General features: G+C 42.0%; 1 protein-coding gene across 1 annotated transcript; it reads left to right on the forward strand.

The window, feature by feature from the left end:
• Window positions 1–5,274: 5,274 nt before the first annotated feature.
• Window positions 5,275–59,432, forward strand: LOC115082560 (dynein heavy chain 7, axonemal-like; the record flags this gene model as incomplete). Its single annotated transcript, XM_029586776.1, has 8 exons — window positions 5,275–5,432; window positions 7,359–7,557; window positions 24,235–24,375; window positions 35,593–35,805; window positions 44,802–44,911; window positions 54,748–54,916; window positions 59,114–59,216; window positions 59,305–59,432. Coding segments are annotated over exons 1-8 (1,221 nt in total), but the record flags the coding sequence as incomplete, so codon positions are not given.
• Window positions 59,433–69,731: the final 10,299 nt, after the last annotated feature.

Here is a 69,731-nt window from a genome sequence, read left to right on the forward strand (position 1 = left end):
CTTTTCAAACTTACCAGGAGTACCTGCTCCTCGGGGGCTCCGCTCTCTCTATTCTGATTTCAGATGGTTTTGGACGGATCCGGTACTCGCTCCTCGAGGGCCTATGTTCCCGAAGACTCAGAAGACTCCTACTGCCTGGAGGTGATCGCAGATGTGAACACAGTGAGTCCTATTACAGACAGGAATTGGTACTCGCTCCACAAGGGCCATTGTTCCTAATTGCTAAGGCTCCCTTCAGTCTAAGACGTTATCGCAGGTATGGAGATTGTGAGTTACCATTACAGATTGCGGATAGGAATCGGTACTCGCTCCACGAGGGCCTATGTTCCTAATTCCTTTCTCATACTCTCTTCTTCCTCAGACGATATCGCATACCTATATCTTATGGATTACTATTACAGATTAACAGATAGGAACCGGTACTCGCTCCACGAAGGTGTACGTTCCTAAATCTCCTAGCCTCTCTTCTATTCCAGAAGCCATCCCATACACAGTTATTGTGAGTTCTATTTCAGACTGCTTACAAGAACCAGTACTCGCCTGCGGCTCCTGCTCCTGAATACTGAGGACTCTCTGTTGCATATTGAAGACACTACAGAGATCTACTATTGTGAGTGTATCATCTATCATTGGTTATGCCCAGCATACCCTGTCTACTCACTACCTATAGTCTCTCCTTACAGCTCAACAACTCAGAGATCATGGTTCCAGTCTCAGAGGGACTTCAGGCCTGCCAGGCATATCAACTCACTACTGCCACCTCTGGTGGTTCTACTTCCAGTCTAATAAAGAACTATCTGTGTTTGTCTCAATACTCCAGCCTAGCCAGTGGTCCCTCTCAGGATCTCCACTTGAGGGCACTGTCAACTGCCATCGGCCCAGGGATTCACTATTTCTACTAAGTGTTATTCCTACACTAGTAAGAGCGGTATCATCATCTACCACTCTGTGGGAGCCAACCCACATCAGACCACCACTCCTCTCTCTGCGGAAGCTGATCCCTATCAAATAGCTATCTCCCCGTGGGAATCACTATCAGACAAAATTAAACTAACAACAGGTGTCCCACAGGGATCAGCCCTGTCGGCAACACTCTTCAACATTTACCTACTGCCAATCTGTCACTTTCTAGCAGGACTAGGAATCACACATTACTTATATGCAGACGATATTCAACTACTGCTACCCATAGTAAACTCCATCAAAGAAACAATGCAACTAGCCAATATGTACCTTGAAATAATCAAACAGCTCCTAAATCAGATGGAATTGGTAATAAACATTGACAAAACTGAATTCTTACACCTTGAATGGAAAAACATTCACCCAACACAAACTACAATCAAAATCAATAATAAGCAAGACATGGAACTAGCAATAAAAGTACGGAATCTAGGGGTTATAGTGGACCCTGAGTTAAGCATGAAACAGCACATCTCACAGAAAATAATAGAAGGATACGGTAAACTAATGACTCTTAGAAGACTGAAACCCCTGCTAACACTAAACAACTTTCGCACAATTCTCCAGGCACTGATATTCGCAAGCACAGACTATTGTAACTCACTATTACTAGGACTACCACAATCTACGCTAAGGCCGCTGCAAATACTACAAAACTCCACTGCGCGAATTTTGACTGGCAAAAAATGAAGGGATCACATAACAGGAACACTTGCCGAACTACATTGGCTCCCAATCGAACAAAGAATACAATACAAGGCTCTATGTATAATTCATAAGCTTATACATGAGGAAAAAGCCGACTGGCTTAACGCAGCATTGCGCGTACATGTCCCACACAGAAATCTAAGATCTGCGAATAAGGCTCTACTAACTGTTCCCTCTGTCAAATCAGCTCGCCTCACTCAAGTAAGGGAAAGAGCATTGTCACTGGCTGGCCCTGTATTATGGAACACCATGCCTCTCGAATTAAGGCTCCAGAGAAATTTGAAAATCTTTAAATCTAACCTGAAAACCTGGCTCTATAAACAAGCTTTCGATAAAGACAAAGAGAAGGAGAAAAACAATTGATTAACATGGACGCACCAAACAAACACATGTTAATGTTAATTTTGTACTGCTGATAAAATGTCATACCAAACTGATTAGCTTAACTTAAACAAATAGCTTATTGTACGTTACTGTTACCGTACTATGATGGTACATGATTAATTTGTAACCTATACCACTCATAATTTTTATCGTGCCTATATGTAAACCATTGTGATGGTTACCCAACTTAACGACGGTATAGAAGAGTTTTTTTAATAAATAAAAATAAATAAATAAATCATACAGTTTGCTGGTTCATCTTCTATAGGAACAAAGCATAACAGTTGCTACTCCTTCCCTCTGGAAGAGCAGAGCACTAACAGATTGCTACTTCCTTAGTAAGATCCGTACAGAGTGCTACTACGCCCCTTGGCGGGGTGATCGCTTATAGCTTGTTAACTCTTCCTTCTGTGGAAGTATCCAGCATCCAGATTCATAACAGATTACTAACTCCTCCCCTCTGGGGGAGCAGATCTATAACAGATTGCTAACTCCTCCCCTCTTGGGAGCTGGCCTCTAACAGATTGCTAACTCCTCCCCTCTGGGGAGCTGGTCTCTAACAGATTGCTAACTCCTCCCCTCTGGGGAGCTGGCCCCTAACAGACTGCTAACTCCTCCTCTCTGGGGAGCTGGTCTCTAACAGACTGGAGGGAGCTAACCATTGTGGTCCAAAGTATTTTTATTTATTTATTTATTTAGTCAGATGTATATACCAACATTCAAATTCATTTCACGTCGGTTAACAATGACAAAATTTAACGTAATAAAACAGAAATGCAAACAACCTAACAATACAGCAACATCAATATTATATTAAAACACAATTCTCTATCTTTAACCAGAAAACTCTGAAATAACATATATTAATCAGAGTATTAAAATTGTTACTTATTCATAGGACTAAACTTAAATAACTCCTAATAAATTACAGTAGCATAACATTTTTAATAAAACTAAACAACCTAAAATAGGATAAAATAACTAATATAACTTAACAATAAAATAGTGTTCATATACTAAAATTAGTAAATAAATGAATAGTCCAGGCAGGAAATCTGGAAGATATCAGTTAGCTTGATTGAACGCCTGTTCAAATAGCCAGGATTTTATCAGTTTCCTAAAACTATTAATATTTGCCTCTGTGCGGATATTGACAGGGAGTGAATTCCACATCATAGGCCCTGCCAGGGACAGCGATCTTTCCCTCACTGAACCAAGATGGGCTAATTTTGGAGATGGTATTGTCAGTAGGGCTTGCCCAAGTGATCTCAAGTTACGGGTTGGGACATGAATGTGAAGTGATGCATTCAACCATTCCGTATTATTACCATATACAGCTTTATGAATTAGAGTAAGACATTTATACTTAATTCGGAACTGTATTGGCAACCAGTGCAAATTCATTAAAACAGGAGAAACATGATCAAATTTCTTAGTATTGGATAGAAGCCGTGCTGCGGCATTTTGCAATAGCTGCAGAAGTCGAATGGTAGATATAGACACACCTAATAATAGGGCGTTACAATAATCTAGTTTCGGTAAAATCAAGGCCTGCAAAACAATCCAAAAATCGTTTGCATGTAAAAGCGGCTTCATTTTTTTTTAATTTGTAGTTTATAAAAGCCATCTCTCGTGATAGCTTTTATTGACGCTTTCATATTTAACTCTGTGTCAAGAACACAGCCCAAGTCTCTTGCTTCTCATCGAATGTTGTATGAAGAAGGAGTACAAGCTAAAATGTCTGACTCTATTTTTTCTGTAACTTTATTAGTGATAAGCACTATTTCAGTTTTAGTATTGTTGAGTGCTAATGACATATGTGTGAGAAGCTGTTAAATAGATTTGTGGTAAATGTCCCATAGTTTCAATGTAGACTGGAGAGAATCTTTAATAGGTAATAAAATTTGGACATCATCAGCGAATAAAAAATGTACTAGGCCAAGACCCACTAGGAACCTACAAAGAGGAGCCATAAAGATGTTAAACAGGGTTGGGGACAAGGAAGAGCCCTGAGGAACTCCTGTATTAAGGTCCACTCTATCGGATTCTTCTGTTCCCAATTTGACTGTAAATGATCTATTCGTAAGATAAGATCTAAACCAGGCCAAAGTTGTATCTGCAAGGCCAATTTCTTGGAGTCCTATGAGGAGAGCGTCATGATTAACAGTATCAAATGCCGCTGAGATATCTAAGAGAATTAAAAGATAAGATGTGTTCTGGTCAAAACCTCTTTGAATGATGTAGGATTGCTAAAGAGGAGCTGGCCACTGTGGATGGGAGTAGACCTGCGGGATAATTGCTGGTCACTGCAGGTCAAAGTGATTCCATAGAAGTAAGCAGATTGCTCTGAGCCAGAGCAAACCAATGGATGTGAGCTGTTCGCTATGGACTAGAGTGGGCCCATGGAAGGAAGCTGCCAATTGTAGGTAGGCGTGATCGATACTAAAGGGGGTGAAGGCAGTTTATTGTGATTCTGCAGCAAGGGGAAAAGTCTGCAGCAGCTGCTATAGCAACTGCCATAGGCACAGAATGGGGAAAAGTTCGTTCTGAATGGGGCCCATTATTTTCAAATGTCTGCAGCAGGTAACTGCAAAGTTCACAGGTACTTTTAGCTGTAGACTTTGTACCAGTTTTCAAAATGAAAATATGTGCAGACTTTCCTTTTGAGAATTGCCTAGGGAAAATGTATGCACCTGCCTTTTTGGCCAACATTTCTTCCCTACAAATCGATGTACGTTGTTGCATTCCCTGCCCTACCCGCACTCCCAGGTTTGCCTCTGCACCATTTGGGGAAAAGTATTTGCATTGTATAACAATGCATATACTTATACCTGGGGAGAGGATGGGCAATTCTCAAAAATCCTTTTTATATGGGTAAATAACCATGTATCCAAATAAATGACATTGGAAAATTGCTCTCCAAATGTTTGTTGCTGTGTTAATCCCAGGAAAGATAGGACACTTGGGATGTTGTGGTCTCTGTTATTGGATCAACCACAAAGAAATTCTTGTAATGAGGCAATGGAAAACTGCAATCCAACAAAACATTTATAAAACTGTGCTTTACATTTTTATGCATTTGAATACAGTTCTAGGCAAAGTGCACTGAAGGTGCCTTGATGATCACTTCCTTTTGAGGATGGCAAACAAGGCACACAATAACGATTTATTATTCTTTTTCAGGATAAGCATGTTCTGGCAGTGGTATCTATAGAAAAAATGTTGGAAAAACTGAAAAAGTCAAATGAACTCCTAGAACTAATTCTTAAGGGTCTTAATGACTACCTGGAAAAGAAACGTCTCTTCTTCCCCAGATTCTTCTTTTTGTCTAATGATGAGCTTCTTGAGATTCTTTCAGAGACAAAAGACCCTACAAGGTAATGCTTTTAAGAATCTTGAAAATTTTGAGATGAATTTTCAAAAGATGCAGAGGCAAAAAAATAACATATATGCGTGTAAAATAGCATAAACGTGAGAAATGGAATTTTAAAAACCGCAACATACATGCATATATCAGGCACCATCAGTAAACTTGTGCACGTAAAAAAGGGGTGGGCCAGGAGTGTTCTGAAGAAGGGGCCAACAGTTGCATGCATAAAGGTAGATTACACTGGGCAACAATGAAAGTGTTACTGACCTAAAAAGGTCCTACTCTGTAGTATCTTGATGTGCTGAACACAAATATGACCATGAAAAGTTTTTATTGGCTCTCGTTTTGAAGATATTTAATATAGTTCACTTTCTATGTTTAGTCATGTAAATTTATCCAGTAGGACTGTAAATAAGCCTAGAATGATGTAATATTGCATCATATTGCATAATACCATCATGCACACATCATCCAGAGTTTATTACATCATTTTCTGATGCAATGCAGTTCTACTGCCATGCTGCAGCTGAGTAAGCTGATGTCAGCAGTGTACTATATGAAGCCCAGTCAGAAAGGGTGAGCATTTGAAATATTCATGCTGGCTGACTACTGCTGGACACTCCGCAGAGATGCTCCCGAACAGGTGTACAAGAGACAAGCAAAGAAATCTAAGACGTAGTCTATGACTTCATTTTTCAAACGGTATTAACCGTAGGTCTCCTACTATTGGCATTAGGGATGTGAATCATTTTTTGACGATTTAAAATATCGTCCGATATATTTTAAATCGTCAAAAATCATTAGAGGTGATATACAATAGGAATTCCCCCGATTTATCGTCAAAAATCGTAAATCGGAGGAAGGGGGAGGGTGGGAAAACCGGCACACTAAAACAACCCTAAAACCTACCCCGACCCTTTAAAATAAATCCCCCACCCTCCCGAACCCCCCCCAAAATGTCTTAAATTACCTGAGGTCCAGTGGGGGGGTCCCGGTGTGATCTTCCACTCTCGGGCCACGGGTGCATTAATAGAAATGGTTCCTGTCCCCCAACGTCACGAGCGCAGGAGATCGCTCCGGGACCCCTGCTGGACCCCCAGGGACTTTTGGCCAGCTTGGGGGGGCCTCCTGACCCTCACAAGACTTGCCAAAAGTCCAGCGGGGGTCCGGAAGCGACCTCCTGCACTCGAATCGTATTTGCCGTATTGCAAAATGGCGCTGGCCGTTCCTTTTGGGTGCAACGAGGGTCCCGGAGCGAACGCGCGGGGAATCACGTGACGCCGCGTCACTCCGACGTGACGCCGACATCACGTGCTCCTCGCAAAGGAGTTCAGAAATGGCGTCCTGACTCCCCGCTGGACTACCAGGGAGTTTTGGTAAGTCTTGGGGGGGGGGGGATTAAGGAGGGTGAGGGGTTTAAATTTTTATTTAGGATCAACAATCGCGATTTCCAACGTATTCAACATAGCTATGTTGAATAAGTTGGAAATCCGATCGTTTTCGCCTCATCACTTTTTTAAGTTAAAAAACAAAAATAAGTTGCGTTTTACATTTAAGTTCAAAACGAATGCACACCCCTAGTAAATGATTGTAAACATCCAAAAGTTAAAAAGTGAAGGGGTGGGCTAAAGAGCTGGGGGGAGGGTCTTCATGATTTTGTGAAATTGAGAAATAAAAAACATTTTGTACTTTGACTGTGATGGTTTAAGAGACTCTCACACAATCTTAATATAGGCAACACAAAGGAAATTAGAAGTCAGTTTGTCCTCTCTGAATCCAAAATGTACATGTAAGTATCTAGAGTGCTATGGAAATGGTTACTTTTAAAGTGAGGTTTGAAAAGACTGGCTCAGAATGGAGCCATTGTTTTTAAACTTTTGCAATTGATAATGTAAATAATTTTTAATATACATTTCTATATTTTCTTCTGCAGGGTGCAGCCTCACTTGAAAAAGTGTTTTGAGGGAATTGCTCAAGTTGAATTCACAGATGTTTTAGATATTACTCATATGAAAAGTAGTGAGGGAGAAGTGGTGGAACTCACAGAAACAATCTCAACATCTAAAGCTAGAGGACAAGTGGAAAAGTGGTTGGTTGAATTGGAAAGAGCCATGTTAAATTCTGTTCACAAGGTAATTTATTTAGCAATTGTGCATTTATGTTTAAATTGGAAATAATCTGCAAAAACAACAGATTTCATGTTGCTAAATCAACTATAGAAAGGAAAACACTGAAACAATTTTTAAAAGTGAGCATGATTTGAGCAAACAAATTTTGTGCCTGTTCGGCACCTTCTTCTTTAGTCATAATAAGATAAGTTTAGATACTGAAAGGTCCATATTCAGAGGCATTTCGCTGAATAATGTACAAGTAATTAGGCTAAATGCCAACTTTTGAATATTTTGGATACCTATCTGGCTAAATTTTATTGAGAGTTTGATCAGTCCCTTGTAGGCCACTACCAGACATATAGTGAATTCACTAATACATTTAAAGGACGTTAATTAGACACATTCCTACTCCCATAGCAACCTAAAACTTAACTAGGAACTGAACAAAATTGAGATGAAGGCAGCAGCACAGCAGCAAGAGGGGGGCTTCCCAGTCTTTTGCATCGAGTGTCACATGTATGATTTTTTACCCGCCGGTGAGAAGTTGTACATGTGCATGCGATGCAAAGAGCTTCTGGCTCTCAGAGAATGAGTCCGATCTCTGGAGTCTAGAGTGGTAGACCTGGAGGAGCTGAGGCAGACAGAGAGGTATATAGATGAGACCTTTAGGGACATATTAGCCAAGAATTATAACTAACCTAAAATTATAACTATTGGCATAAAATTATAACTAACCTAAAATTCAGCTATCCCATATTATTTCTTACCTTCTCCAGGTTCGACCCCTCTCCATTTGTATTTTTCTTACTGCTAATCCATACCCCCACACTGTCATTCAATTTCTGATTTTTTGACTTTAATGTGACTTTGGTTTTGCCTTGGACAGTTAATTTACTCCTGCGTAATCCTTGAATATTAATATTTTATGGTTATTATAGTTAATGAAGTTGGCCTTTTTCCCTTGAAACCCAATGTTTCTGTAAAGCCTGTGGCTGTTAAATGTTTTAATGTTTAAACTGTTATATGTAAAACCTGTTGCTAATTTATTGTTTCACTGTAAACCGAGGTGATGTATATCTATACGTACCGCGGTATAAAAGAATCTATAAATAAATAAATAAATAAATAAGACCCAACTTCAGACTAGCAGCCCTGGTGCTTCCTTGGAGGAAAAAGGTCTCATGATTGGAGAGCATCAACCTGGTGCAGCAGGAAAGGATCCTGTAGCAAGGACCTGCTCTCCAGGTGATGCATTGTTCTTTCACACCGAGGATATCTCCCCAAGGCCTACTGCCCAGGAGGGAAGGGTTAGGTCGGCCATCATAGTTGGTGATTCGATTATTAGGAATGTAGATAGCTGGGTGGCTGGTGGGCGTCAGGATCGCCTGGTAACATGCCTAACTGGTGCGAAGGTGGCGGACCTCACACGTCACCTAGATAGGATTTTAGACAGTGCTGGGGAGGAGCCGGCTGTCGTGGTACATGTGGGCACCAACGACATAGGAAAATGTGGGAGGGAGGTTCTGGAAGCCAAATTTAGGCTCTTAGGTAGAAATCTTAAATCCAGAACCTCCAGGGGCAGAGTTAGAATCTATAATACATCATCCCGCCACGGGGAGGCTTTGGCAATCTGTAATAAGTCCGCCAGGGAGTTAGCAATGTGTTATGGATCACCCTGTCAAGGGGAAGAGCTAACAATTGTAATACTCCGTAGGCGGAGTTAGTGTTCTGTAGTGGGTTGGGTTCCCACAGAGTGGCAGTCGTATAATTCCGCTCTAGTAGTGTAACGGATGAACACTTGAGGTAAATTGGTGAATCCCTGGGCCGATGGCAGATGACAGCGCCCTCAAGAGGATATCCTGAGAGGAACCACTGGCTAGGCTGGAGTATGGAGACAAACACAGTTCTTTATTAGACAGGAAGTAGAACCACCAGAGGTGGCAGTAGTGAGCTGATGTGCCCGTCAGGGCTGAAGTCCCTCAGGTACTGGAACTGTGGTCTCTGGGTTGCTGAGCTGTAGAGAGAGACTATAGGTAGTGAGTAGACAGGGTATGCTGGATACATAACCAGTAGTAGATGATACACTCACAATTGTTGATATCTGTAATGGCTTCTATGCAACAGAGAGCCTTCAGTATATTCAGGAACAGGAGCCGTAGGCGAGGGCTGGTTCCTACATGCAGTCTGGAATGAGAACTCACAACATCTGTTTACAAGATGGCTTGTGGAATAGAAGAATGTCTTTGGAGGGTTTTAGGAACATAGGACCTCGTGGAGCGAGTACCGGTTCCTATCTGCAATCTATAATAGCAATGCACAAGATATAGGTATATGATAACTTCTGATAAAGAAGAGAGTTTGAAAAAGGATTTAGGAACATAAGCCCTCGTGGAGCAAGTACCGGTTCCTATATGCAATCTGTAATAATGACTCACGATCTCCGTACCTGCGATAATGTCTTAGATAGAAGAGAGTCTTTGGAGATTAGGAACATAGGCCCTCGTGGAGTGAGTACTGGTTCCTATCTGGAATAGAACTCACTGTGTTCACGTCTGCGATTGCTTCCAGGTAGTAAGGAGTCTTCTGAGCATTCAGGGACATAGGCCCTCGAGGAGCGAGTACTGGATCCCGTCTTAGTAATCTGAAATCAAGAAGAGAGAGCGGGGCCCCCGAGGAGTGGGTACCCCTAGGTAAGGTGGTGGAGGCAGAGCAGCGGAGGATGAAGCGGGTCGGAATGATCCCCACAATCAAACCCCTTGCTAACTCGATTCGTAGCTGCAAGCAAAGACCTTTTAAAGTGGAAGTGGATGATGTCACTACGGGGGGATGCTCCCAAGGTTCGCGCTCTTGCCGGTACAAACTCTGGAGTGCGCGCGCCCTTATGTCATCAGGAACATGGCGGATCCGCAGCATCAGGCCAGCCCGGGGATTCCAGGAAGTACGGCGAGGAGAAACCGCAACAGCATCTGTCCGTCAGACCCGAAGGGAATTGCCTCTAAGGTAGAGAGGGTGGAGCGAGGGCGAGAACAGCACGAACGCAACACCAAGAAAGAGATCTAGGCGTCATAGTGGAAAACACATTGAAATCGTCGGTTCAGTGTGCTGCGGCAGTCAAAAAAACAAACAGAATGTTGGGAATTATTAGAAAGGGAATGGTGAATAAAACAGAAAATGTCATACTGCCTCTGTATCGCTCCATGGTGAGAACGCACCTTGAATACTGTGTACAATTCTGGTTGCCGAATCTCAAAAAAGATATAATTGCGATGGAGAAGGTACAGAGAAGGGCTACCAAAATGATAAGGGGAATGGGACAGCTCCCCTATGAGGAAAGACTAAAGAGGTTAGGCCTTTTCAGCTTAGAGAAGAGATGGCTGAGGGGGGATATGATAGAGGTGTTTAAAATCATGAGAGGTCTAGAACGGGTAGATGTTAATCGGTTATTTACTCTTTCGGATAATAGAAAGACTAGGGGACACTCCATGAAGTTAGCGTGTGGCACATTTAAAAATCGGAGAAAGTTCTTTTTCACTTAGCGCACAATTAAACTCTGGAATTTGTTGCCAGAGGATGTGGTTAGTGCAGTTAGTATAGCTGTGTTTAAAAAAGGATTGGATAAGTTCTTGGAGGAGAAGTCTATTAATTGAGTTGACTTAGAAAATAGCCACTGCTATTACTAGCAACGGTAACATGGAATAGACTTAGTTTTTGGGTACTTGCCAGGTTCTTGTGGCCTGGATTGGCCACTGTTGGAAACAGGATTCTGGGCTTGATGGACCCTTGGTCTGACCCAGTATGGCATGTTCTTATGTTCTTAAATTTTAGCTGGACATCTAATTATCTGGCTTAAATTAAGCCAGATAATGTAGGGGCATTCTAGGCCTTAGTTTGGATTTCAGGTTCATTGATGGATATTGTGAAGGATCACGGGTTGAAGACACCCTCTGGCTTCCACTGACCCCTGGATCTACCTCCTGCGAGGTTGTTGCACCCTGCAGGACTTGGTACCCGAATGAAGTCCTCCGACCCTGACGTGGTCTCAAGGTGCTCCCACGCTTTAAGCCCAGGCTGTAACATCCATGCAGCAAGTCCAAGCAAACTCCCCGCAAAGTAAACACAAGCAAGTTTGTATCCGAAAGCAGCCTTTTATAGTTCCCAAATGCAAATTCACCCCCAACACTGTCCCAGTGCTCTCGGTTCCTCGGGGCAAGAACACAAATGCCTGGCTTCCTGCCAGCACAAAATCATCCCTGCTTGGGAGTAGCACAACTCGCCCCAACTCCCCTCAGATGTGCTGCAGGCCATGGTCCTCCCAGTCCTTAACTTAAAAGCACAACCTGACTCCAGGCTTAAACAGAACAGTCCCACACACTTCAGAGTAATCCTTCACTTACTCTGTTTCCATGTTGATGTCCTGAGCTTCCTCTGCAGAGACCTCCAACTCCATAGCCTCCTCCTCGTCTGAGGAGCTAAGCTTTTCTTCCAGCTCCCCCTCATCCGTAATCATTGGGACAGGTGTATGCCTTTCCCTGGTGCCCTGCTCAGCTGCATAATCAAGCCTCTCCTGTCCCCATTGGTTCAGCTGAGGCTCAAAGAACCTGGGACGTATAGTTTTTGTTTGGCTCGCAGGCAGCTTCGGCTGTCTGGCTCTACTCCAGGCCCTCCCAGAAGTGATCTGGACCGGGCTTTCTTCCCGTAAGACAGCCTGCAGTTCATCACAATATTTAATTCTAAATCTTCTTTCTTATGCGTACTCACCCGCGGCGTCGGGTGGGCCCGGAGGCTCCTGCAAGAGCAGGGAGCCTCCTCCAGCATTCTTCCTGCGGCCTTGGCCGCTGCCCAGGCCGGCCGCGGAGCCCAGCAGGGCTGAGCTGACTCCTCCCCCTTCCTGGCTGCCTTAGAGCCACGCGCGCGGCTGAAGACAAGATTTAAAGGGGCCACAACAGGAAATGGTCATGGCTCCCTTCTGAGACTCCTCCCTCTTGTTAGGTATTTAAGGCAAGGTCTGCTTCTCAGACCTTGCCTTGGTATTGGCTTCTGGTTCTGGATTCTACGCTGGTGTTCCTGGTCTCCGTTCCTGGTCTTCGTCCTGCTTCTGTTCTTCTTCCTTGTTGGATTGATTCTTGGCTTCTGACCCCTGGACCGGCTTTCGTTCTTCATTTGGCTTGACCTTGGACTGGCTGCGGACCCTTCTCCTGGCTTACTACTGGACTGGCTGCGGATCCTTCTCCTGGCTTGCTTCTGGACTGGCTGTGGATCCTTTTCCTGGCTTGCTTCTGGACTGGCTGCGGACCCTTCTCCTCGCTTCGACCCTCGGAACGGCTTTCGACTACTCTTCGGCTTCGACTCCTGTACTGACTCAACCTGCTGGAGGCGCCAGCTGTCTGGAATCTATGGCTTGCAGGAGGCACCTGCATCCAGACCAATCTTCAGTCCCGAGGGAGTCTCCTAAGTCCCAGCGGCCGGGTTCCTTCGGGCTCCTCCTGGGGGAACCGTGAACTTCCAGGGCGAAGTCTTGTACTCGACTGGCGAACCTTCAAGCCTTGCCCTCCGACGGTAGGGACCAGAGAGGGTTAACTCCCTCTTTGGCAGTGCTAACCTTACCTTGGAACAGGGGTCCACTTCCGGATTTGTAACAACTAGGGAGTTAACAGAAAGGAGTAAATTTACAATCTATTCTTCAGGCTAAATTTTCGTTCCTGTCAGTTGTCAAAGCTAAAAAGCACTGCTTTGATTGCCACTTACTCCTAAAGCTGTTTCTGCCAGCAGAAATCATTTACTTCCAGAAATTATTGGATGTGATGTTGTTCCAAGGTGACATTGCTCTTTTTCAAATCTGTGAGATCTTTCCATCTTGCCTCAAAACAGTTGGTTTGATGGAACTATGTGTGTATATCTATCTATCTATCTATCTATGGGCATGGTTTGAAACTATGATGGTAACTTTCAAATAGTTGCGCAGGCACAAATGCGCATGCATTTGTTGACCCGCGTGCACATACACGTCCATTTTTTTAACATTCATGTGTATATGCGTGATTATAAAATAGGCTGGATGTGCGTACATGTGCATGCAATTTTAAATGGACATGCGCATGTGCGTGCAAATGCCATGTCTACTGCATAAGTGGGGGAATTTTGCACTGGACGCACACTGACGCCATAGCTTCTTTTCCCAGTTCATTTCCAGTTTACCCTGTTAAGGGATAGGATTTCTAAATCCCCCTAGTTTAATAGCTTCCATTCCCCCTGTTAGCCCCCTTAAAACTCCACTGACTAGCATAGATTCTTTTGTTTCATACTTATACGCCATCCATAGCAGAAGTAAATTTACACCAGGGGACCCTGGAACATGCAAGAATGCATAAGTATTTACGTGCTGTGATGGTCACTATATATCCCAGGAGAGGTTGGGTGAGGAAACCAGTGGGGGAATTTGGGCAAGAAAGAAAACCTGGGTGTAACCTTCAAAATCAGAAAAGCCCCAGGTTAGGAGAAAATTTATTTCACTGAGAACTGGGGAAGGGGTAGGATTGGAGAACAAAGAGGGAGGGACTTCACAGCCTTCATCCTAGCAAGGGGAAGGGGACACCCAAGTGGATTGGGATGAGAAAGGGAAGTGGCCTGCAGAAGGGTCCAGCAGGAAAAGGAAGGAGGATTACTAGAGGCAGAGGGAGACATGGGGGAGATGGAGGTAGATGTGTTGGAGAATCCAGAGCCAGAGCTAGAGGCAGGACCGGAGCCAATGCCGATGGAGGTGGGAGATGAATGGTGGAAACCCCCTCTAGGAGACCTGATTGCTAATACCATACAGGTTAGAGTCCAGTAGAAGGAACTACTGTGGGTGTTAGTAGAGGCCGCCAATGAAGAGTAGGTGACTCGCCAGAATGATGGCTACTGCCTGGAGACAATACCCTTATTCAATAAACATACACATGGTTACTGTGACTCCAACATCACTCTAAGCTTCAACAGCAAGAGGAAATTTGGAAAAAAGGATTTGCACTCACAAAGACGGGAGTAGCTGGCTTGTTACGGCGGTTACTACCCCAAACCAAATATCCAAATTACTACCTCCACCTTCCTCTATTCCTGATGCCTTTCAACTAGCTTGATCACTCCATTCTTATACTTCACTTTCAATGCATATCCAGCATAGTTCTCTGCTTCAACAGCAGGGGAGAAGAAAAACTGTTACTTCACACATCCAGCAGAGCTCTCTGCTTAAACGGCAGGGGAGAAGAAAAACTGATTCTTCACGCATATCCAGCATAACTTCAACGGCAGGGGAGAAGAAAAAAGGATTCACACTCACAAAGCGGGGAGTAGCTGGCTTGTTACGGTGGTTACTACCCCAAACCAAATGTGCCTGATACTTCACTTTCGATGCATATCCAGCATAGCTCTCTGCTTCAACAGCAGGGGAAAAGAAAAACTGATACTTCACGCATATCCAGCATAACTTCAACGGCAGGGGAGAAGAAAAAAGGATTCACACTCACAAAGCGGGGAGTAGCTGGCTTGTTACGGCGGTTACTACCCCAAACCAAATGTGCCTGATACTTCACTTTCGATGCATATCCAGCATAGCTCTCTGCTTCAACGGCAGGGGAGAAGAAAAAACTGATACCTCACGCATATCCAGCATAGCTCCCTGCTTCAACGGCAGGGGAGAAGATAAACAACCAATAAGGGCTGTATAACATAATCTGGGTAAAAACAAATAAGCATGGGTGTAGCTTGCTTATTGCGGCGGTTACTACCCCTACTACCTCTAACTAATCAAGCTAGATATTTCACTTGGATGCAGCTCCATCACCGCTCTCTACATTAATGGCGGGGGTAGAAGGGAATTAGAACCAAGAGCTAAGAGAAACAGATAAGTATGAGAGAAAAAATGAGGGAAGCTTGCTGGGCAGACTGGATGGGCCATTTGGTCTTCTTCTGCCGTCATTTCTATGTTTCTATGTTTCTATATGTCTCCCTCTACAAGCTACGGTGGGTGGTAGCAGTAAGGGCTTGGTTTCCCTCAAACCAAGCGCACAAGCATCAGAAGCAGTGCTTGAAAAGACTCTTCTGGTCTTAGCCAGAGACTGTGCTTAAAACAGACAGGGTTAAACCCAGTGGCAGAAGCCAGAGACTGAGCTTAATACAGACAGGGTTAAGCCTGGTGGCAAAAGCAAGTTGATTCTCTACATGAACTGTGATTTTGACTTTTGAGAAGGCCAGACCTATTTTCAGAAGGCCTTCCATAAACTGGAATGTTATGGTAGATGTTATTGGAAGTATTTGATTCCCAGTCTTTAAGCTCCCTGAAGGATGAATGCATCTGCTCAAGCACGGGCTGTGTTTTGAGGGTTTTTTTTTTTTTTTTTTTATCTACTCGACATGCTTTCCAGCCTTAACATGAACCAAATTATAAACAACCCCACTCACAAAACAGGTAACATACTAGATCTAATTTTCACCAACCAATACATTTCTGATCCCATAACATCTATTAAACCTGTTCCTTGGTCTGATCACCACCTTATTAAATGCCATGCTCAAATCAACACCAACAAAATACCTGAATACAACACACCATTGTCCTTCAAATACAGACCCCCCTTCCAACTTAATTCACTCAAACAAGAACTAGGAAAACAATTTATTAATCTGGACTTATCAAATATTCATAATGCAACCCAGTCTTGGTTTCATCTTACAAAACAAACTAGAGATGTGAATCGTGTCCTCGATCGTCTTAACGATCGATTTCGGCTGGGAGGGGGAGGGAATCGTATCGTCGCCGTTTGGGTGTTTAGAGTATCGTTAAAATCGTTAAAATCGTGAACCGGCACACTAAACCCCCCTAAAACCCACCCCCGACCCTTTAAATTAAATCCCCCACCCTCCCCAAATGCCTTAAATTACCTGGGGGTCCAGCGGCACACTAAAACCCCCTAAAACCCACCCCCGGCACACAAAAATCCACCCCGACCCTTTAAATTAAATCCCCCACCCCAAATGCCTTAAATTACCTGGGGGTCCGTAGCGGCGGTCCGTAGCTTAAATTACACCCGGGTCCGTAGCTAAATCGGGGGAAGGGGAGAGCAGGAAATCCGGCACACTAAATCGTGGTGTCTTCAGCCGGCGCCATTTTGCAAAATGGCCGCCGCAAAATGGCAGCGGCCATAGACCAATACGATTCGACGCAGGAGGTTGTTCCGGACCCCCGCTGGACTTTTGGCAAGTCTTGTGGGGGTCAGGAGGCCCCCCCAAGCTGGCCAAAAGTTCCTGGGGGTCCAGCGGGGGCCCTGGAGCGATCTCCTGCCGCGAATCGTTTCCGTACGGAAAATGGCGCCGGCCATACGCGTATGGCCAGCACCATTTTCCGTACGGAAAATGGCGCCGGCAGGAGATCGACTGCAGGAGGTCGTTCAGGGGGGTTCCGGAACCCTCGCTGAAAGACCTCCTGCAGTCGATCTCCTGCCGGCGCCATTTTCCGTACGGAAACGATTCGCAGCAGGAGATCGCTCCCGGGCCCCCGCTGGACCCCCAGGAACTTTTGGCCAGCTTGGGGGGGCCTCCTGACCCCCACAAGACTTGCCAAAAGTCCAGCGGGGGTCCGGAACAACCTCCTGCGTCGAATCGTATTGGTCTATGGCCGCCGCCATTTTGCGGTGGCCATTTTGCAAAATGGCGCCGGCTGAAGACACCACGATTTAGTGTGCCGGATTTCCTGCTCTCCCCCTTCCCCCGATTTAGCTACGGACCCGGGGGTAATTTAAGCTACGGACCGCCACTACGGACCCCCAGGAAATTTAAGGCATTTGGGGTGGGGGATTTAATTTAAAGGGTCGGGGTGGGTTTTAGTGTGCCGGGGGTGGGTTTTAGGGGGTTTTAGTGTGCCGCTGGACCCCCAGGTAATTTAAGGCCTTTGGGGAGGGTGGGGGATTTAATTTAAAGGGTCGGGGGTGGGTTTTAGGGGGTTTTAGTGTGCCGGTGGTGGGTTTTAGGGTGTTTTAGTGTGCCGCTGGACCCCCAGGTAATTTAAGGCATTTGGGGGGGGGGGTTCGGGAGGGGGGGGGGTTTAATTTAAAGGGTCGGGGGTGGGTTTTAGGGGGTTTTAGTGTGCCGGTTTTCCTGCCCTCCCCCTTCCCCCGATTTACAATTTTTTGACGATAAATCGGGGGAATTGGTATTGTATCGTGGCCCTAACGATTTTTGACGATTTAAAATATATCGGACGATATTTTAAATCGTCAAAAAACGATTCACATCCCTAAAACAAACTGCAAATAACATAAATCCAGAGAAAACAAAACTTATCACACTTAATAGAGCTAAAAGCAACCTTTGGTTCAACTCTGATCTCTCGACTTTGAAATCTACCCTCAGAAAACTAGAAAAAGAATGGCGCAAAAACAAATGCCAAGTAACACTTCAAAGATATCACACAAAACTCGCAGATTACAAGAAAGCAATACTAAATGCCAAACATGAATACTATAGTCTAAAGATCAAAAACACCACAAACAAAGCCAACTCCCTCTTCAACATCGTAAAGAACCTAACAGAAAACAACAACAAAAGCATCCCTTCCTCCAACGCAAATAATCTAAGCCAAGACCTGGCAAAATTCTTTAAAAATAAAATTGACAAAATCTCAGACTCTTTTAACAACATTCCTACTTATGAAGCACCTCACAATACATCTTTAACACCTACTTGGTCTAACTTTGAACCAATTTCCAGCATTAAATTAGAAAAAATGCTTCAAAAAAATCCTGCTCGACATGATCTTGATACGATTCCTACCCGAATTCTAAAGGAAATATCACATATTATTTCTCCTACGTTGGCTGCAATTATAAACAAGTCACTCGAAGAGGGCCTTCTCCCAACCAACCTAAAAACTGCTACTATTACTCCTATCCCAAAGAAAAAGAACCTAGATCCTAAAGATCTGAATAATTATCGCCCAATCTCCAACCTTCCTTTACTTGCCAAGTTGACTGAAAAAGCCGCCCTGCTTCAACTAAATGAACATCTTGAGAGCAACAATATTCTTCACCCTGCACAACACGGCTTCAGAAAGCATCGCAGTACTGAAACCCTTCTGATAAATTTAACTAACAAAATAACTAGAGACTTGGACAACAAACTAAGGGGGTCATTTTTCAAAATGCGGTAAGGCGTTTTCGCATGCGTTAAGGGCTTATCGCATGCGAAAAGCCCTGTTTTCGCATGAAACCGTTGCAATTACTGCAGAATGCCACTGCACGAGTACTCACTGGCAGGAGGAAACATGATCACATATCACCAACCCTAAAAAACCTACATTGGCTACCAATTTCACAAAGAATTAAATACAAGACTCTAGCCATTCTGCACAACGAAATTTACAAAGACAACATTTCTTCCCTAGATAATATGATTGCAATTCACAAATCACTCCGTTCTACAAGGACTACTGACAAATTGCAATTAATCATTCCCCCCCTATCATCTGCAAAACTATCTATTACTAGAAACAGAGCCTTCTCCATAGCAGGTCCTAAAGAATGGAACTCTATTCCACTTTACCTAAGTTCTATCAGAGACTCCAAATCATTCAAAAAAGAACTCAAAACATGGTTGTTTAGACAATCATTCACAGACTAATCTGTATTTCCTTTATCTCTAACTGTTATCTCATACCTTCCTTACTAAGAATCATCTAAATTGATTTGTAAATTGTTTCCTGCTAATATGTTATACTCTGCCTCTGCCGAGATGTTAACTATCCACTTAGTTGTACTTGCGTTATAACTTGTTCTATGTATGAAGTTGTTTTCGTTCTCTGTAAACCGGAGTGAAGGCACTCAGCTATACTTCGGTATAAAAAAGATTCTAAATAAAAATAAATAAAAATAAATATAGAAGAATCCTGCAGAGGAGAATTATTTATGAAGCATTGGCTGTGTTGGGGAATATTACAACCTACTCTCAATCTGTGGAAAGTCGGAAAGGACGACACTGCACATTTCTTGGCCAGGCCCCGTCATGCCCACACCATGCCTGCTCCTTTTTAGAAACTTTTCACTTGTCGTTGACCCCGGGTGCCCCAGAGAAACTGATCCCTCCATCTGCAGAATCTGAAGTGGATGTGAATGCTTCTTTACAAGACTCTTTTTCCCAGAATGCAGAGAAAACTGGAGGGACATTGCAACAGTTAAAAGGAAGTGATGTTCAATTATGTGTGTGGGTAGTAACGAGAAAATCTCTATTATTGTTCCAAAAAAATTTTCAATGGATGAATTAGGATCTATGATCATTAAAATGCAAAAATCAATTAATAAATTAGCTAATACAGTCTAGGAAGCTTTGAAACAGAATAACCAAGTATAAGAAAAAGTAGACTCCTTGGAAAAAAATGTTAATATAATGGATATACAATTGGGGGAAGTTCAAAAAGTCCAGTTAAATTTAATCAAATCAGAAGAAGAACATGAAAGTAAAATTGAGATATTGGAAAATCAGATGAAGAAGTCTAATCTTAGACTATTGAATTTCCCAAAAAATAATCTAATAACACCTTTAGATCTATTTTATAGTTATTTAAAGAACATTCTGAAATATTCTGAGGTCAATTTACCTAAATTAAATAAACTTTATTATTTACCACAAACAGAGGGAGGGGAAAATGAAAAGAATGGAGAGATATCAGAGGAGTTAAATCTGACAGATTTTTTGGAAAAATCCTTTGAGTCAAAAATTAACACCACAGCAACATTGTTGGTACAATTTGCGTCACAAATAGATAGAGATCCAGTGTTAAGACTGCATTTTAAATATCAGAAGTATAATTTTTATGGGCAATCTATAAGGATTTTTCCAGATATAGCCTGCCCAACTCAGTTAAGACGAAAAACGTTTATAGTAATGCGACCGGAAGTATTATCAAGAGGTGCACAATTCCATCTAAGATATCCTTGTAGATGTTTAATAAAACATTTAAATAATAGATATGTTTTCACCTAGCCTGAACAACTGCGAACATATTTGGACACACACTCTTAAGAAGCTGTGCAATTAGGGGGGGGGAACATTTTTTATAGTGGGATCAGCTAGCATCAAGTATTTGCTATATATGTATTTCCATTTAGGTAAATGCTCCTATTTTGATGTTTGCAACCCTTTGTTCTCAAGTTTTTTACTTCACTAGATTTCTTTTTAAGGATAATATGGTATTATGTTCCGCTATAATATGATTTCATGGATAAGAATGAATTATCTTATTTCTGTTTAAAATTTGAAATTTCAATTTAAAAAAAAAAAAAAAAAAAAAAAGAAACTTTTCACTTGTGCACACAGTGGGAGATATGCGCATCCATTGACAGCTTTTACTATCCACTCGGCAACTGCTGGCCCAACTTGTGCACATATTTTCCGGTTTTGGCACACACAGGGCTTTTAAGATTTGCATTTATGACTTTTAAACAAGTGCATGGGCACCAATACATGTGCGTATGTGGGTGCGAGTGCACATAAGCAGGAATTATAAATCGTGCATGCAATTCTTACGAATTCAACACGACCTAAAAACATTCAAAAAGGACTTAAAAACTATATTATTCCGCAAGTTCCTCACTGACTTTCAACCATCTAATCATTCTTTCAACTGAACCCCCAATTGCTTACCCGATATTTCACCCCTATTCCCCTATTCCTACTTCCCTCCCCCTCTACCCTAATTTTATCTCATTCTGGACTTGATATCCATTTGCTAATACTATTCAATGGTTCAAATGTCTCTATACTACTACACATTTGTTAAGAATATGTTTACTGTTCTTACTAATGCTCAGTTTCAAGATATTGTATACTTTTGTAAACCGTTATGATGGCTCAACCGAATAACGGTATATAAAACTCATCAAATAAATAAATAAATAAATATGATTTTAAATACACCTACCACATGTACGTGTGCTCCTAATTTTAAGGGTTACTCGAGCAAATGAAATTTTTGTGTGAAGGACATTCCTAGTTTAATCAGTTGGTCCATCAGGTTGCCAATTCCCCCTCGTGGTCATCCAGACCCCTCTGTTTCTTCAGCCTGCACTCCTTTCTGTTTACCCAGACCCCTCACCCAATGGTTTTTATCCTAAAATGAGTTTTATGAAGACTTACACTTCATCAAGAGCAGAAGTAAATATGTGAGTCTATCAGCACGCTGCATGCTATGACTGCCGTATTTAAAATATGGATTTACACACATAAATGTTGTCCCTAGTCCGGAATTCCCCTGACATACCCTGACTCTGCCCCTTTTTCCCACATATTGGGTTGCTCATGCATGTCCATATATGCGCATAATTTGGCCGTTTTAAAATACGAGTTGCTCGTGCTCGGCTCAGATACTTATGTATGTGGACCTTTTAACACAAGCAAATCTTTTAAAATTCACCCCTATATGTATACAATTAGGGGAGAATTTTGAAAGGTTTGTGTAAGGGTAAACAGATGCTTACCTGTATAAAAAGTGCTACTAAATTTGCCCCTTTCACTATAGACAAACGTACCCATGCTGATCACAGCGTAGGTACCTTGCTTTACCCGTATCAAAAAAGGGGCAGGGTTTGATCAGGGGTGGGAACCCCATGCATACTTTCTGCAGGTACATTTGCATCTGCTTCAAAGCAGATGCAAATGTATACAGGTAATAAGTAACTACTGTGCACTGTCGGCTGGATCTTCAAAGGAAACCTTTGCATGGGGTTTCCCTTTGAAAATATACTTGAGTAACCATGGGAATACAAGCTCCACATTTAATTTAAAAATTGCCCTCAGAATTTAAAAAAAATGTGTTGTAGGCATGGTGCTAATGTATATACTTTACACCATCGTTCAACACTGCTTCAATATATGTGTATACTTTTATGTTCAGAACAATGTACACAAGTACATTTTGCTTGCACAGACTGAAAAGTATGCGCATGCTTTTGAATTTACTTGCCATATTGAAAAATTACACTTATATGATAGATTCCAAATGAACATGAAAAATAAAATGATATATATATATATCTTGCTACATGTGAACAAATTTCTGAAAATGCTAACATTTTATAGGTCTTTTCTTCACAAGGCAGCATATTTAATTGTTTGTAGAGATGCATATGAGCAGTAATCTCTTGAGAAAATATTTAAATCATGTAATTTTGCTTAGTATGTTGATAAAATGAACAAGAATGATGAATTATTCAGATTATTCTACAACCATTCTAATGTATCAATCATTTCTGGAATGATAAAATGTTTTCATCATTATCAAAAAACATTTTTTCTACTAAGTTTAGTGTAAAAGGTGCTTTATTGGCAACACTGACAACTGAATTATACATACAGGTACAATACAGATAGTAACTTTGTAATCTTTCCCACATTGTTCTGCAAAGTTACCTCAAGCTTGTTTTGGTGGGACCATGTTTTGGTGATGATTTACCGCTATCAATAACACATTGGTAATGCATTGGTGTAACTGCCACTGGCTACTGCAAGGCCACCAGTCTCTCCTGCACTGGCACAGGAGGCCCTCAAATACTGATCTTCCTACTCTACTCACCTCCAATGGCTAAAGAGGACAATCCCTCCTGCACTGAGACATCAAGGCCCCATGGGCTGATGCCCCACCAATTCTCCCAATGCTGATTCTAGTCTCCTTTGGGTCACCTTCCCTCTATCCCTTTCCTCCAAGTTGATTCTTCCCACCTATCCTATTGGGCTAGAGTTGGGGGTTAGGCATTCACCCATGGGTCTTTGATGTGTTAGGGTATAGGGGGCAGGGAACAGACAACTAGAACCCAGTAGAGGGGAGGTGGGGTGGTGGCTAGGGATGGGGAAATTTGGCTACATGGGCCTTGTATTAGCCACTGGTTCTTATTAGAACAGCAATAAAAATGGGTAAGAGGTACCTTGCTCCTCATAGGGGTTTTCCAGGTCTGGGGGAATATGGGGGTAACATGTTATTGAAGTTGCGGGTGGGTAGAAGGTGAGGAGATGAAGTAGGAGGGAGCCTATTCTGAAAAACAAAACGGAAGGAGGGAGTGGGAGGGGCGATTTGTGAACCCATAAAAAAAAAAGTTAAGTCTTTGGTGAGGACTTGGTGGGGTAGGGGCTTCTCAGCCCAGCAGGGCCAGTTAAAACACATTGGAAATCAGGCCAAAGATCTGCAAAGCACTTTTTTTTTTTAAATAGAGTGGTTACTTAACAGTATATCTTTGAAAATATATGGTTAAGTAGCAAGTTATCCACTACACAAGGCTAGATAATTTTAGACCTGCTCTGAAGAAGGTCTAAAGTTATCCGGATAACTTAGCTGGTTATAACTAAAAATCAGCTGTTAGCTGGATAACTTTACTCCATCCCAGAATGCCTCTTTTTATCTGGCTAGATTTGAACTGGTTATAACTTATCCTTATATAATCTAGCCAGACAAGTGGCTCAGTATTCAAATACTTGTCATTTGTCAGGATAATCTGTAAGTAATTTGGCTAAATGGTTTTGAATATGGATTTTCTTGGTTTATTAAACTGCTCATTATGATACTTAAACATATTTATAAATTAAACAAAGCATCAAATATATCTTCTCTGTCAATATTTCCTTTCTGTGTAACATTTTCATTAACGAAAAGCAAACTAAATAGCCTATATTTTTTTTCACAAGGTTATTGGAGAGGCAATTGAGGCCTATCCACGAACTGATCGTAATAACTGGGTGAAAGAATGGCCTGGGCAGACTGTCCTCTGTGTAACTCAGATTTTCTGGACAGAGGAGGTACAAGTATCAATTCGAAAAGGTCAGCAGGTAGGTAGATCTCCAATATGTATACAAAAATTAATTGGTGAAAAACTTTTGTAAGAACTATTGTTTTTAAGAGTTATGCTGTAGGCTCACAAAGGGAGAATCTCATTAAAAAAGAGATCCAATTGGAAATCAGGATAGTCAATGTTTTAATATGATAAAGTTAAAATAAGAAACAAATCATCAACCTTCCCCTAAAAAGTAGACTTATCAAAGACTACCTATAAGATGATATCACTAGATTTTAGGTATTCTTTACAGTATCAATACTGTGTGTGGTGCCTTATGTGGCTAACCACTTTTTGTTTGTATCTTTTTTTTAGCATCACATTCACAGAAGGAGATAATTTTCAAAAGGATTTACATGCATAGACGTTCCATGCATAAATGGACTTTTGAAATGTATTATGATTATATGCTACTTTTATACGCTTAACTCTTTTGAAAATTGTCTCCCATATGTGTAACTTCCCTGTAAATGGAAAGTAATATGTGTAAGTTTAGCAAACAGACACAAATACATACAGACACACACACTAGAACACAAATTACTATTTGGAAAAATTATGCATATGCAGTAAATGCCTTTTAAAAGCATATGTTTTAATTTTTAAACAACTTAAAAATTTTGAAGAAATATTATTTCATAACAACAAAAACATAATTAGGGTTTCTGATTTTCAGTGCAAACTGATAGAACCCATAAAGCACTCCCCTCCCCACACTCTCCAACATGCCTATATGAAAATCTGGTCTATTGATTTGTACTGAAAAATTCCAGTTTGGCCTGTGGAGGCTGAAGAGTAGAGCTCCTGGCCTGCCCCATTCCCCCACTGTTAACTACTTACTGGTGCTGATTAGAGCTGGCAGAAGGAGGAAGGAAGTGGCAGTACCTGAGGCTCATCTTGTGTAGTGAACTTCATGACATTATGGTGTCCCTTATGTTCAGGCCTTGGGCTGCAGGGGAGAAGGCAGGACCCAAGGCACCACTGCTTCCTTCCTCATAAGAACATAAGATTTGACATAAAGGGCCAGAGCAAAGGGTCATCAAGCCCAGTATCATGTTTCCAGCAGTGGCCAATCCAGGACACAAGTAGCTGGCATGATCCCAAAAGGTCACTGGATTTCATGCAGCTTCTCCCAGATCTAACCCTGATTTCTAATTGGACCACTTTTATAATGATTTATAGACTTTTCCTCCAGGAACTTGTCTCAAACTTTTTAAACCCAGCTATACTAACAGCTTTCACTACATCCTCCACCAACAAATTCCAGAATTTAAATTATGTTTTGGGTAAAAAAAATATTTTCTCCTATTTGTCTTAAATGTATCACTTAGTAACTTAACTGAATGTCCCATAGAGTTTGTACTTTTTGAAAGAGTAAACAATCGATTCACATTTACCGTTTACACTCCACTCATTATTTTATAGATCTTTATCATATCTCCCCTCAGCTGTCTCTTCTCTAAACTGAAGACCCCAACCTCTTTAGCCTTTCTTCATAGGGGAATCGATCCACTCTCTTTATCATTTTGGTCACCCTTCTCTGTATCTTTTCTAATTCTGCTATGTCTTTTTTGAGATGCTGTGACCAGAACTACACACAATACTCAAGGTGCAGTTGCACCATGGAGCAATAAAAAGGCATTATAATATTCTCTGTTTTATTCTCCATTCTTTCTAATAATTCCTAGCATTCTATTTGCTTTTTTGGCCACTGTCACACATTGAGCAGAGGATTTCAACATGTTATCCACAATGATGCCTAGATTCTTTTCCTAGGTGATAACTTTCAAAGTGGAAACTTGCATTGCGTATAATTCGGGTTGCTCTACCCTAACTGCAACACTTTGCACTTGTCCACATTAAATGTCATCTGCCATTTGATGCCCAGTCTCCCAGTCCTGCAAGGTCCTCTTGCAATTTCTCACAGTCTTTTTGTGAGTTAGCAACTTTGAATACTTCACTCATCGGTCCCATATCTGATCATTTATGAATATGTTAAAAAGCAGTGGTCCTAGTACAGATCCCTGAGGCACTCCACTATTCACCTTACTTCATTGAGAAAATTGACCATTTAGCCCTACTCTGTGTTTTCTCTCTTTTAACCAGTTCTCAGTCCACAGCAGAATATCACCTCCTATGCCATGACTTTTTAATTTCTTTAAGAGTCTCTCATGAGGTACTTGTCAAATGCTTTCTGAAAATCCAGATACCCTATATCAACTAGCTCACCTTTATCCACATGGTTATTCATGCCTTTAAAAAAAAATGTAGCAAATTGGTAAGGCAAGACTTACCTTGGCTAAATCCATGTTCACTTTGTCCCACTAAACTATGTCTACCTGCTGGCCCTGATTAGCAGCAGTAAATGCTATAGCTATCTGTGGGGGACTGGTGCAGATTGTCGCCTCTACTCTTCGGCTCCCATAGACCTCATTGGGAAGGCATGCAGATTAACTTTTTGGCCCCTATGGGTCACATTGGAAGAGAGGAGGACTTCACTTTTTTGGCCTCTGCAGGGCACATTGGTGGTGGGAGGATGGCTGCATATTCCAGTTGCCATGGGTTGTGGAGGATGTGAATGTTGATGTTATTGGGGCGGGGGGGGGGGGGGGAGCAGGCTTTAGGGGATGTGAGTGCTGGATATATGAATGCTGAGACTGGAAATAAAATATATGATTATGAGTATTATGGGAGTGGGATGAATTGTGTATGTTGGAGTTGTTAGGAAGCCAGTGTGTAGGTTGTAAAGTGTGCATACCGTTTGATCACAAGTAGTGGCAGAGAACATAAGGTATGCACATACAATTGTGTGCAGGTAGTTTGCATCTAGGTGGGCTATTCAATATACTGCCCCCTTTGTGTATTCCATGGACTGCACCTTTCCAATCTTGTTTCACTTTAGTGATTTCATTATCTACAATATTTTGAGATGTGTTGGCCCAACTAATGAAATGTGAGCAGATGTGCTGATTTAAATATTTCCACACTTCCTCATTTCCTTGTGTAACCAATGTTTACTAGCTGCAATAGTAGCTAGTAAAACAGCCACTTGTAGAATTTCTGTATTTTTGCTGCTCTATATGAGCATGCTTGAAAGTTAGCTGATGTTACTCTATGGAAACACTGATTGAGGCAGTCTGCTCTTTCCAGCATGCTGCCCTAGAGGAACCCAGCTCCCTGTAGAGTATTTGAAGGCTTCAAGGAGGGAAATGCCAGCTATTTTTCTGGGACTTCTCTTGCTGAGGCTTGGGCACGTCATCTATGTGCGAGTACCATGCTGTAATAGCAGTTCCACTGTTAGTGAATTCTGAAAAGATTGAACGGCATGATCTGATGCTGGCCTATTAAATTGCATCAGACTGCTTTAGTATAATGTTGCGCCTGCAGTTTGGTATTCAACATTCTATTTTATATCTGGAGCCTGCATTCTCTATGTTGTAACTGTTTCAGGAAATAAATGAGATGGTTGGATGCAAATGAAGTGGATCTCGTAGTTTTATTTTGGAGTTGCATGGCACTATGGAGGGTGAAGGTATCTGGACGGCATGTACACCCAATGCCTACCCCCTTGTGATAGCAGGTTACACTGGTGTATATAGGCTACACCAGGAAATGAGTTATTTATTTCTTAAACTAACATTCTGCATCCTGTAGGGTTGTTATTCTGTGCTAGAATGGAGATTCTAAATTCACATTTGTAAAAGGACTTTAATTAGAGAAACATGGTTCTAATATAAATTCACAAAAGTATGGAAAGGTAACGTTGTGAATACCTTTATAGGTATAATTGCTTATCATTGTGTGCATTGTCATCAAATCACAATTGACATCACGAATCATTTCATGTGATATCATTCTGCAGTTATGTGAAATACAGATGTTTAGAATTTTTTTCAAAATCACCCGTCAAACTGGAACTGATCTGAGAGCCATACTCATAGGGGAGGTGGTTTTCAAAGGAGTTACACTTGTAAAAGTAGCATATATCACAGCAATTATCAAAAGTCCATTTATACACATAAAACCTTTTGACAATTCAGCCCTATGGAGTGAATTTTCAAAGGAGTTATGCATATAAAATTAGAAATTTTCAAAAGCTTAATCACATGCATAAATCTTTTTGAAAATTACCTCCTAGGCCTTTTACCCCTATAGATACAGAATGGAAGAAAAGCCTTAGGGACCCGGCGCATGCACATGGCCATGCGTATTTTAAAACACATGTGCGTGGCTGCGAGCGTGTTATAAAATACGAGCAGCATGCACACATGTGTGGCTGATTTTGTAATGTGCATGTGCCTGTTGTACGCGCAAGGAGGGAACAGTTATGCAATTCCTGCTCGCTGACGCATCCTGGCCTTCCCCAGTTCCCTCCCAGTCCGCTCCAATTAAGGAACGGACTGGGAGGGAACTTCCTTACCCCCCTACCTCACCTTCCCTACCCTTCCCCTCTCTCCTTCTCTCCTTCTCTCCGTCTCACCCTCTAAACCCTTTTTCCTACATTTTGATGTTTTTATTTTGTTGCTTACAGCTCCAATGGAGCAGTAGCAACTTGCGCGCGCCTTCTTTCCCCTTCCCGGTACAGCGGCAAATGGACCTGTACCGGTCATCTCCAGTCCCGCCTCTCCCCGCCCCCAAGATTGCCCCTTTAACTGGGCCCGGCACTTTGGCGCGTAACAGGGGTTACGCACGTGGTCGGGGGATTTAAAATTTGGCTATTAGTGAATAGGGTTGCCAACTGGCTCCAGATTTTTAGGACAGGTTTATCCAGTCCTGATTTTACTCACTTGCATACAGGTACTTATAATCTTACTTTTGTTAAGGAATACAATAGGGAATCAGAATAAATCCCAGTATGCAATGGGGCAAAACCAGGACTGGATCAACCTGTCCTGAAAATCTGGAGCCAATTTCCAACCCTCTTAGTGAATCAGATTCCAAGACATACAATTTTATGTAAGTTTCAGTATCTTAGTATCTGGATTCACTCCACAGTGTCTCTTCCCCAGATAGATACTTTCTGCAGTATCCTGAGGCAAAACAAGTCTCTGGTTTAAAGCTGGTTGTACAAGGCTCTTAATACAGTTCTCAGAGGCCTTGCTCCCTCTCTTCCCCAAGCACAGATGCTCCAATATACAGTTTAAAAGGGGGCTTTTATTTCTCCAATCCACAAGCCCTCAGAGGCTTTGCTCTCCCTTTTTCCCCATCACAGATGCTCACTGGGGTGGACTGTCACCACCCACTTGCAGGATAATCAGGCTGTAAGCATCCTCTTTCTTTACTTTTTCACTGTAGCCTGTTTCTGCACCTCCCCACAGTCCTTTGTTCTCTCCTAGTTAGAAAGCAAGGACTCCACAGTAGCTTTTGACCCTGTAGCAGGAGCTCTGCAAGGGTGCTCCAATCTCCTAACTCCACTATATGCTTTCACGTCTTCCTTCTTCCTGTCGCTCTTCCTCTCTGATTAGGTTAGCACCTGATTCCAGACTCTAGTGACTTTCTGTTCAGCCCTGTTTATTCTTACCTTTGATTCATTTAGAGCCTTCCTCTGGTCTGGATTAGAGAATGGGACATACTTCCCATTACATACCTCCCCCTTTTTTCCTGGGTGCTTTGCCTCTCCCTGACCTCTATAGATGTAACTTGTCAGGACAGAAAATCTTTATTTTTATGATCCCTTCCTGCTCTGTGTTGAATTGTGAACTTAAAGGTTTGTAAAGCCATATCCCACCTGGTAAGGCATGCGTTGGTATTATGCATTTGATTGAGCCATTTGGGGGGGGGGGGGGGGGCATGATCTGTAACCATTATAAATGGTCTTCCTAACAGGTAATATTGCAAGTTCTCCACAGCCCATTTCACTGCTAGGCACTCCTTTTCTATAGTTCCATAGAGTCTTTCATTATCTTTTAATTTATGGCTAAGATATAGGATAGGGTGCTCCTTTTCTCCCACCCTCTAAAATAAATCTGAGGCATTGGTCTGTAAAACGAATGACAGTTTGAAGTCCACGCTATGGAGGAATAGATATTCACATAGCTTCCCTTTTATTTCCTCAAAGACCTTTTCCGTGGCCCAATCCCATCAGGTTGGTCTGTGGCCCAATCCCACTAGGTTGGTCTGTTTTCAGCAATTTGGTCAAGGGGGTTGTAAGATGAATCTTCTATAGAACCCAGCTAATCCCCAAAATGCTCTAAACGGCTTTTTAGGTCTCAGAGTTTTTTCCACTACCTCTATTTTCTTGATTAAGGGTCTTATGGTCCCATTTCCTACAATGTGCCCTAAATATTGTACCTCTGTCTGCGCCAGGGCACACTTCTTCAGGTTTGCAGTTAACCCTGCTTGCTGAAGGGATTGGAATATCTCCGTTAAATGTTTGATGTGTTTCTGCCAAGTTTTGAAGAAAATTCTTACATCATCCCTGTAAGCCCCAGAGTAAGCCTGATGGGGCCTTAGTATCAGATTGATGGCATGCTGGAAGCTTCTGGGGGCCTTATGAACCCCAAACGAGAGGACTTTAAATTGGTATAACCCTCTGTGGATGATGAATTGTGGCTTCTCTCTAGATTTTAGATCCAAGGGAATTTGCCAATATGCCTTAGTTAAGTCTAAGGTTGACAGATAGTGTGATCCTCCTCAATTGCTCCAAAGGTCCTCACATTTTTGCATTGGGTATGCGTCAAAGCGTGACATGGCGTTTGCTTGGCAGAAATCAATACAGAAATGGATGGATACATCAGATTTAGGGACTAATACTATGGGGCTTTCCCTTTCACTACACAATTCTTCAATTACTCATAGCTTCATTTCTCCCAACTGTTTGTCAGTTTTATTCTTTTTTGCTTCAGGAATCCTATATGACTTTTGCCTTATGATTTTTCTGGGCTTTGTATATATCTGTTACTGGAAAACACATAGAGAAATTGCTCTATTAGGGTCTTAATGTCCTACTGCTGGATTGGAGTCAGGACAGTACCTACTTGTATTGTACCCTTTTCTGCCCTACTGCCTACCTCATCTCTGGGATTGCCTGACCCTAGCACATCTCGCTCAGCCAGGGTTTCATCAAATTGATATGGAAGACCTGTGTCTTTTTTTCCTTTGCATTACCTCCAAAACACGGCTGCTAGAATATTAACTAACACACGGAGAAGAGACCACATATCACCAATCCTCAAAGATCTGCACTGGCTGCCAATTCATTACAGAATCATATATAAGTCCATAACCATTATCTACAAAGCTATACATCAACACTCTCAGCTCACCCTTCAAATTCCTCTCAAAAAATTCACGTCCAAAAGACCAATCAGAGAATCCTATAGAGAAACCCTACAAGTATCACCCTCCAAATCTATGAGGCACATAACCGCCAGAGACAGGGCTTTCTCCACTGCAGGACCAACATTGTGGAACTCCATCCCACCAGATTTGCGACAGGAACCCTGCCTTCCTACATTTAGGAAAAGACTTAAAACGTGGCTATTCACGAAAGCCTTTCCTGAACTAAACTAAACCTATTCCATTATTACCTATTCGCTCAGACTTTGCCTTAATCATAATAATTAATATCCCTACCTCATAAGGGCAATTCTTCAACGCTATAAGCACATTGACTGACATATATGTTATATATATTTAAACCCCTGCTTCTTTTCTCTGATCCAAGTTATATTACTCCCTTGTTTTATTGTAACTGCATTCCTTAGCCTTCTCTTGTTTAACGTTTTTTACTACTATTACTATTATTTTATTATTATTATTACTTAGATCAATGTTATTTATTGCCTTTTGTTCCCTATCTACTTGTTAATTGTAAACCGACATGATGCGATTTTTATCGCGAATGCTGGTATAGAAAAACCTAAATAAATAAAATAAAAAATAATCCACGAGGCTAAGGTGTTTATGAATCTCACAGGAGCCCCTCCAGTGGGCTAGCAACTGGTTAGAAGTGGGTACTAATACCAGTACATTATCCCCTAATTTAAATTCTCTCTCTCTTTCCCTCTTATCATAATAGGTCTTCTGTCGCTCTTGGGCTCTTTGCAAATTTTCTTGGGCTATTTGTTGTGATTTATGTAACCTTTCAGCTGCACATTCATGTCTGATGGGGCCTGACCCTCCCAAAACTCTTCTAGAGCCCCTAAACTACTCAGGAGTGTCTTCAAAGAGTAGCTCAAATGGAGAAAACCCTGTTGAGGCATGGGGTATCCCTCAAACTGCAAACAAGAGGAATGGGATTAGTTGGTCATAGTTTCTCAAGGCCCCATGCATGCACCTACATAGATTTCCCTTTAGGGTTTGGTTGAACTATTCTTCCATCCCATCCATCTGGGGATACTAGACGGTGGTCTTGATGTGTCAGATCCTGAAAGAGGTCCGCACCTGCTTCAGTAATTGGGAAATAAAATTTGTCCCTCTATTCATCAAGATAGTCCAGGGAAACCCCACTTGGCAGAAAATTTGAATCCATTTCCTCATTATTACTTTGGCTAAAGTAGTTTGCAGGGATATGGCCCACGGAAACAGGGTGGAGTAATCAATCATCATCATGATATATTAATGGCCCCTCACACTCCTCTCTAGAGGGCTTACAATGTCCACAGCCACCTGCTCTAAGGGTTCTGCGATTATTGGTAACGGGACCAAGGGACTCCACTTTGGTTTATCTGTAGCGGTTCTCCAACAAACAGGGCAGGAGGCACAATGATCCTTTATGGCCCATGCTATCCTGGGCCAGTAGAAAAGCTCTGTTAGTCAAGCCAGGGTGGCTTTACTTCCTAAATGGTATGCCTTAAGAGTGTCATAGGTGAGGGGCAGCATTGTTTCCTGAAAAGCCTTATGATCTAACAAACCATTCCCCCCCAGTAATCTCACAATATGGGTATGCTTTTTCTTTATATTTATTAGAGCATTTTTCTTCTTCCATATTTCTTCTCACCTCCTGAATTACAGTATCCAGTTCTTTTTCATCCCTGAAGTCGGGTAGCTTCTCTAGAATCTCTAGCCCCTACCCTATTTTCCTGAGGTCTCTCATGCTCTGCTGCCCACCTGACTCCTTTTTCTGCCCCTAGTTGGGGACCCTTCCCATTTTTGGCTTCTAGGTTCCATGATAATCTCCAAATCTGAAAAGGGAAAAATTTCCCTCAGCTCCTTTGATTCTTGTGCCTCTCTAGGCCTACTTTTTTCACAAGATTGAGCTCTTGTGGCTACCAAAGTTTCTTGCATCTAGATTTGGTCTCTCAGTCCCTTTCTAAAATTAGCTGGAAGGGGAGCCTTTCCACAACTGCCAGCTTTAACTTTGTTTCCTTCCCCTTCCATCCCACTATGACCGCAGTCAGGAAACAACTGTGGATGTTTCCATGCACACATTGGACCCGTACCAGGTTTTTCCCTAGGGGATTCAAGAAGACCCATTCTCCTGGCCACCGGGCCCGTAATCAGGGATTTGTTATGTCCTGTATTTAAAATGGCTTTCATCTGGGACCCATTCATACTTACTTCTTTTGAGAACTCTATGTTCTACACTCTATGTTCCTTCAACAATATCCTTACATCGGAAACGTTCCATTTCTTTAGCAGGACCTGTCCAATGGAACATGCTCCCACCAGACATCCGCCTTGAGATCTGCTTTGCTTCCTTCAAAAAGAAAATTAAAACCTGGCTCTTTAGCCAAGCTTTTCCAGAACTTTGATTATTTTTTACCTCCAGCTATCAAGATTTTCTCACCATCTCAATCCCTTTTGCAGATCACAGTTATCTTAGACAATTACGCCTTATTTTATGATTTGATTTCTCAGAGACTTTACAACTTTATCAGTGTTATTATTCGAATCTGTTTTCCATGTTTTCCAAGTTCTATAACCTTGTTATATGTACCGCCTCTTGGCATAATTTTTATGTTTCAATGTAAACCGATGTGATCTGTATTTTAATACAGGAACACCGGTATATAAAAATCTAAAAATAAATAAATAATAAATAAATAACTCTTCTTCCAAACAGTTTTTTGTGAGCCCCTCCTGTTTTCCCCAGCCAGTAAATGAACAATTTATATAGGGACAGTCTTTTTAAAATGCCTCTCCTCCCCACAGGTACAATACCAGAGAGCCTTCCTTCCTTCTGAAGGGAAACCCTTTCCCTTAAACCCCAAGGGGGTTCTATCCTCCTTTTTCCCCACCTCCTGGGCTGGGATTTCCCAACCCTTTCTTCCACGCTCCCCCCTTGGATCCCACAGCTTCGGAACTAGGCTTCCTATCTGGATTGGAGGCCTCCTCTGAGTCCAAGAAGCACTTGCTAAATCAATTGGCTTCTCCCACGTCAATGGGGCCCTGCTGGGCCATCCTGTTTCTCATAGGGGAGGGTAAGATATTTAAGTATTGTTCAAAAATTATTGATGCTACTACGTTTTCACTACTTTGGACTTTAGGGCACAGCCAATGGTTTACTGGGTCCTTTAATTTCTGCATTATTACTTGGGATCTTTCTCCTTTTCCTATCTTCAAACTCCTACATTTTCTCCAATATACCTCTGGAGTGAGTCCCAAGCAATATATTGTGGCAATTTTCAAAAGCCCATTTACATACACAAAACTTTTTGACAGTTCAGCCCTTTGGAGTGAATTTTCAAAGGAGTTACACATGTAAAAAAAAATTTCAAAAGCCTAGTTACATACTTAAAGTCCATTTATGTCATAAACCCCATTTTTATGTGCATAAATCCTTTTGGAAATTACCTCCTCAGCCTTTAAAATGTTTCAGGTCAACACAGCAAGGGCTTTCAAATCTCAACCCTAACTTAAGCAGTATAGAAAATCCTTCTCACATCAGAGCTGCATAAGAAACATGTTCAAAACTAACTGGCCATCATAAATAAGACTCATGCCATTGCAATCAAATTTCAGTGCTGTACTACATGTCAGAGAATATAATTATAGGTGAGAAGAACTGTGCAAAAAAAGCATTTCCTGTTTTTTCAAAATGCATTTAAAATGAAGTCCCAAAGAAACCATTTATGTCATTGCTGGGATAATTTCAAAGACAACCCAACACTGGACCAGGGTTTTGAGATCAAATTCTCTACATTTGGGTTTGGGACAGCTCTGCTTGGGTAAATATTAGCAATGAGTCAATGAGTTTTATGTTTTGGTGCAGATTAGATAGTATTTGTGATATTAAATAAATCTTCATATTCCTATTATTTATTTCTAGGCACTTGAGGATTACTTGGACCTAAATAATAGTCAAATTGATGATATTGTTGCCTTGGTGCGTGGTCAGCTCTCTAAGCAGAATCGAATAACTCTTGGTGCATTAGTTGTATTGGATGTTCATGCCAGGGATGTCCTTACAGTTTTGGTAAAAAAACAAGTCAGTGATGAAAATGACTTTGAATGGTTAAGCCAACTTAGGTACTACTGGGAGGTAAGTGATATCATTGAATCTAATCTGAAGACTATTTATTTTTACAAAATTTAATATAATTATATGCTCATTATATGTTATGATTAGCTTCAATCAAATGGAACGTGTTGATACGTTGAACAAATCATATTGCTGTTTTTCACTTACAGCAGTAATAAATAAATCTTTTAAACTGAATTACAGTTTGTCATTGCAAGTTCAATAAATATTAAGATGGAGCTTGATTTAAATTTGGTATTGAGAGGATATTTCCTTTTTATGTGAGAAATATATACCTGCAGACAAAGAGGCCTATGTACTAAAGAGCACTCTTTTATAAGTGATAACATATACACAACCTACTTTACAATACCAATTCCATCTGGCTATGTTCACTATTAAGAATCTACAGACCCTCTAGACAACTCCGCTCCCTTGATAAATGCATTCTTGAAGTACCTACAGTAAAATCCGTAAGTTTAGCACTAACCCACAAACGAGCATTCTCTGTCGCCAGAACATATCCGTCTGACAGCCAACCGTACAGAATTTAAGAAATTGTTAAAAACTCATCTCTTCACCCATGCATACAATTTATATTAAGTTTACTACACTACATTACGATTGGTAATTTAACTGTCTATTTTATGAATTTTAATGTGTTTGTATATGATTTTATGACCTGTTTGTTAATGTGTAATACTACTTGTGTATGTGCAAATATGTAAACCGCCTAGACGGATAGCCCCCTACCCATTGTGCGGTATATAAGAATTTTAAATAAATAATAAATATTAGAAGTGCTCTTAGCATAAGCCATCTAATTTACATGTTAATACTTAATAGTGCTTTTAATTTTGTTAATTAGCACATGAACATTTTAATGCAGAAACCTGTTAATGAGGTAATATGATGCAAAACCGTGCATAAGCCCATTTCCTATGAGCACAGAGAAAAATAACATGCATTAAAACTATCAAAAATGAATACTGACCCATTAATGAAAAAAATACTCTTTGGGGGAGGTGAGGTTGTGATAATGTCTGCGTTAATGTGCTAACTTTAATGCTGGGAATGTAACAAAAAACTCATTTGCATATACATGGGCTGTAGCTGCTGTTTAACACACTTTATACATTGACCTGTTAGGCCAAGATTTATCAAAATGCACTAACTATTACATTTGATAGGAAAAGGGGTGTATTTCATGGTAATAGGCAGTTTATTGCAATTTGCACTAATGCCTATGTAAAGTGCAAATTGTGATCACTTGGGGGGACGGGGGAGAAAGAGAGAGAGCGAGAGAGAGAGAGAGCGAGAGTGAGCGAGCACCTAGCCATAATGCCCTCACACTAGATAGGTATTTTTATCTCTATGGGAGGCCCACCTAGTCACTCAAGGTGAGGTTTAGGTATTAGTGTAGGGGTTAGGGGCCACTTTGACGTATGAACAGAAGATTTGATGACCTTCGGCGTGAGGAAACTCATCCAAAGATGAGATTTGTGCAATGTTCTCTCAACCAAGAGAGCACTGTTCTATTCGTACGTCTCACTTTGAATGTCAAAGTGGCCCCTAAACCCTACACTAATACCCAAACCTCACCTTGAGTTACTAGGTGGGCCTCCCATAGAGATATAAATACCTATCTAGTGTGAGGGAATTATGGCTACGTGCTCTCTCTCACTCTCTCTCTTCCCCCTCTTTCTCTCACTCACTCTCATATGGTAGGAGGGCCCTGATAGCTAGGCTGGCTGTCCAGGAGCTTAAAACCACTAAAAACATTACAATGCACAATAAAGCCTTATCAAACAAACTGTGAGCCCAGCCAATTGGCCAAAATTCCCATCCCAATATCCTCTCATTTGCATCACACCAAACAATATGGTGCTTTCACACACATTAATGGCATTTTCACATGCATTAAAGGAATGTGAAAATGCCATATAGCACTTTGATAAATGACCCCCTAAATTTGAATTACCCTACAGAATGGGATGATCCTTTATTTTTTGGTTCAGCTGTATTGCTCATAAGAATTTCGTTTTGGAAACTTAATTCTTTCTCAGATATGCAAATTTTCAATTCATGGTACTTAAGAGGTCGATATTAAAAAAAAACCATAAAACTGATATCTTATACCATTAAAGGTAGCTATCAGGGATAAATTATCAGGAATATTCAGTGTGATAAACATGACAGTGAATGTTCTTGAGTAAAGTTATCCCAAATAATTTTTAAACTTAACCAGCTGTACATGAATATCACCGATTAGATTACAGTTATCCAGGAAAATTTTCAGGATAACTGTAACCCTGCTATTACCCATATCTAGATGAATAACTTATTTGGCTAATTCCAAATATTGGAGTTATTTGGCTAACTAAGTTCACCCTGGAACGCCCTTGAAATGCCTTCTACTTATCTGGATAAATTTTATCTGGATGACTTATCTGGATGACTTTATCTGCATAAGTTGTGACGATTTTCAAAACTCAGCAGTCATCCAGGAAACAAATGTTATCCAGATAAAAGCCTTTCAATAGCAATTTCTAAGAGGACAATTTTCAAACAGTTCACTTAGTTACTGTTCAATGCTGCTCTCCCAAGGGGAGGAGCTAGCAATTTATGGTGAATCCTTGAGCCGATGGCAGATGACAGCACCCTCAAGAGGAGATCCTGAGAGGGACCACCAACTAGGCTGGAGTATTGAGACAAACACAGATAGTTCTTTATTAGACTGGAAGTAGAACCACCAGAGGTGGCAGTAGTGAGTTGATGTGCCCGGCAGGGTTGAAGTCCCTCTGATACTGGAACTATGATCTCTGAGTTGCTGAGCTGTAAGGAGAGACTATAGGTAGTGAGTAGACAGGATATGCTGGACATAACCAGTGGTAGATGATACACTCACAATTATAGATATCTGTAATGTCTTCTTATGCAACAGAGAGTCTTCAGTATTCAGGAACAGGAGCCGCAGGCGAGTACTGGCTCCTATAGGCAGTCTGAATTAGAACTCACAATAACTGTGTATGGGATGGCTTCTGGAATAGAAGAGAGGCTAGAAGAGATTTAGGAACATAGGCCCTAGTGGAGCGAGTACCGGTTCCTATCTGCAATCTGCAATAGTAACTCATGACCCTACGATAATGTCTTAGACTTTATGGAGTCTAGAGATTAGGAACAAGGGCCCTCGTGGAGTGAGTACTGGTTCCTATCTGTAATAGGACTCACTGTGTTCACGTCTGCGATCGCCTCCAGGCAATAGGAGTCTTCTGAGTCTTCAGGAACGTAGGCCCTTGAGGAATACTGGATCTCGTACTGCAAGCTGAAATCAAGAAGAGCGAGAACGGAGCCCCTGAGGAGCGGGTACTACATGTAAGAAAAGGGAGGCAGAGTAGCTTGGGGAATCGTACCCAAAGGGAAGATTTGAGTCCTTGCTAACTCGTTTGTAGTTAGCAAACCAAGACCTTTTAAATTGAATACGGATGACATCACTACGGGGGGACGTCCCCGAGGTTCGCGCCCTTGCTGGTACAAAGTCTGGAGCGCGCGAGCGCGTCCTACATCATCAGGAATATGGCGGATCCGTAGCGTTACAAAGTATATGGCTACTTTTATTGTATATTTTGTAGCTTATTTTGGAAAATAGCTAGCATAAAGTATGCATACTAAAAGTGCCTATGTACTTTGCACCTGATAGTTAATGTAGACAGCAGAGGAGGAGGGAGGAAGAGGAAATAGCATGTGTTCTTTTGCAAATGCCATATATGCATTCTATTTTATTACCCCTAACTTAAACAACCCTCCTGGGAATGCCTCTTTTTAACTTGGCTAAAAGTACATGCGCTACGGAAGCCCTTGTATACTTTCAGGCCAGCAGAGGATGGCAATTTAACTACAGGTCAATTTACCCAAATAAATGGCTTTGAAAATTGCCTTCTAAATTGAAAGGACTTTTTATCTGATATCATTTAAAATCCTCTACCTTTTCAATTTATCTTTGTACCTCAATTATTGTTATTCATTGCTACAGAAGCATAAAGACATCTTCCAGATAATGGGCCGGGTTTTCAAAAGGTTACACGCGTAAATCATACGTGTGCCGGGCCTATTTTCAAAAGGCCCGGCGATGCGCGTAAAGCCCTGGGACGCGCGTAAGACCTGGGGCTTTCAAAAAGTGGCGGTCCAGGGGAGGGGCGGTCGGGGGGGAAGGGTGGGGGCATGGCCAGAGGCTCCCGGCACAGCGGCCATTTGCAGCTGTGCCGGGGATCGTGCACTGGCAGTCCGCCGGTGTGCACAACTTACTTCAGCCCCAGGGCTGAAGTAAGTTTGGAAATAAAAGAAAGAACAAGGAAAAGGTAGGGGGGAAAGAGCGGAGGAGGTAGGGGAAGGGAAGGTGGGGTGGGGGGATAGGGAACGGGGAAGGCAGTGCGGCTCGGCGCACGCAAGGTGCATAATTGTGCACCCTCTTGCGCACGCTGACCCCTGATATTATAACTTGCGCACCTGAGCACGCAAGTTATAAAATCAGGCATACATGTGTGCGCGCCGGGTAGCCCACGCACATGTACACCCACACGTTGTTTTGAAAATCTACCCCAATCTGTTTTATCATCCTAGTCCCTTCATGGATAGATTACCATTGAAAATTAACAAGTATAAAGTATGTGCATTTAAATCACTGCTTATTTTGCACTTACTATATGTGTGGGCAGTGTGTGTGTGGGGGGGTTGTTTCAAATAATGTGCACACATTTGAAAATGCTAAGAGTCTATGCAGTTTTACTCCCCCAACCTAAACGTGCTCTAAAGATCATCCCATTTTAGTGCAGCCAAAACTATATGTTTTGTGAACCCCGCACATATTTTTCAGTTACTCCGAGAAGGGCAGTTTTCAGACAGATCAATTAATCTAGGTAAATCAATATGGGTTTATAAATTGCCCTCACAGAGGACAATTTTCAAAAGCCATTTACTTGGGTAAGTGCCTGTTTACTCAGGGAAATAGGCTGTCTGAACATTGCTTACCCTTTCCTGGGATAAAATAAGCACAGTGATCAACAACACTCATACTTTTACCTGTGGGAAGAGTAAGTGGGCTTAGAGGCCAGATAAGGTCAGGGGAAGCAACACTACATGTAGGTTTGCATTTTCAAAACTGGGTGCTTTGGAGAGAAGGAGTAGATGCCAACAAAGAGGCTGCAAATTTGTGGGCTCTCTTTCTTGGGGCAGTTTTCCAAAGAATGTGCATATTTTCCTTTTGAGAATTGGTGAAAAGTCCATGGGTTAAGGTACCTGCAGATTTTGCAAATGCCCACATTGTTTTGAATATTACTTCCAAAATGTACACCGTCCTTTCTGTTTTTCTGAGGTTATTGTTCTTCCTATTAAAGCAGCAATACTAGTGAAAACAATTTAGATAATTCAGTGGGCTATTAAAACCAAATTACTAAGGTCTCTTTTTTTCTTTCTGGATTTTGTTGATTCCTGAAAAGATATTAGCATTTACCATTTTTAAAAACTCATCCTACTTAATCTTTTCCTCCATTCTGAATTTAAGTAAATTGGAGCATTGCTGTGCTGAGCTTTATCAGAACTTCATGTAGTTTTCCCATCAATAACTGAATATGAATACAGCACAGACAGCTGAAGAGTGATTTCAGAGAAGGACATTTTTAGGGAGTGTAGCCTTAATGGAAGTTGCATGTTTTTCTTTCTAGATAAATATAAAACATAAGAAATAAAATATTTTAAAACAAAATGAAATATGCAAGTTTATATTTTGAGAAATTTCGTTTAATTGTTATTTCCTCTGAAAGGAGGCATTATATATTTCTCCCTAACCTGATTATATTACTTAGAATTTTTACAGACCTCAGAGATCTTAGGGGAAGTCATCCTAAATAAATATGATTTTAAAAAAAGAGTCTGAGTGGAATGAAATCTGAAATTATTTTTTTAAAATTCTTTCAGAAGCAACCTTAATAAAAATATTTGAACAAATTGTAAAGTGACTTGTTGTTAGCACTTAAATTTGATTGAGGCGGAGATATTTTGCCTTCTGTACAGTCATTTTGTTTGAACCCATGTTGGAACTCTGTTCACCTCAGATGCTCATACTGAAATGCATCTCGAGATACCGTAAGACCAGATGCACTAAGCCATGAATGACTTTACAAAGGCAATAGTTCACAGAAAAAAGACAGGTTATGCTTTCATGTTTATGAACGTGCTCTGTTTGGCACTTTTGTATATGCTAATTTTTGTTTATGAAACCATTTGCTCAAATTATGCAAAAGCACTAACAGACTTAAATTTATGCAAATGCCCAGTTTCCTGCAGCACTTAACTACACTTCAGCGAGGTGTAGTTATTATGTTGTTTTGTAAAAAAGTTGGCGATCTCTCAGGAAACGTTTTACTAGAAAATTGCCGTGGGAATCATTTGGTATAAGTAATCCCTGGGCTGATAATCCCGGATAAAAGTCCCAAAGGTTCACAACTCAAACCAGTTCTGACAGTCAAATATTATCTGAGTGGCCATGATTCCCTGAGCGAGGTTGGGGGAAGGGGGGGGAAGCTTACTTCCTAGGCCCTGAGTGTTAATCATCTGTAATTATTAAAGTCTATTGTATACAGCACTAATAATTGCATTGTGGTAAACAGTAATAATAATGCAGGAAGTAAGTGGTGATTTCCAAGTTAACTTTTACTGAGCAAAGATGGAAAGTTGATGAGAATGGTCAGTTACAAGTTCTTATCCTCTTCTATCCATTTACAGCTTCAGTTCTTTTTCATAAGGGGAAGATTTTATAAATCTATTTGCGCGCGTACTTTTGTTCGCGCACCAGGCGCAAAGAAAAGTATGCTGGATTTTATAAGATCCGGGGTTGGTGTGCGCAAGGGGGTGCACATTTGTGCAACTTGCACGCGCCGAGCCCTGCGCGAGCTGCCCGTTCCCTCCGAGGCCGCTCCGAAATAGGAGCGGCCTCAGAGGGAACTTTCCTTCTGCCTCCCCCCACCTTCCCCTCCCTTCCCCTATCTAACCCACCCCCCAGCCCTACCTAAATCCCCCTACTAACCTTTATCAGCGAAGTAATGCCTGTACTCGGCCACGTCCCTGGACCACCCCACGCCCCTGAACACGCCCCGAAGCCGACACCACGCCCCCTGGCCACGCCCAATGACTGCCCCTTTTTGCAAGCCCCGGGACTTACGCACGTCCCGGGGCGCGAGCAGGGGGGGGGGTTTAAGGGTTACGCGCATAACTTATGCGCGTAACCCTTTTAAAATCCTGCCCTAATTGTGTGACTTTAAGGTTCCAATTACTGCATAATGTTACTGAAGTCAACTGAATCTTCTTATTCTTAATCCTGAGCAGTTAGTGGAGTCATTTTGGAGCTTCCTCCCAGAATTTGGTGGATAGGATGATATTTTTCCAGTTCAGGTTTCATTAAAGTCCCATTTTTCATATCTTCAGTCCAGTTGTTCAGTCACTGTCCTTACTTCCCTGCTAGATGGTACTCTTTACTCCTCTTTTCCCTGGTCATCTAAATGAGATGGACATGGACACACCAAATGGCTGCCATAGGGGTCTTCTTTTCATTCTCCTCCTCAAGGATGAATAATGATCCATTCCTCCTCAAGTATTTCATTAGTCCATGTTACTTCCTTGAGTCCCTGGATCCTAAGAGACTCAGGTAGGTTGCAAAACTAAAATCTTCAGAAACAGGGAAATCAAAAATAGAGAAAGAAATGGAGGAGGAACATCTTCCTCCTCAAAACAAAATTTTTCCAATGGGTCATCTTAAGTTTAGATGAAGGCACCCTTACTACTTTTCCTTTACCTGTATCTCAGCCTTAGAGGCCCTTGCGTTAAAATAAAGAGACTGGGAAGAACATAGCAACATACTCCCGTTCAAGGAATAACTCAAAAGTCCAGGATGAAAAAAAGAAAATAGATGCCTGTAGTCTAAAATTAATCCTTTATTGAAGTGGAGACACAAGGGTAGCCCGACTCTGGCCGAGTTTCGCCGTAACACAACGGCTGCCTCAGGGGCTTACATCAATCTTCTTGAGCTCCTCAATCATATATAAACTAAAATGAAAGATGATCGTATAGATAACTGTATGATCTCTTATGTTGCTCCGTCTTACAGCATTCGCAGAACATCGATCTCCACTTGTGAAGTCAAATGGTTTACATAGTGAACAAATATATATCATATGGGGGAATTGCAATATTTATGAGAGAGAGAGAACCTCTGGAGTAACACACATATTAGTCATCTATTTATACAACTGTAGAAGGGTCAACAAGTAACTGGAGGTGAGGTTTTGGTGGAGGTCTAGGGTTTGGGGTCAGTTTTACATGCATAATCAGAGGGACAAGCAGCACAGTACACATCAGTGAAGATTTGTTGTGATTTTGAATGAGGAAAGCAACAAAAAGATGAGATTTCTACAATGTACTTTTGCCCTAGCTTATTAGCACCTAGGTAGAGATAATTGTAGCACACATTGCAGAAAAATACCTATGCAAAGCAGTAAAATAGCACACATTGTAGTAACTCAAAAATTACCTTAACCGTGCCCCTTTTTTTATTATGGTTGCTATTCATGTGAAATTTATAGCAAACTGATAACTCTAGGCCAATATTTCAGATCTTCTGGCTAGCTATCTTATAAGGTACATAAGCTCTGAGCTTTCTGTGTCTTTTTAGATTGATCATTCAGCCAGGTCTGATATTTTGTTTATTATGAACTACAGAATTGTTAGGTGGCGTGTGTGCCTACTCATTAATGATGTAAGAAGGTGTTGATTATCATTCTGCCTTCATTAGGGTAAACATTATAGTTTCTACACATATTTTGAAAAATGTGTAATACATTTCAGGTATGCTGAGATTTACAAAAGGGATGCACATAGCCCAATAATTATTTTTGTAATTTGTAAGTTGGTACTTTGTAAATTGGTAATTTGTAAGTTGGTTTATAAATTGTTTATGCTCTTTACAGGAGGGACAACTGCAAACAAAAATGATCAATGCTGGCTTACAGTATGGCTATGAATATCTTGGTAATACTCCTAGATTGGTTATTACCCCTCTTACAGATAGATGCTACAGGTAAAAATAAAAAGTAGTGAAAATATTTCATATGTAAATGCACATACTGTGACATCAAAGTAAAAACAGGTTTAATTTTTTCCATGTCAGCAGATGATATCAATTGATTTGGTGTATCTAGCCTCCATAATGTTTCTGCACATCAATTAGTCCTTCATTTGGTTATTTTATTTCTAGTTTTCAGCCTTGGCAACAGATTCTGATACCATTGGGGAGTTTATTTGTGTGCTATAAATATTTTAGAGTTTTTCAACACTTTTATTCTCACTTTAAAAAGCTAGAGAATAGGTTTCTATGCATCCCCCTTCTGTGTGATTGTTAGGTTATCTTTTTTCAGTTTTCTGATTATAGTCCCTCATGTGCCCTCTCAATTGCTGTTCAGTGTTAATAGACTGCTCTGCTTGAGCTTTGTTCTCCCAGGTAATAACTCCATCAGACAACTGCCAACCCAGTATGTGATGAAGCCATAAAAAAGACAAACACAACTTAAGCTTTTATGCTTTTATCTAAGTAGTAACTGAGAGGATAGAAAAATTATCTGGGATAAAATACTAATAGAGTACATATGACTTAGAAGTTTAATTTGGGCACATTCATAAAACATATCTCATTTTTACTGAATCACTTTTAACTTTAACTTATTAGTTTGCCAGTTACAGTATGCCACATCTCTGAACATAAATGCTTGTGACCAGAAACATTAAGAAAATGTGTTTGTATTGTTTAAGTTTAGAGCAGTGGAATATCAATAAATGAAATCCAGTACTGAATACTGAATCAATGTGCATAGAAGATTACTGGCAATCTGGTCAGAAGAAGTATTGGACAGTAAAAGTAGAGGTATGCTTTCTCTGAAAACAAGCAAGTGGATCTTGTGATCCTAGTCAACACCAAATGGATGATCCAGAGTTCTCTGGAAAGATTTTTAGGCCGTTACTACTCAAGCATAGGAATTCCTGTCCTGCTGTGGTCCACAGCACCCCTCAGTTCCTTTTCATCCACCAAGGCTGAAATGGATTTCCATGTTAGTAGCTCTACAGCTTTACTTGGCTTCATTTTGCTATTATCTTTGAGCTTCAGCCTGAACACACTCTCTACCTTTCCTTAGTTAGTTTTGGTTTTTTTTACAGTAAGCTACAGTTTTTTCTTTCCTTTGTCATTTGCTCAGCTGGCCTAGGAAATATTTTCTTCAACGTGACAATGCCAAGCAGTTCTCATGTCCAAAATGTTTGTTTTTTCAGATACCTTGCCAAAAGAAGTCCTCATTTGATTTCACCATTTTGATTTTCCTCATGTAATCCCCTCTTGGTTTTAAGCCCCTAATGTAGGGGTCACAAAGTTCCCGGGCCAAGCCCACTGTCCTGAACCTCTCATTCGTCTCATCATTTACTTTGCAGTAGTTAGCCACTGGGAAGCTGGGGTCCAACTGGCTGGGAGGATGATAAGCCTCTGAGGCCCTAGCCTCTGAGGCCCTAGGCTCTCTTTCTCCACTCAGCCACTCTTCCCGTAGTACTCACATTGTAGATCTTAGCAGTTTCAGCAGGCTGGATCTTAGGTCGGAAGAAAGCAGGAAGAGGCTTGGAGTGGTTTTCAAACAAAAAGTAGTTTACTGCAACTTAAAAAATAGAATCCAGTCAAGAATGCCAAAAATCATCATCATAAAAAGAAGAATAAATAACTCCAAGTGTTACAGTCTATCTATTCATGTTCAGTCTCTTAAGTGATGTCCAAAGCCCAAAATCCCTTCTCAGAGATGGGAAAGATAACTCTCTTCTCAAACAGTACAGGGAGATAGTGGTGAAAAAATATCTCCCTCCAACAAAAAGAAAAGCAAAACTTCTCTCAAAGAGTTCTTACTCCTGAGACACCACACACCCCACTTTCACTGAGCAGAAGATGCTGCAGTACCCTGACCCAGAGGACTCTGCTTTAACTGTGCACAAAGCACAGATGCCAAAATCAAGTCCCTTAAGATGGGGTAGTGTTGCACTCCTGCCCGCGGGCCTAGCCACGAGCAGGAGCTTACCTCCGCAGCCCGGAGGCCGCCATCTTACTGGTGTGGCAGGAGCCATGCTGGGATTTCCCATGCGGCAGGAGCCCGCAGACAGTCTTATCTTTATTGTGGCAGTGATCCGCAGACTTCAGCTGGCTCTTCTGCGGCACGGAGCCACTGCCCATGCTGTCCTTGGCAGGCCTAGAGGCCTGCTCCTCAGCAGCATGCATGCTGCCATCGCTCTGCCTTCTCGAGCAGCTCGGACGCCACCTTCCTCGTTGGGCCTGCTCCTGCACATCGGCGTCTTCAGCAAGACCGCTGTCCAGGGTCCTGCACTTCTTCTCTTCCTGCTTCCTTAGGTGCAGGGCCACGCCTCCTCACTGGTTTTAAAGGGCCAGTGAGGGAGAAGCCCTCCTGGCCCCGCCTGATGACATCATTTGGGATCCGCCTCCTTAGTCGTACAAAAGGGCCCCGTTGCCATTCAGTCATTGCCTTCACAAGGAGCAAGTTCCTCCCTGGTGTTCTCCAAGAAGCTGGTCTTGTTGGTCTTCCTGCATTCTCCGCTCCTCTGGGCATTCCTGTGTTCTTCGTTGGATCCTTCATCATCGTCTGTCCTTGTCTCTGCTGATGTCTCGTCTGTTCCGATGTCTCCTTCGTCCCGACTCCTGGTGTTCCTTCATCCAGTCTTCTTCTGATGTTTGTCTTGTCCAGATGTCCAAGGCTTTGTCAGATCCCTCCCAGCATGGTCTGCGACCAGCCCGGCTGGGTTGGTAGGGTGTGCTGCAGATTATATTCAGGTACTGTTGGTCCCTATCCCCAAAGGACTTACAATCTTACAAGGTTATTCATAAAAATGCGTTATGGCATTAACGCATGCATTAACTGTTGCACTGGAGGTGGACCCTTGGCCTGGTGCAGGATTGGTAAGGCCTCTGGTAGGACCCAGAGAGTGCCTGCCACCAGGAGGCAGAGCACACAAAGAGATAGAGGCTAGCTGGAGCTTCGCCATTAGCAATCCAGGGTTTCCGCAGGTTGAGCCCTTGGGTACCCGGACTGCCTGGACTTAGGTGGGCCTCAGAGGGTCTCCCAGAGAGGTGGTGGAGAGGTGTGCCCACCACGAGCAAAGGTGCATGGTTGGTGAAGAGAGAGGGACTAGACTCGAACAAGGATCACCGGAGACCTCAGGAAGGCAACAGGAAATGAAAGTCCTCCGGGCGAGATAGGCAGTTCCTATTGGTCTAGTCAGAAGTAGGCCACGAGGAGGCTGGTCTGGTGATCACAGGAGGAGCGAACAGAATATCTGAGTGGAACGCAAGGGTCAAAGCCAGGGAATCCATCCGAGGGTGGTCAGCCAAAGCAAGAGTCTGTTCCGAGATCAGTCCGAGTGTAGTCAAGGCAAGCAGAGGTCAGTTCCAGGCGGCGGTCAACATGGTCCAAGGGCAGGCAGAGGTCAGGTCCAGGCAGCGGTCAAGCGTGGTAGGGCAAGCAGAGGTCAGTACCATGTATCAGTTCAAGAAGGTACCACGAGAAGAGGACGAGGAGCAGGAATCAGGACAGATGCTGGGACACAGAGAGGACCACAGGAACACAGGAACGCAGGAGCACTGGAACAAGACAGGAACACAGGAACACTGGAACAGGGACTGGATCAAGGAAGCAGGAACAACACAGGAATGTAGGACGGCAACTAGCTACACTGGAGGTGTCGACATGATTGCTAAGGTGAGGTTCTGGGGAAAGGGCCTCGCCTCTTATAGTCCTGCTAAGTGATGTCATCGGAAGGCGTCCAGGCCGAGGTTCCCACCCTCGGTCCTTTAAATGTAGAGATGTCGGCCGCACGTGCGCCTGGGGGGGGGAGGCAAGGAGGCTGAAGACACGGAGCCCCTACGGGAGCTCTGCTGAGAGGCCTGCAGAATGGAGGAAGCCAGAGAGGTCCGAGGAGAATGTTGGGGACGTTGGGAGCTGGCAGCTGCGGCAAGGGAAGAGGAGCTGGAGCTTGTGGAGGGAAGTGCGAGGTGAGCAGGCCCGGTTGCAGCACAAACGCGACCGGGACTAGCAACATTAACGTGTTATTGCATGTGATAATTACGCTAGCGCATGGCGCAAATGCAAATTTTTGAAAGGGGTGAGATCAGGGAGGAGTTTGGGAGGGATTTATGAAAATAAGGGGCAATATTGCACCGTGTAATAGCATAACGCATGCTATTACACGGTGCAATATGCCATGGTTTTAATGCCATGGTTTTAATGCCAGAAATAACTACACCTTTTTTCCTGGCGTTAAGCTGTGCAATATACCGGTACCTGAAATGGCCATAATGCAATTCATAACAAATTTTTAGAATTACATTTTGGCCTTTTCTGGGCTTGGGAGGGGAGAGGGGGAGAGGGGAGAAGAAGAGTGGAGTGGAGTGGAAGTAGAGAGAGAGCCTCTGGGGAGGCCCTCCCAGTATGCAGCTATTTATATCTCTATAGGAGGGCCATCTAATAGGTCAAAGTGAGGTGGTGGTGGTGGTGCTTTAAGGGCCAGTTTCTCATGTACAGTGAGATGTATGAAGATTTGGTGTCATTTGGAGTTAGGAAATTCTCAAAGATAAAATTTTGTACTATGTTATCTCACCCTAACTTGATGGTACCCTGATAGAGTCCATCAAGCTAGGGTGAGTGAACATAGTGGAAACGGCTTCTTTGTGAGACTTTCCTCACTCCAACTGACGTCAAATCTTCACCAAGGTGTACCGTGCTGTTCAGATGTCTCACTCTACATGAGAAACTACAGTGAAGGCCTTGTAAATAGGTTTTCTCTCTCACTCTCTCTCTCCAGCACAAGGGGTGCAATAAATTTACCACACAATACTACCAATGTGAAGTGGTATATTATTGCGCAGTGCGGTAATTATAAAATGTCCCTATATATGCCCCTTTTTCTTATTGTGGGTCTTATCCATGCATTAATAATGCATTTTGATGAATCTAGGGGTAAGTTTATACCTGAGACAATGGAGGGTAAAGGGACTTGCCCAAGGTCACAAGGAGCAACAGTGATTACCCTAATTTGTAGCCTGGTGCTCTAACCACTAGGCTACTCCTCCACTGAAAAGGACCCAGGATTTCACCCAGTTTTTCCCTCAAGAGAAACAGACATAATTTGGTAATTTAATGGAGATGGTGAAGAGTGCTACCATCATCTGGTCTGCATGATCTTCAATGTTTTTGAGACAGAATTGAGATCCTTTAGTGAGGCCACTGATACTCCCAGACTGTCGTGACTGTGGGCTTCAGGCTTCAGAGAGGATTTGCAGGAATGGCTTGCTGATGTGCCTTGCGATGATAACAATCTCTTTGGTTATACTACTATATCAGAACCAAGAGCACACCGTAGAGGTGGAGGTCTCTTAGCCATCATAAAATCCTCACTGAAACCGATAAAGAAACAAATAACCTTCTCTGGTTCCTTTGAAATTCTACTAATTACTACGACAGTATTAAATATAGGCATTATTTACTGCCCACCTGGTTGTCTCAATTCAGAGATCTCCAATTTTCTAGAGGCCATTACAACACTTCCTGTAGACTTAAGTAAAACTATATTATTAGGTGACTTCAATGCACATATACTCACTCCATCTACAGTTACAAACTCACTCTTAGACTCTTTTGCCGGCTTAGGATGGGAACAACTTATTCAAACTCCAACTCATATAAAAGGCCAAATTCTAGACCTCGTGTTTTTTAATTCACTCTCCTTCACACCAACCTCGAAAGATACTAAAGTAATTCCCATCCCCTGGTCAGACCATCACAGAATTCACTTTTCTCTTACTCTAGAGCATAGTAGACACACAACTAGAAAACAACCTACAATACTTAAAAGGAAATTTATCAACCAAGATGCATTTGTAGAAGCAGTAACACCCAATTTACCTACCTCCATATCATCAAATATTGAAGACTCAATATCTAAATGGAACTCAGCTATTACCTCTACGTTAGATCTGATCGCTCCATATAAACAACACCAAATAAATAACAGGAAACAAAAGACCAATGCTCCCTGGTACTCAAATTCTTTACATCAACTAAAAACACACCTTAGAAAGTTGGAATGAAAATGGCGACATAAAAAAACAACCGAAGCAAAAAACACATATCGATGTACCCTTCGGCACTATTACAAAGAAATAAATCAAGCCAAAAAACTCTATTATGGAAAGTTAATCTCTAAAGCCAATGGAAATCCAAATACTTTATTCAATATAGTTAAAACATTAATTACTCCACACAACGAAAACTTCACAGAACACGATACAACATTTTGCAATAAAATTGCCAACCATTTTAAAACAAAAGTAATCACCATCTCCACAGAATTCTCACAACTACCTTACCCCACCTTTGTCAAGAAAGAACCTAATTATCAATGGTCCGAATTTAATCCAGTTTCAGACAATTCAATTCAAATTATAATCAGCAAACAAAAACCCTCAAACTCACCATACAATCCTTGTTCAGGAGCTTTCTTTAAAGCTATTGGTCATCATGCATACTCTTTTCTTAGTAGTCTAGTTAACCAATCTTTAGAAACAGGACAATTCCCATCCAATTTGAAAAAAAACATCCATTCTACCTATTCTAAAATCAAAAACAAAAGGTACAGCTGATCTCAATAATTACAGACCTATCGCCTCTCTCACATCATTAGCTAAACTAATAGAATCTGCAGTCTTACGTCAACTTTCCGATTTTCTATCCGAAAATAACATTTTCCACATTAACCAGCATGGCTTCAGAAAGGGACACTCTACAGAAACACTTCTTCTATCTACCTTTGACACATTATTCCGGGCCTTTGATTCATACACAGACTATATTATAGTATTTTTAGACATCTCAGCAGCATTTGATACGGTTGATCACCAAATTCTCATCTCAGGACTACAAGCAATAGGTATCACTGGAACAGTATTAAGTTGGTTTTCATCCTTTCTTACAGATCGCCCTCAACAAGTTAATATCAATCATCAATTTTCCACTCCCTACACAATTCCCTCTGGCGTTCCCCAAGGATCTTCATTGTCTCCCATACTATTCAATATATATCTTCTTCCACTTTGCCACATCTTATCTTCACTCAATTTACAATTCAAAATTTATGCAGATGACATTCAATTTCTGGTACCCTATAAAACTTCCTGGTCTGACACCCTTTCATTAGTTTCACTCTACCTATCTACCATTAATTCTTGGCTATCTCATAATCGTTTAAAATTAAATCCATCAAAAACTGAATTGGTTCATTTAACATCCATTACAGATTCCTCTATAGGTCCGCCATCCCATTTCACATTCAATGGTTCAACCATCCCAATTAATTGTCACGCCATAAATCTAGGAGTAACCATAAATACAGATTTATCCATGAAACAACAAATTTCCTCCCTAACAAAGAAATCATTCTATAAATTACAGCTTCTGAAACGTCTTCGTCCTCTTCTTTTCTATCGTGATTTCAGGACTGTCCTTCAATCTCTCATTTTCTCTGGTCTAGACTATTGTAATGCTCTCTATCTAGGTCTATCTGATTCATCAATTCATCCGCTACAACTAGTTCAAAATAGTGCTGCTCGCTTATTATCCGGTACCTCCATTCGCAATCATATTACACCCATCCTACATTCTCTTCATTGGCTACCCATAAAGTACAGGATAAAATATAAAGTAATCTCAATCATTCACAGTCTAATTAATAATTCCTCATCCACCTGGCTTTGCACCTTACTCCGTATTTACAAACCCACCCGACACTTAAGATCACTTACTCAAAATCTCTTAGACATTCCATCACCACGACAGGCCAGATTAGACATCACCAGGAAAAGAGCTTTTTCAGTAGCGGGACCATCACTCTGGAACTCATTACCCAACCCTCTTCGCTTAATATCAAATCCTCATCATTTCAAAAAAGCTCTAAAAACATTCCTCTTTCAACAAGCATTTAATACTTCCACTAAGCAACCCCCTGATCATAAATGAAACTTCATCTCCCAAATTTCTCTCATCAGTTACATGTCATTTTAACTTCTCCCTTCCCCTATCTTCCCATCAGTGTTCTTTAAGGATATTACGATTCGTCCCCTCTCGTTCCCCCTTTTTACCCTCCCTGCCCTCCTTGCTCAAGGCATGCTACCTTTATTTTATTTTAATTTTAATTAATAATTTGTTTTTAGCTAGTTATCATCTAGCTATTTAGTCAAATTTATGTATTTAAGTTTATTTTAGTTATATTTTATTTTTATTTTTATTTTTAACATGTTGTAAACCGTTTTGATAAAATTTTATTTTAAAAAACGGTATATAAATACCTTGAAATAAATAAATAAATAAATAAAGATAAAGTCAAAGAAACAGTGGAACTTAGGAAAGACTGCTTCAATAGCACAAGCAAAGGAGCTATAAATCTCAGTCAAAAGCAGAGAAAAGTTTTTGAATAGATCAGACAGTCAGAATTCCAGTCTCTCTCCTGCCAAGGTTTTCATAAAAGTTTGGCTTATTTTAACTTCAGACATCTGGGCCCCCCTGGTAAGGGATGTTTACAGATTGCATCTATTATAAATCTCTCAAAATCATCAGCTCAGAAAAGCACTAAGGATTGTTCAACAGCATTACCTATTCAGATCAGAAATTACTTCCTTCTTGCAAGTTTTTTTATCATCTCTTTAAAAACTGGGAAACCATCCCATACTAGACTTAATGGTCTTGCAGAAATTCCTTCTACTTAAAACAAACTAAAATCCACTTAACTTTTTGTGTCTTTTGATTCTAGTAGACCTGGGAGTGGAGTAATAAAATGTATCATCTTTAATTGGATAGCAAATTGCATTGCTTTTTGTTATGTCCAGGCAAGTCTGACCATAGAGGGGTATGTTAGGGCCATGGCAAAGTCAGTCATCCACCTAAGATCTAAAATGTATTTCCATAGAGGAAATTTTCAAGGCTGTCATGTAGACTTTTCACACGTTCATATTCCATTAGTAACTGCATATGGTTTCCTGGGAGTATAGTAAGTTTAGACTATCCATTCTCCATGGCTTCTTGAAGGATAGAGCCCAACTCCATCCCTCAAGGGCCCATTATATAGTTCTTGGGTTTTTTTCCATTTTGTTTAAACATACCTCCCCTCCCCATGCCACAAAACAAAAAGGCTTTTTCCCAACAAAAAATGTTTCCTGCCATTTGGCAGTTATTATTATTTCCCTTTTTAGTTGAAAATACCTTTAGCTAGGGAATTCCTCTTATGTGATATGGTGAACCTACCTGTCTTTAAAGAAAAAGAAGTTGCTGATCTGTAAAAGTTGTTTGCTGAAGATGGCATTTCACCAGTTACATAATTCATCCTGTCACTACATTGGAGTTGTTCTGTCCCCAGTCAAAGCTAGGTTATTAGAACTGTGGGATGCAACTGGGCCAAACTAGCACAGGAGCTTCAGTGCACGAGAAGTAAAGGATTTTAGGCCTATCCGGATAATTCTGGAAGATTGTTTGGTGCCAAGGGCACACTTATGTGCCAAACCCATTTAGGTGTCCTGCTGTGTTCAGAGGTACCTGTTACAGGTAAGCAATTTCACTAAATCTTGACAGATGATAGATTGGTAGGCCTGTACATGGAAGGCTGTACATTCCTTTTCTCTACTATTACTGGTTCTGGCAATACATGAACATTAAAATCTATTATATGAAGAACAACAAAATAATTTTGGGCCTAAATACCTTAAATGTGGTCTAACAGAAATGGTGCATTTTTATTGTTTAATTTTATAAGCATTTTGCTTGTTTAAATTTCCAGAACTCTGTTTGGTGCTCTTCATCTTCATCTTGGAGGAGCTCCGGAAGGTCCTGCTGGCACTGGCAAGACAGAAACTACAAAAGACTTGGCAAAGGCTGTTGCCAAACAGTGCGTAGTGTTCAATTGTTCTGATGGTTTGGACTACCTTGCTTTAGGAAAGTTCTTCAAGGTTTGTAGTAAACCAAATTATATTAAAAATATTTTGCATTCTAGGACCAACATTTCTACCACGGTCTTCTTCTGTTTTATTAAAACTTGTAGCAGAACAGATTGGACTGAATTTTGAATATTTGTACAGTAGTTAGGTGTCTACAATAGAAACATGGAAACATGACATCAGATGACTGTACAGCCTATGTAGTCTGCCCATCAAAACCAAATGCTCAGCCCTTCAGGTCCTACCATTCCTTCAGAGATTCCCTGTGCTTATCCCATGCTTTTGTGAATTCAGAAACTAGCCTTGCCTCCTGCACCTCTACTGGGAGGTTGTTAGATGTATCCACCACCCTTTCTGTATAGAAATATTTTCTTCAATGACTCCTGAGTCTATCTCCTTTCACCCTTATTTCATGACCATTTGTTCCAGAGCCTCCTTTCTGTTGAAAGAGGCCTGCCTCCTGTGCATCGATACCTTGGATGACTCTTTTATATCCCATCTTTCCTCTAGGGTATACATGTTAGATCTGTCCTCATACACTTTACAGTGAAGACCACTGACTCTTTTAGTAGTCACCTTCTGGATTGACTTCAACTGATTTATATCGTTTTGAAGGTGCGTCTCCAGAATTGTACACAGTATTCCAAATGAGGTATCACCAGGGACTTATATAAGGGCAAACACCTTCTTATTTCTGCTGACCATTCCTCTCTCTATACAACGATGCATCTTTCTGGCTTTTGCTGTCAATTTACCTACCTTTTTGGCTACCTTGACATCATCAGATATGATCACCCCCAGATCTCACTCTTGTATCGTATATAGAAGAATCTCACCTCCCATTAAAATGAAGTTGCACCAGTGGACTAGATGAGGTAATATATTTTTAATACATTTTTTAAAACCACAAGTGAAAAATTAAACTGGTGATATGCAAACCAGTTTGGTTTAAATTTGAACATCAACCAAATAGGCCATAACTCAAGTCATATAAATCTGAGCCATTTACAACTCAGTTTGGATAAATCTAGAGCAGTATTTCTCAAACACTGGTATACAGGGATTGACTAGCTACCTACCTGAAATTGCATAGACTAGCTGCAGAGCTGCTGAACTCAGGTATAAGGGAGGGGAGGAGGAAGTGTAAGTTCCTCTTTGAAAATTGGAAAATTGAAGAACAGGGGTGGGGTAAGAACCTTCCCCAAACTTGACAGCTCAGGAGTAGATTCTGCAGCATATTAGGACATGTAAAATATAATTACTTAAAAAGTTTTTTAAAAGATTTCTCCTTGAGGTCTCAGTGTCTCTATCTCTCCTACCAGATTCCACCTCCATCTATATCACTCTTCAACAAGACATCCATTCCCCTCTTTCCTTCTGCTAGCCTCAGTTCTCCATATTCCCTCTCCTCCTTCGCCTTTCTTGCTTAGCGAAAGTGGCATGGATCAGCCTAGTGCTAACAGCTTTCCAAACAAAAATCTGGCCACATGTCCCTGCCCTCTACAATCAAACTACCCTCTCCCCCCTGACTCCCAACCCTGTGAATGTGGTTTTTTTTTTTTAATTTGGAGCCGTACCAGAAGCTCAACTGCTGGAACAGCACAGCTGCTACACGATTTATTTATTTTATTTATTTAGAAACTTTTATATACCGGTAATTGTGGGGACATCATACCGGTTCACATAATAACTGAAAGCTTGGAAAGTACATTTCAACAGGGAGAGTAACTGGGCGAGGGGGTAACCAAGAAGCAGTAGGAAGGAAAGAAAACAAGTAAGACATAACAAGAGGATAATAAATTAACAATTTACAATTTACGATGAATATTAAGAGGCAAACAGGAGACTAAATCAGCATGCACCTCATTTTCAGGCCCCACAATGGCCTCAACCTTTCCTGGCTTCTGTATGGGAGAGGGGGCCTGAGAATGGAGTGTTTGCTGTCTGGCCATTCCTTAATGCTGAGCTGGCTGCCACTGCTGCTGTTGTTCCAGCGATTAGGCCTCAGAAATGGCACAAGCTGAAGAAGTTTTGCAGTAGATTGCGTAGGGAGCAGGTTAGAGGGAGTCTCTGCTGGCCTGGACAACATCCATCTGGCCATGGTATGGGGTGCAGTGCAGCAGGTGCAGCTGTGGTGCCAGTCTCATTTCCTCATCTTCCTCCTACAATCACCACTGTTCTGCAGACCAACAGTTGACAAACACTGATCTAGAGCATTAGTAACTTGACTTTAATCTCTGTATTCATCTGGTTTGGTTATTTTGTATATGCAATAGGTGAAAATATTTGTAGATATGCACTTATGTTTCAGGTATTATAGAGATTTGTACTATCTTTTAATTCATTAAGGGGTAGATTTTAAAAGGAGTGCATGCGCGTCCTTGTGTGCACCGATTTTATAACATGCATGTTATAAAATCCGTTGGCCATGGGCAGGGGGGGGTAAATTTTACTAAATTACACATGGTGATGCCATTGGGCCTCCCCCAGTTCCCTATCCTCTGCCTAACCTTCCTTCCCTTCCCCCTCTCCACCCTGACCTCTAACCCCTTCCTAGCTACCCAGAAATCAGAAAATTGTTTATTTTTCTACTTCCTGCTCCTTCCAAGCAGAAGTAGTTTCCCAGCATGCGCTTCCCTGGGATAGCGGCTAATGACCGCTGTCCTGGCCAGCCTCTGTCCCACCTCGCCTCTCCCCTCCCTGCCTAGACCCTACTCCTGGCCCTCCCCTTTTTCAGGGCCCAGCATTTATGCGTGTATTGGGACTTACCCACATGGCCGGGCCCTTTTGAAAATGCGCGTGGTGCACACAGGGCCAAGCCACACACAAAAGTCCTGATTTTTACATGCACATTCATTTAAAAATTTGCCCCTTAATTTGGGAATATTTGCATAAATCAAATCAAATCTGAGTAAACTTGTGTTATTATACAAAAAATGCCCCAAACAGCACACATTTGAAGGTCAATAGCAACAGGGCCAGTTCTAGGGAAAATGGCAACCTGGATGAAAATTGTTGATGTTGCCCCCCCTCTCCCACCTGATTCCCACCTCGGGTCCTTGCTGTTGATTTGGATAGGAGGATATGCAAGTTCTCTCTACAAGTGAGTGGCAAGGACTGGGATAACCACCATCCAGCATCTTCTCATCTGCCTCTTAACACCCCCATCCCAAGCATACACTCTTTTGACTTTTAACTACCCCCATCCCCAGCAACTGTCCCCTGCCTTTCTTTTCCACACCCCAGTATCTTCCTCTTACCTTCCCCGTCTGCTGCCATTGAATCTACCCATCCGCATGTTCGTATTGCCTTCTCCCCAGGTAAAATACCTGTTTAGTGGCAGAGCTGCTAGCACCGTGTCTTCCCTTCCCTTCCATTCCATCCCATCCATTCCTGTACCCTGATTTCATGCAGCATGAGATCAGCATACAAGAAGTATTTGCCCATGAATTTTGAATATGCTCACAGGACTAGCAATGATGAGGAAGACTGATGGTAGCAACAACACAGGCTGCTGCTGCTCCTCCTGATTTTCTGCTGAGGTTGGCTATGGGTCTGTGTGTCTTAAGGTGCGGGGCTTGTACAGCTGCTTAAGGAGCTAGTATTGGTGCTGAATCTGGCCAGCGATGCACCTTATTGCATAGCTCCCCAGCTGACCATTCTACTAGCTATACCCTAAAGCCAGCTCCAAGTGGCAACAGACTCTCCAAGTATATATAAACCAAATATTTTGATATCCAAATCATCATGTGAACTGGAGATTTTCCCATCACTATTTTCAATGTAATATTTATTTGACTAATAATGTAAATCAAAATATGAATGACTTAGTGAAAGCTTTGATAGACTATACCAGAGGTGCATAACTAAATTCCTCCAGTGATGCAAACAATTCTTGTTTCAGAATATCCACGGTGAATATACATGAGATAAATTTGCGTGCACTGCCTCCATTGAAAGCAAAGATATGCATATTCATTGTGAGTATACCAAAAACCAGACCTGTTTGCAGCGCTCGAGGAATGGAGGTTATGTACCAATGGACTATTCAGTTTTTTTGTAATTTAATGCAATATTTTTCCTGTAAAACAGCTACAATTATAAAACAAAATTTACTTGTAATCTAAAAGTAGATGTTGTTTAATTATGCTGCATTGAATAATTAGCTAATTGTCTTAAATTAGACATTGCTAAACTCATTCCTTCTAGGGATTGCTGTCTTGTGGAGCCTGGGCTTGTTTTGATGAATTTAACAGAATTGACCTGGAAGTACTTTCTGTTGTTGCCCAACAAATTCTTACTATCCAAAGAGGTAATAAGTTATTTTGATGGTCTTTATCTGCTGGAATCCAACTTTCATCAGATATCTTGATGGAATGTAATTCTGTTTGTCTTTATAGGCATTAATTCAGGATCGGATTTATTAGTTTTTGAAGGAACTGAACTGAAACTGAATCCTACATGTGCTGTTTTTATAACAATGAATCCAGGGTATGCAGGGCGTTCAGAACTTCCAGACAACCTTAAGGTACAGAAGTTCATGTCATTAGTTTGCATTTTCTTAATTATCATGATAAAAACATTGGGGCCAATTTTCAAAGAGTTTAGGCTCCTAACTTAAGGAGTTAGGCCTCTAAATTTGCCCTTTTGAAAATCTACTAGGCTCCTAGTTTCATTAGTTTTCTAAAAGTGGATGGCTCCAGGGGTGGAGTTAGGGCAGGGAAACAAAGTTAGGTGTGTAGCACTGATTTTCAGAGCTAGGCACCTAATTTAGGGGCCTAAATCTAAGAAAATAAATAGTAGGCCTACATTTAGGACCTTAACTTTTAAGCTCCTAAATTTATGTGAATTTTCAGCAAAAACCTCAAGCACCTAATTTAGAATCCTAAATTTAAAAGCTCGGCTTTGTTTGAACATCTGCCCCCATTGTTTGTTACTCAGGTGAGATGAATTATAGTATAGATACTGAACATTGAGATCTTTCTGGCCACCTTATGTTTTCTTTTGTTCCGTATAATGCAATATGTAATTAAAATAAAATAATGCTGGAATACTTAAGCAGTTTGTAAGTAACTGTCCTCATAGTATTGGGACCCATAGTCTATGTGTAGATATATCAAACTAAAGGCAAAGTAATCAAACAAGGGAAGTGACAGTCTTTGGTGACAGAAACACCCAGAATCAAGGAGATTATTACTAATAGGTATTTTTTTTTTAACAATATTAATAATGATTGCAAACGTAATTTATTTTGAATTGTTTTATTGTTAATCATCGTTGTAACAGTGTTCCAATGAGCATCTCCTATCCCATGGAGCTTACTGAAGATTGCAGCTGCTGGCAATAACACTCCTTTTACTGATAAGAGTGATCTCATTAATTCATTTCAATTTAAGAAGCATAAAAAGAACTACAGCAATTCTGACATCTTTCATGAAGGAAAAGTTCTCAGTCAATGGCATGCATATAGATTGATGTGGCTTAGAAATGGCATAATTTTCAGAATTCTCAGCATAATCACTACAAATGCCAAATTGTTACTGGTATTCTCCCTGACATCCCTTTGGATGTTAGTATAGTAAATTGTACTTGAGTCACACAAGCAAAGTGATGAAAGTTTTGGATTGATTGGTTCCTTCATTATAGTCTATACTGTGATAGAATAGCTATTATTAATGTTTAGAATTAAGAAGTACAAGCTGATTGAAGCTATTGGGCTTGTACAAATTTGTCTGAAAGTTATGCACAGTACATTTCTTTGCAGTTATAAAGTCCTGGAGAGATAGGGAAGATTAAACTAGTTGCAATTCTGAAATATTAATAAAAAAAAGAAAAGCATTCTGATAACTAAGGTATCACCTTGTACAATGTCATCAGCTATTTCAGCCATTTTGTTTTGTTTTTTTTTACTTTGAGCATGCAAGCAGTTTTGTTGTGTTTCGCAGCCATGGAACGTCACGACTGTGGCCCTCTACCTTGCCCGCGGCGGTGACCCGCCACGGCAGCTCCTAGAAAAACCCCGGAGTCGGTGCCCGTCGCTCCAGCACAGGTCCCCGGGCTAGCTGCCGGGTGGGGAGCTGTCCATGCTCCTCCCTCGCGGCGTCCGGCAGTCTTTCCTCTGCAGAGGAAATCCAATATGGCTGCCGCCATCTTTAGGCATGAGGCTGCGCCTCCTCATTAGAATTAAAGGGACCTGCTCCCTTTAACTATCTACAGCTGTTTCCTATGAGCCAGAGTAAAGGAAGTATAAAAGGAGGCTTCCTCTGCTCATTCCTTGACTTGGCAATGTCCTCTAGCGCTGTCTAAGTCTGCTTGCTTCGGTGAATCTTCTAGTGTTTTGGATCCTTGTTCCTGGTTCCTGTCTCGTCTTGGTGTTCCTGGTTCCTGACTTTGGATTGGCAAGCGGTGATTCCTGGTGTGTGACTTCGGACTGGCAAGCGGCGATCCCTTTGTGTGTGTCCTTGGACTGGTAGGCGACGACCCTCTTGCACTTGACCTTGGACTTCTTCTGGACCATCCTCTCCAAGGGCCCACCTAAGCTCCAGTGGCCTGGGTCCCTATGGGCTCCTCCCGGGGGGGACTGCGGGCTTCCAGGGGTGAAGCTCCAGTTAGCCCTTGCACCGAACTCTTGACTCCTTGACCTCTCAAAGGTCCACCTAAGTCCCAGCAGTCCGGGTCCCTATGGGCTCCTCCTGGGGGGACCGCAGGCTTCCAGTGGCGAAGACACAGTTCCTCTCCTTGACGTCATGACTCTTTGTCTGCCTTTACGGTCATCTCAGTCTTCAGTGCCGAGGGTCAGCTGGTCACATCTTCTGTTCAGCCTCGCCACCCAATGGGAGAACCTACGGATCTTCCTCCTAAGGTTTACCATCCTCCCGTCGGCCCAAGGGTTCACAAGCCTGAGCATAACAAGTTTAACTCAAGCAAGAGTTTGTGGATGAATTATAACACTGTTGTATTATCTTATACCTTAATAATTACCAATATCCATGGCATATTTATTAATATTGCTTTAAAATACCTCATTGTATTGGAAAAGATTTACCAAGTTTGCAGTGAATTACCAACTTACTGTTTGCTGTCTAACTTTAATAAGCATCTATGTATATAGTTGCACCAGAGAAGACTTCAGTGACAAGCTAACAGTGCAATCATTTCCATTCACTTATCTAAACACTATAGCATGTTGTTTCTAATTAATAAGTATGGAAAACATGCAGAAGCATTACTTTGGGAATGCTACATACAACAGGAGTGGCCAACCTTTCATACGTCGAGAGCCACAAAACCAGAATTTGCAGAAAACCACCATGCCTTTCACAGGTGGGTGAGAGATGACCATTACTGCCCCCTCCTCCCATCTACACACACACACACAGACAGACAAAAGTCAAAGGTCAACACTCTCTCTCTAACATAAAGACACTGTTGCGTTGGAGTTGGACCCTTGGGCCGATGTGGGGTTAACGCAACCCGTAGGCAAGGACCTATGGCTCCCCACCGTCGGCAGGTGGAGTGGGCTAATAAGCAGAGGCCGCTGGAGCTTCACCTATACGAGCCCTCGTTCCACGCGGGTTGAGCCTTTGGGTGCCGGGGCCGTCAGGACTTAGGTGGGCCTCTGTATATAGTTGCAGTAGGAGTTTGTTCAGCCCAGAGACAGCAGATGAGAGATGGTACAGTCTTACTCCGGACTGGGTAATGTCCTGGAAACTCGGGTGCCAATGGAACAAAGGCAGACAGGGGGCGCTCGAGCAAAAGTAGGCCAAAGCCTGAAGAAACCACATCCAGGGAGTAAGCAGAAGAAGCATCCAATGGTAGGCTTGAGTCAGGGCTGGCGGCGATCCGAAGGCAGTGGCAAGCAAAGCTGAGGTCTGATCACGGAGATAGTCAATAATGTAGTCAAGCAAAACTGAGGTCTGATCATGGAGATAGTCAATGCATAGTCGGTCGAAGCAGAGGTCTGTGTCTGGAGATAGTCAGTAGCGTAGTCAGGCGAAGTGGAGGTCTGGGTCTGGAGATAGGCAGTAGCGTAGTCAGGTGAAGTAGAGGTCTGGGTCTGGAGATAGGCAGTAGCGTAGTCAGGCGAAGCGGAGGTCTGGGTCTGGAGATAATCAATGCAAAGTCAGGCAAAGCAAAGTCAAAGTTCGTGTAATCAATCTGAAGCATAAGCAGGGTAGGAATGAAGAGACAGGAACCAGGAACAACGAGGAACAGGTATGCAGGGTTGAGACGAATCTCTAGGAAGCAACAAGTACTCGACCAGCGAGGCGACCTATTGCAAAGGCAACGCTAGGGAGCGGAGCCTGAGCTTAAATACTATGGTGAAGTTGATGTCATCCAGGGCCGCGGCTAGGTTCCCGCCACGGTCGCTACTTAAGTCAATGAGACGTGCGCTTGCTCCTAGGGAGGGGCACAGTGCGAGTAGCAGCTTCTCTCCGTGGGCCATGTGGAGAGGACCGACGAGAAGTGGAAGCAGGACCATGAACGCCAGGGACTGTGGCAGAGCTGGAGGCACCGGGGGAGGCCCGAGGATGATGCTGACGGCCCTCCGCCACCAGCGAAGAGGGACCAGAGGCTGGAGTCACAGTAGAAATGTGAAGGGGACGTGCTGCGGGTCTGCCGCGGACGGCACGCGTAACAGACACATACACTCTCTTTCTTTCTCAGCAACACACACTCACTCTCTCAGACAGAAATAAATATACCCATACTCAATCTGTCTCTCTGACCCCCAGACACATACACACAAACACACAAACACACACACCCACACACACACAAACACGCTTTTTCTCTCTGGCATTGACACACACCCACACTCTCTCTCTCTCAGACACAAAAACACATATATTTTCTCTCAGACATAAAGAGAGACACTCTCTCAGCACACATACATTCTCTCTCTCTCTCAGACACAAAGACGCACACACTCTCATCCCATTCCCACCCCTTCTTGGCACACATTCCCATCCCATTCCCACCCCTTCTTGGCACCCACATTCTCCAGGAGACTCACTGGTACCACAGCCAGTGCATAAAACTCACAAGACTCGGGTTGGCCACCCCTGTGTTAGCAGAATATCTCACACATGCAGAACACAGACAGACCTTCATCAAATACAGAGCAAAAAATGAGACCATAAAGTAGAAATAGAAACATACAGACAAAAACTAAACTGGAAATTACAACGTGCTTGACTGTATTATGCAGTGCAACAATGGAAAACAAGAATCACCACCATTCCTCATAAAATAAAATTAAGAATTATAAAACATCATTCATAATAGCAAAACAATACTAATAAAAAGTATAAATATTTCAAAACAGCTGATGAATACAACATCCAATAATTAAAAATTCACATACCTTTGTTTTAATATTTCCCCAAACACCAATAAAATATTTCAAAACAGTAGTCACATCAAAAAACACCCCAAAATTAAAACTAATAAGGATTAAAAAAAATCTCCTGTTCTCCATACCTAGGATCTTTTGAAAGCCAGTCACCCTGAGATTATTGTGGATCGGGGGCAGGGAGGCCACAGAAAATGTATCCTTTCTCTTTCACACACACACACACACACACACGTTCATTCACCCATCTTTCCATCTCATGTTCTCTCTCTCGCACACTCAGGCATTCACACCATACACAAGTACATAGACAGGCATTCTCACATACACACACACACACACACACACACACACATATACACACTCACACAAGCATGCGATCTCTTACCCATATACACACATACAGGCAGGCATTCTCACACACACAGGCAGGCATACTCACACAAACAAAGACACTCTCTTTCCCATTCTTTCTTTCTCTTACAATCACACAGGCAGGTACTTTCACTCACTCAAATACACACAGGCACTCATTGCAATGCAAACACAAAGGCACTCTCACATGCAGGCACTATCTCACTCAAACACACACACATAATCAGGCACTCTGACATACACACACACACACACACACACACACACAGGCACTCTCTCTCTCTCTTTCTCTCTCTCTCTCTCTCAAGGCCTCATCTTCAGCAACTGCAGGATGGGCTACACAGGAGTGTCCATCTTTAGCCGCCATGGGATGTGCTCCATGGTACCATTCCACGGTACCATTCCTCTTCCATAGCAGCCTGTCAGGACATCATCTTAGGCAGCTGTAGCATGGGCGCCAGTGGCCTACTGGGCTTCTTCTTTGGTCGCTGTAAGATGGGCTCTGCAGCAGCCCAATTGGCCCTCATCTTCAGCTGTTATTTAAGGGGGATGCAAACATGAAGGTGGGCAGCTCCTGCACACTGTGATCCTTCCCTTTCTTTGTAGCTGTTTCTTGGGTGGAAATTGTAACTTACAAAGATATAGCACAAATAAGGGTGGAGAAGCGATACGGTACACACAATGGGGAAACTACAATATATTGAAGTGTAGCGCCAAGATGCATGCGGATCCTTAAACTTCAAAAGATGAATCAATCAATATAACAAGTGCCAAGAGACATCAATCTTTAATAAGTAGAGGTATATAGATGAAATACAAGTAGGTCCCTCAACACGGACCATGTTTCGCCACTCCAGCTGCGTCGGGAGGGACAGAATACCAAAACTAGTAATTTAAACATGTGATATAAGAAATAATATAGTTTGACATCTCCAGGTTGCATATGAAGTCCATGTGGCTTAAAAGACCACTATTAGTCCCCAAAGTCTCATAAACATGAAATAAGGAATTCAGAGGGTAAATTCTGGAACCCGCGGGGTTGCAAACAACAAAGCTTAGAGCTTAGACTAATAGTGGTCTTATAACCCACCTAGACTTTAAGGGTAAAATAGTAGTAATGTGGAGGAATTCTAAATTCCTGTTTTTCATCTCTGCATTGACACTTACCCCAAATCATCCTGATGGACTAAATCAGGGTAAATGGGAAGACAGGATGCGGTGATGTCATCATCTTCTTCTTTTGATCTTCTCTTTGTCTCCAATGATGCAATATTAACAGTGCCTTTATAAGTTCTCAATAACTTGAAAATGCAGTTGAGAACAAGTGTCTCCTTCAGATTGGATGTATGTTCCAATTCTTTCTCTCATAAATGGACTTCATGTACAGCATCATATATGAATAGCCAAGCTATATACAGCCTTGGCTATAGGCATGGCTATTTTGTAGCACATAGAAACAGATGTCCATCTGCAGTATTTTTAAACAGTCACTGTCTGATTCTTTGTCTGATGGAAAACAGCATATTGCATGCTATTTCAGATCCTCAGCAGTTCTTATCAATCTTAGCATACCACTGTCCATTGTAGTGCATTTAAAGAAATGCACAAACTTCAATAAATGTCTTCAGCCCTTTTTTGTTATTAAATAGTCATTTTCAATATTTGCATGTCAATGCAACAAACAAACACAAGCATCAAGTGTTCCTTCATTACTCTACCAATCCACAAAGCAAAGATATAATTGATGTATCTCTTCCAACACATCAAACATAGCATCCCCTTGCTAGAATATAAAAATATTTCTTCGAAAAAAAGAGGTGTATAATTTGCCTACTTCGGAGCCTTGTGGCTCCCATAGCTGTGACAGTTTTGGGAGAAAATATTCTCCACAAAACCCAAAATAATTTGAACACTTGCCAACTTAGCTATTTCACAAGCAAAATCAGTTGGTATTCTGACAGGAGATGGTTGTTAATTTAATGTATGAGAAAATATCTCCAGTGCCACCTTCTGGGATAGTGTATACAGGGATTTGATGTCAAATGCGATAAAAAAGTGACATTACTTATGTCATCTAAAGAACGCAAAAATTGTAACATTTGATAGGGATGTGAATCGTTTTAGGACGATTAAAATTATCGTCCGATAATTTTAATATCGTCTTAAACCGTTATGGAACACAATACAATACAGATTCTAACGATTTATCGTTATAAATCGTTAGAATCGTGAGCCGGCACACTAAAACCCCCTAAAACCCACCCCCGACCCTTTAAATTAAATCCCCCACCCTCCCGAACCCCCCCCCAAATAACTTAAATAACCTGCGGGTCCAGCGGCGGTCCGGAACGGCAGCGGTCCGGAACGGGCTCCTGCTCCTGCATCTTGTCGTCTTCGGCCGGCGCCATTTTCCAAAATGGCGCCGAAAAATGGCGGCGGCCATAGACGAAAAAGATTGGACGGCAGGAGGTCCTTCCGGACCCCCGCTGGACTTTTGGCAAGTCTCGTGGGGGTCAGGAGGCCCCCCACAAGCTGGCCAAAAGTTCCTGGAGGTCCAGCGGGGGTCAGGGAGCGATTTCCCGCCGCGAATCGTTTTCGTACGGAAAATGGCGCCGGCAGGAGATCGACTGCAGGAGGTCGTTCAGCGAGGGTTCCGGCGCCTCGCTGAACGACCTCCTGCAGTCGATCTCCTGCCGGCGCCATTTTCCGTACGAAAACGATTCGCGGCGGGAAATCGCTCCCTGACCCCCGCTGGACCTCCAGGAACTTTTGGCCAGCTTGTGGGGGCCTCCTGACCCCCACGAGACTTGCCAAAAGTCCAGCGGGGGTCCGGAAGGACCTCCTGCCGTCCAATCTTTTTCGTCTATGGCCGCCGCCATTTTTTGGCGCCATTTTGGAAAATGGCGCCGGCCGAAGACGACAAGATGCAGGAGCAGGAGCCCGTTCCGGACCGCTGCCGTTCCGGACCGCCGCTGGACCCGCAGGTTATTTAAGTTATTTGGGGGTGGGGGATTTAATTTAAAGGGTCGGGGGTGGGTTTTAGGGGGTTTTAATGTGCCGGTTTTTCGATTTTTCGATTTTTCAATTTTTTAACGATTTTTCACGATTTTTCACGATATTTTACCCCCCCAAACGGCAACAATACGATTCCCTCCCCCTCCCAGCCGAAATCGATCGTTAAGACGATCGAGGACACGATTCACATCCCTAACATTTGATGTGTCTGTTACATATGATTTAGCTTGAGATACAAAGGGTGTCAAAACATAATTGATAAAAATTGAAAATGGCTCTAAAGCTAATCCCTTTGCAGATACAATGTTTCACCCAGAAGGGTTCTGCAATGGTTTATGAATCATATAGATAACAGGGGTGCACAGATATTTTACTAAATTGTACACCCGTCCCGATATAACTCAGTTCAATATACTGTGAGATCACTTATAATATAGTCAAAGGTTGGCTCCAATTTCATGCTAAATGCATCTAGATATTCATCCACCACCACTTAGCCAGATAAGTACTTATCTGGCTAACAGGGTCATTTATCAATTAGCGTTAAGCACCTTTAATGCATGCAAAAACCCCTTAATTCATGCAATAGCACCATAACTTATGGTGCGATGCAAATCAGAAAAAGAGGAGGAGTGGGCTTCACTGTTTTGTGAAGCCCTATTACATGGCTTTAGCTACACCTTTTTCAGTAGTGTTAAGGCTTTTATTGTGTGTTGTGTTCTCAAATGCTGGTTTTAGTAGTTTTGAAGCTCCTGGGGAGGGGGGGGGGGAGAGAGAGAATAACCATAATGCCCTCACACTAGATAGGTATTTATATCTCTATGGGAGGCCCACCTAGTAACTCGAGGTGAGGTTTAGGTATTAGGGTAGGGGTTAGGGGCCACTTTGACATTCAAAGTGAGACGTACGAACAGAACAGTGCTCTCACTCAAAGATGAGATTTGTGCAATGTTCTCTCAACCTAGTTTGATGTTACCCAGGTAGAGAATCCATCAAGCTCGGTTGAGAGAACATTGCACAAATCTCATCTTTGAGTGAGTTTCCTCTCTCTCTCTCTCTCTCACTCTCTCACACCTTAAAACATGGTCCCCCCAGTGGTTGTATGTAGGAAATAAAACAATTCTGGCACTTATCGCAAAAATGTTAGTGCTTCACATAGGTATTACCATAAAACACACCCCTTTTTCTATCTCATGCGATATTTAGTGCATTTTGATAAATCCAGGTATAAGTACCTAACAGAATAAGTGCTGGTTGCTAAATGCAGCCTGATTTTCAGCCGCCACCACTTAGCCAGAGAGGTGCTTATCTGGCTATGTATTTATCTGATAAGTGGCAGCCACTAAATGAGGCAAGATATTCATCCCCCATCAATTAGTCAGATTAGTATGTATCCAGCTGTGGCGGTGGCTGAATATCTGGCAGCATATAGCAGCTATCACTTATGTGGATAACTACTTAGCTGGCTAAGTGGTGGTAGCTGAATATCTGGCAGCATTTAATGGCCACAACTTATCCAGATAAGTAATTATCCGGCTAAGTGGCAGTGGCTGAATATATGGCCACATTTAGTGGCTGCCACTTATCCAGAAAAGTACTTAGCCAGCTACATGGTGGCAGTTAAATATCTGACCATGTTTAGCGGTTGCCTCTTAGCCATTTAAGTACATAGTTGGCTAAGTGATGGCAGCTGAATATCTGGCCACATTTAACAGCCACCCTTAGCTGGATAAATACTTATTCAAATAGGTATTTATCTGGATAAGTGGTGGTGGGAGAATATCTGGCTGCATTTCAAGGTCACCACTTAGCCAGATAAATACATACAGGCCGATATAGAAAAACGTGCAGGAGAGCCGGTGAGCGCCCGCTCTCCCGGCGCACGCACAGGCCACTCTCCTGGGCGCGCGACTCAGGAGGGTAGCCTATGCCAGTTAGGACCCACGGTAAAAAGAGGCACTAGGGACACTAGCGTATCCCTAGTGCCTCCTTTTTGATAGGAGCGGCGGCTGTCAGCCGGTTTGACAGCCGACGCTCAATTTTGCTGGTGTCTGTTCTCAAACCCGCTGACAGCCACGGGTT

The sequence above is a fragment of the Rhinatrema bivittatum genome, unplaced genomic scaffold, assembly GCF_901001135.1.
Source record: "Rhinatrema bivittatum unplaced genomic scaffold, aRhiBiv1.1, whole genome shotgun sequence".
Taxonomy (NCBI): Eukaryota; Metazoa; Chordata; class Amphibia; order Gymnophiona; family Rhinatrematidae; genus Rhinatrema; species Rhinatrema bivittatum.